The sequence below is a fragment of the Leiobunum rupestre genome, chromosome 9, assembly GCF_980474605.1.
Source record: "Leiobunum rupestre chromosome 9, qqLeiRupe1.1.hap1, whole genome shotgun sequence".
Lineage (NCBI taxonomy): Eukaryota > Metazoa > Arthropoda > Arachnida > Opiliones > Sclerosomatidae > Leiobunum > Leiobunum rupestre.
In genome coordinates this window covers 48,372,188-48,444,276 of record NC_143392.1, presented here as the reverse complement: position 1 = coordinate 48,444,276, position 72,089 = coordinate 48,372,188, and the positions used below count along the sequence as shown (strand labels likewise).

The following is a 72,089-nucleotide window of genomic DNA, read 5'->3' as shown; positions in this document are numbered from 1 at the left end:
CGAAACGTACGCGTTATTTAAGCAACTTTGAGAGAGATCGTCGAGAACGAGCAAGTTATTTATAGAACTATCAAATATTTCTTCCGGTTTCTCACTTAATAAACCCTGATGAAACTCGATATCAGGTATAATTTTTTTAAGCTCATTGAATTTTTCCGACCAAATATTATAACAATAAATGATTCGCTCGGGAGGTTTCTCGAACAGCGTGTGTCGATTTTTTAAAAGCCGAAAAGTCCAAACGGTTTTTCCGCATCGACTCGGTCCACTGATGAGGAACGTGGTCGGCGATTTAAACTTGAGCCGCGTTACTGACATTTTTGTAGCCGAAGGGAATACTGGTACCGTCGCTCTTGAAGATTCGCTTGTTAGACGTAAATCCAACGAGTTTTTCAGCTGGTTTTTGGAATAGCTGCCCCGTTTTTAAACGTTTCACGTTAAATGGGACTTCGACGCTGTATTTCAATTGTTGGTTGCGTGTAGCGAGGTCCTTCAAAGCTTCAAAGTTGACAATTGACTGATTTTTTTTAGTCAATGTAATGCCCTTAAGTTTAGTGACAATCTTTCCAGATTCGAATAAAATTGAATAAGCTTTACATCCCAAGGAAACAAAGGCTTTTATATTTTCATTGGGATACTGGTCAGCTAATGTACCTAGGGTAGTCCCTAGCGGAATATTTAAGTCTTTACTCATATAAAGAAAAACAGAATCAGTATCGACGTAATTTAAATTAGAACCAATTTGAGCCATTAATTTGTATAATTTAATACGGCCGTAACTGGCTACAAACGCGCCTATCGTTGGTGACCCTTTCCGATAAGTTGGAACGTAGTCTTCCCGAAAACGAGTGGTGACTAAGGCTATATCATCGTCTAGTAGTTTAAAATCCGTCAATTCTTTGGTTTTATCGGCCAAAATTTCGACTAATTCCTTATAAGAATTAATAAAAACACTTTGGCCTCGATTTAAATTAATGGAATTTTTGCCCCACAGACTGTTTAGACTAAGTTTGCCAATAGCTTTTAAAGCGGGATTATCGGTTATATCGTCTAAATTTAAATCTAACCCGTCAATTTCATTAAAGTCTCGTAAATAATTAAGTTTTTGTTCTAATGTAATTATGTCTTTTGGATACGACGAATTTTGAACTTTGATTTTGTAAAAAAGCCGAATATAGTCATCGAATAGCGGACAATCTTTATCGAATGTCTCTCGGTAATGATGTACTTCGTGAATTGTAATAATTTGGTAACCGTACTCTATCGCTAGATAAAACTCGGGGGTCGTCCACACGTCGGTTATGCTACGCTCTCGATCAGTATGGGTACATTCGAAACATTGTTCAGCTGCACATTTGTAGCAGAGAGTATAATAAATTTTACTATTAATTTTAGCTGAGAGAATTGGGAGGTTTAAATTGGTAGGTGGCAGCACCGTAGCTTTAATAAGACCAAAATAAGCGTTAACGGAAAAATTAAAGTTACAAGTTATAATTTCGGGGCTTGATTTGGGATATTTATAGGAACTCATCTGGACCGATGGGTACATACTATTGAAATCCACGACTTTGATTGGTCGATCGGGAGTGGCTTCGGCGTAAATGACAAAGTTTTCGACCCTCCCCCCACGAATGGCGTCTCTCGCTCCTATCGGTTTGGTAAAGGGTAGGGATTCGCAAAAACTCGCAATTGCTGGGTCTTTTACTAACTGATCATACTCGTGTTCCCATATACTAATAAACTGTGCATTAGGCCTTTCCTTTTTTAAAAAATTTTCGCGGTCGAGGGTTTTGAGATAAATATTTAAATTATAATCTTTTAACTGTTTATCGTAAGCCTGGTGGTCAGTGTGCAGTGGGCATTTATGGTAATGGCAGCCGTAAAATTCGGCAATTATTTCGGGCGAGGAACAATAACCGTCTAATCGATAGGGATAAATGACATGTTCTCCACCTAGCGATCGCGCCGTTTGAAATTTCACGTTGAGTTTTTTTTCCAAATAAGCTAACCATTTTAGGGCCTTGACACTATGCCGTTTCCTATAACCCGTCCCCGGAACAATCGCGATAGTGTTTGGTTCGACAAATCTACTAAGGAATAAATTTGTGACGGCTCCCGGCAACGTTATGGCGTTTGACCCTAACAAATCAAAATCGACTGTTTTTAAAAATAAATTTCTAAAACTATCGAATTCTTTCTGTAAAAGTTTAACGTCATCGATCGCGTATTCGGTTAAAACTTTATTTAGATCAAAAACGACGTAACGTTGGGAGTCGTACCATTGATTAAATTCTACGATTTCCTCGTCCGTAAATTTGTCGATACCAAAATATTCTTTCTCGGGGAGGGCGCCGATGTAATCTAAATTGTTTTCCGTAGCGAATGAATAACAAAAATAACCTTTCTTTTGGACAATCTTAAAAGTTTTCGAGAAATTTCGAAGGGCTGTAGGTAGGAACATGAAACTATCGATAAAGGCTATTTTAAATTGGGCGAGAAACATACCCAGGGCTTTGGAACCGGTATAAATTATCTCGGGTTTAATCTTTCGTTTTAATAGACCGTTAAGAATAAGCAACGTATCGAAACCACTCCCGAAATGGCTAATTAATATGACGTTTTCAAAGACCGGCCTCGTAACCGTATCTCTTTTCCGACCATTAACTGTCACCTGGCATGCTAATAAATAATCTAGGAAATTTTGAACGCAATCAAAGCCGTGAAATTTTCGGTAATCATAATTGGTCGAAAATGGCGCTTCTTGCATCGCGGAAATGATTAAAATTGGTCTAATTGCAGTGTCAGTCGTTATGGTTTCAAAATCAAAATAGCATAGTCGTTTCTCATTTGATTTTATTTCTAATGGGCGGACGTGACACTCGTTTTTGGGATGGTCAATTTTGCAAAAAGCGCATTTGTTGTCGCAATTATGATTGCCTTCATAGTCTTTCCCGCAATTCAAGCACCGTTTTAAAACCTGACAGGTTCCTAGTTCTACGTGTTGGGAGAAACAATTTGGTCCGGCAAAATACCTATTACAGTCATGACAACGGGTAGCCTGATCTAAACTAGGGTGGAATTCCGGGCCGCGACATCGGCGGCATTTAAGATTGGGTCCGCAGTCGTGACTTTTTTTCTGTTTGATATTATGTAACAGGGTAAGACAAAATTTACAGAAAGATTTTACCCCAAACATGGCCGAATAAGATCGTACGACGTGGGTGTGGTCTTTAATTTTTAAGAGGAAAATTTGTTTTTCTTTAAAGGGTCCAATAAACACTTTATCGAAATTATCGTCCGCCGAGATTAATATAATTTGGTAGTCGGGTAATATATTTTGGAATCGGTTAATGTCTATTATTTCTACGGGGCCTTCGGGAACCCCCGCTAGGGCGTGTAATTTTTTAGCTTCAATTTCTTGTTCGGGTTTTTTCCCATTTCTAATTGTCTTTAAATCGTTTTGATTAAAACTACCACCCTGTCCTAAACTTTTTAAATGCTGATAGTCGGCCAAAACTCTTCCCACCGCCAGGGCTCTCGTAAAACATAAATTGTCCTCATTTTTAATGGGGATAAATGTGTTACCTTGGTTGATATACTGATCTAAACATTCATGACTTCTAGTTCTAACGCTGCGAGGAAGTCCTCTCATAGGGGTATCTTGAAGAAATATTAGGTCAAATCGGAGGGGTGAATCTAGATAAATGGTTTTTACGGACTGCGCTACCTTTTCAATCCCCGTTAAAATTCTCTCAGCTGTCAACTCATTAATATTCATTAATTGGAAATTTATCGGATCTTGCAGCTCATCGGAAATTACCACCACCCTGACGCGCGTGTAGCCTAAATTATCGGCCGTAATTCTATCTAATATTGATTGGAAAATACGGGTCAGTTGGTTACTGATATCCGCGTGGTTTAATTGGTCTAAATTTTTAAAATTACACTCGAATAGCATAGATTTACACCTATACTTTCGAGAAGAACTGGCAATGATTTTATCTATTGAGTAAAAATTTTTAGGGTTGAAACGGGTGCTAAGATCGAGGGCCATGGTGTTTTTAAAGTCCTGCGTAAATATTTAATACGGTTTGAATCGTTGTCGCGACGTCGTAAACTTCGCCGGAATTCTGCAAGTTTAATAGTTTTTCGTAGTGACGTCCACGGTTCTTGTAAACTAGAACTTCACCTCGCCGACCCGCTAGAATTTCAACCTTCTCGTTTCTTAGTTGAAAATCACCTTCTTCGTAAACTATCTGTTCTAGATACTCTTTTAACTCATACGCCGAATCTAGTTTGACGCAAACGCCGTCTTTCGTCGCGGTTGGCCGATCGCTATTTTTGACGTAACGCCTTAAATCTAAATACAAGTTATTTTTGAAACTTGCAATTTTTATCCCGAAATTTTTATGGCGGGAAAACTCTACGACTATATCCGTCCAGCCGTCGTCTACTGGCTTAGATGGACCGGCTTGAGATGGACCGGCTTGAGATGGACCTGGTTGAGATGGGCCTGGCTTGGATAGGGTGCTTTTGGGTGGCGCATCAACTGGTTTGAATGGCGATTGTTTCGAAGGGCTATCGAGTACCTCGTGGCATGTTAAATCTATGATATCGGGTTGATTCTTCGGGATGTCTACTTCGAAACGAGTTTTCTTAATATTTACTTTATTTCCGAAATCTAATCGACGACGGACCTTATTGACCTGGGAGCAGGGAGGTGTTTCGGATTGGTTCTAAAAATTAAACTAAATTAAATGGTATAAAAATAGACTGAATTAATAAACTATTACTTTGCGGTCAAAGTCCATCGTGCCAGAATAATTTCCTAACAATAAACGGTCATTTAAAAAAGGTAATTCCCCAAATTTTAAAATTTACTTACAATTTCTTCAAGTCGAATGCAAGTTGTGAAATAAATGCAAATAAAGCGCGTCCCTCTATTTATAGTCGCAAAACCCCCTAGCGGGACGCTTAGGAACTTCTATAACACATGCTAATTTATCTAACGCTTTTTATTAATACATGCGTAATTTTTCGTAATAAACAAAATTCCCCTAGCGGGACGCTTAGGAACTTCTATAACACATGCTAATTTTCATAACGGTTTTAGGTACTCGTAATTTTTCGTAACGGTTTTTTTATATCAACATGTGGTAAATAAACCCCTAGCGGGATGCTTAGGAAACTCCATTTTCTAATGGTTTTGTAACAATTTTTACGTACTCTATTAACGCAACGGTTTTTTAAAATAAATCAATGTTTTCTCGAGAAAAATTCCATACACGAACCTAACCTCGAGCTATAGTAAATCAAATATTTAGGTTAAGATTGCCGGGTATAAAAGGCGTGATTTTTTCATGTTTTATCACATTTCGTTCCTGAACTACAATGTAAGTTGTAAAACGTCTTAATACGAACCTTTTCAACAAAAATTTAAAAATTTAGGGCTTCCAACACTACAGCAGATTTCATTAAAGTAGTGAAGGGGAGAGGACGCGGAAGTAATGTACTTTTGATAATATACTGTAACAAGTAATTGATAATTATTAAATTATAGGAGAAAACGCGGACCTAGGACCAGTTCGAAGTAATTATTTTCTATTTTTTATTATACTTTTATAAAATTTCTAACAATAGGACCCGACACGCTGCCACCACCCTCCACGCCTTCGGACCCACCAACACCCGAGAACTCCCCAACGCCCTCGAACTCTCCCACGATTCCCTATCGGGAGATTTTGATCAACCCGTCATTGTCGGCGGAAATGCGAGTACTGGACTTGAGGAAAGGTAATTCGTTAAATATATTTTAATACATATGAAATTATAATTTGAATTTTTTCTAGCGCCGGGGATCAAAATCATCGTGGAAGGGGGTAATATATTCAACATGTTTTATTATATTAGCAACTAATTTATGTAATTTTAGGTGGCGCCCTTAAAATTTTAATTTAAATAAACTTTTTATATTTATTTTTGTCTCTTTCTTAATATACACGTTAGTTGTATTATATAAACCATTTTCATACAGATTGGTTAAAACGTACCATTCCTACTTGTTAATCGACGCTTACAATTTCTAACGGTCTTCAGAACACATGTTAAATTCGCGCCAAAACTTTAACAACCATATAGCTACCAGGTCATGAACCCTAACGGTTAATTATAAAGGTACAAACTTAAGCCATATATTAATATTCATGTCAAACATAAGTGTACATTAATAAACCTAAAGCGTTTAACCACTTGTTGATTTTTATACACGCGACGCTTACACTTTCCCGCCAAAAATTAATATTCAAACATATAATATAACTACTTGATGATCCTAAACACATGTTACTATCTAACAGGTCAATGACCCATAACGGTAAAACAATACCACGCTCATTAATATTCACCCTTTTGACCTTGAACAGGTCGACTAACTAGGCTAATTAATTAACACCTGTGCTCGTTACGCACGAGTGCACGCGTGACACGCGCCCGAGGAAGGGGGGTGGAATCGCGATTCCCCGCTTCATTCCCCCCCGTCACGCAGCTGGGGACGCGGTAGCCACGCCCCCTTTTGGCTAGGAATAGGGCACATAACTACTGTCGTATATGAGCATATTTCGCCCCACTTTTGGTCTTTTTGTCGAACGGTAAAAAAGTCTTTTCCGGCGAACTTTTCATATTCAGTTTTCGTCATTTTTGATGGAAGTTGTTCCATTTGCTTTGTATAAATGTGTGCCTACTTTGCAGATGCCAAATGTGCTGAAGCGTGAAGGTATGACAGCATTTGTTTAACGCAATTAATGTGATGATTCCAGTCACCCTCTCTTTCGGCTCGAATGAATAGCCTAAAAATAGAAACCAAGTAAAAATACTACTATCATAATTTCTATTTCACGGTAGCTTTAACACATTCCCAATTGCGAGATCATTTCAATTAAATATATGGTTCCGGTCTTTTTATGCAAATGAACAGCCAGTATTAGCTGAATGGTTAATAGAAATTACCTCGGTCTTGTAAGAGTGTTAATTGACTCCGCAAAGGCATTTATTTTAACTGCTTTTGCCGATTTCGAAAAAGATTAGAAAATCAACTGCAAAGATTCAGGAACTAACTCTGAAGCACTTTCTCATTATTTGGTTTTCGGGAGGGTATAAAGAGCAATTTATCTCCATATCTTTCTCGCCGCTTCTAAAACCCTTAATCGATCTTCTTTTTCATTGGACGCTTTCGAAAAATACCAAGATTCAGTCAAAACATTTTCCGCAGTACCTTGGAAGCCCACACTATTGTTCTTACTGGGAATCGCCGTAATTGTAATTCGCTTACCAAACTGGCTTTCAAGTTTATTAAAAGTTATTTCTAACCGTTAGTGTCAACATCATCTTCAGTCGGTGATTGTAGCTTTCCTTCAAGTTCGAAAAGCAATATTGATATTCACTTGAATACTCTTCAAGGGATTGGCAAAGTGCTTTAGATGAATTTATTCTACTTTTATGAACACTACGACCAACTCCGTATCCCTTTGTAACCGAGAAGAGCTTCTTATAAACAGAGGTGGGCATTTTGTAAAATTTTCATTTTAAAATCTTCACTGTCAATCGGAGAATAATTTTAGTTGCCCCGTTAAAAACATCTTATCTTCAATGAAATATTTGAACTCTTGAAGGTGCACATTTCTTATCACTGTGCAATGTATTGGGGTAAAGTTCAAAATTATAATCTTCTTTGATCGCAAGATAACTTTTGAGTGTTTTCGTTTTTTTTTCTATATCAATGGGATACGCCGATTTATACACCATGAAGATAATTCACGGCAAGATACGAACTTAGATAAAGCTGTGAATTAAATTTTAACAGGAAGTGGGGAGACAACTAACCCTATGAAGAATAAAGTTTTAAAAAATTGTGTTTTCGTATCGTTGGAAGTTATTTTAATAGACGAAGAATATATCTGATGAAATGAACGTTAAAAAACCACAAAGATTTCGAATAAGCTATCAACTTCAATTCGTCAGGCAATAAAATAAAATTATTTAGATTTAATGATAACTTAAGACTTATATGGTTTCTAGTCAAATCATCGACTTTGCATAAGAATAGAGATCCCCAGAAAACCGATCTAAGGGTCATTTAAGTAGACGTCGCTTGAAAATTGAAAAAAAAAAATAATAATAATAATAAATATAACTCACTTTATTTCTCGCGTTAATGGCGCGCGTTATATTTTAGGGAAATAATTTTTCGGGAAAAAGCGCGATATAAATGTAATTGTTTTTTTTTAAATATTTAGCGCGATCTCTTTGCTCGGTTACGCCACCAGGATCGAAAACGTTTTCTGTGGATCCCCATTATTAGGCCGTGCCATCATCTAGCATGGTAAGATAAAAGAAGTAAATGAAACGAAGTTATCGGAAAGCAATACCTTTAATGTAACAGATGAGATCACTTCGCGTGTCTCCCCTCTAGCGGAGTCCCTTCCATCTTCTCTTAAAACAAGAGATTTTTCTATAATTGCCCAGCTGGCTTCACCAGTTACCGCTTACTTACGGTGAAAAGCGACTACTTTCCCGGTAGAGACCGCGGACATTATGAGAAATAAACCTAGCGCAGTAAAGCTCGTTCAGTAGGGGCGCCTAACTGAGACGAAAGCGGGTGCTACTACGCAATCCTCCCAGCTCACGATATTGTAAAGGCGTCTTAAAAGTTAAAGTCAATCGGATATCTGCGATTCATTTACTTCTGGTTATAGTTTGGTAGTGTCCTTTTTAAGATACGCTTTAATGGCATGCATCGAAATTCGATAAATATGGGCGTATTTTGTCACGTGACTTTATGTAGCTCGGCCAAATGCATAAACCCTGATCATATTTCATCATGGTTCTACGCGTGCCTAGTGCGAATTTAATGCTAGGTCAGTTCTCGGTCAAATACTCAAATTTAATCACTATTGAGGCCCATTTAGTACGAATTATTTTTATCGTGGCTGTGAATTTATTTACAACTTCTCTCTATCGCTACAAGGAATATCTACCTTTTAAATAACATAATCGTATATAAGTATTTAATTATTTTACGAATTTAATGGTAGCGTCGTAACCTCGGTCTTAACGGTCGTTTTCTGCAGAATAGCTCTTTTTATAATATAATACATGTATACTTTATGGTCGAGTTATTTTTTGCTAGAGTTATTTTATGGTCAAGTTTTTTTTTATAGAGATATTTTATGGTGAGGCCAAATATAACGCGCTTAGCGTTAGTGAATTTTTCAACGTTCGATATCGAGATAGAAAACCAAGCGACGTGGTTCTTGGAGCTGTTCGTGAATTTCTGACTTACGGAAATGTCAATCCCAGATTTCATGGACCAAGTCGTCAAATCATTAACATGGAAGACACCGTTCTAGCCTATTTTGAGCAAGCGTCAGCGGTGTAAGTGACTTTCTTGGATTATCGACGAACTACGTGTGGACCACTCTTCACAATAACAACTTCAATTCGTATCGTGTGACCCTCCACCAAGCTCTGCACGAAGGAGATATGGAACGTAGATTTGATTTCTGAAACTGGCTAATAACAATGTCTCATGAGAACCCAAATTTAATCAATCAAATGCTGGTGACCGACGACTGTTCCTTTGGGAGAGATGGGCCTTTCAACCATTTAAACCGCCACATGTGGTGTGATGAAAATCATCAGTGGTGTTTTTTACAATATCATCAACAAAAACTCCGATTTAATGTTGGTACGGGTTTGCTCGGGAATAAAGTTATTGTGAAATTTTCCCTCCCAGCTCGTCTTAATGGACAACGCAACTTGGCGCTTTTGCAGAAAGAAGTAGCAGACGCTTTTGAAGTTATTCAGATGTGGTACCTACATAATGGCGCACCACCCTACTTACCTAGGTGTGTAATGGAGCATTTTAAACACGAGTTCTCTCAGCGTTGGGTTGGCAGGAAATGTCACGTTCGATGAACTACGAGGTCTCTAGGCCTAACCCCGGTGGACTTTTTTGTAGGGGTTCATCAAAGCCCAAAATTACGTGACGCCTGTTGAGAAAATCGAAGATTTGCGTCACCGAATCATTGCAGCCTTCGAACTTGTCACTTCTGATGAGATCAGACGCTCGTTTCGAAACATGCTTCATCGTGCCTAAACATGTATCGTGGCAAACGGAGGTATCATAGAACGGTTAGAACCTCACTTGTAAAATCTTATGTTTATTCGAATAAAATGTGCAATTAAATTTTCTGACCCTTTTACTTACAAAAATGAGAAGGCTATTGGCCCCTATGGACAGCTGGTTTTTACATTAGCTAATATATTCGTGAAAAAGTTTTCTCATCCATTTTCGACAGCACTCTACAACTTTCAATTTGAAACGTTTTTTTCTAGCACCTACCGGTGAAAAATATTTATTACAAGAACCCGAAATCATATCCAATTGTTCTGAAACTAAGGACTTAAAGCGATCCCACAGTAAAAATAATACCCGGCAAATATCGCAATTCTATCTCTTGCAGTTTCCGAAGGAAAAAAACGCCCAGTCAGAACAATTCAAAACACCTGAATTTTAGTTTGTTATTGGTTTACAAGAATGTGATTTACATGAATTATTTAAATATTTAATGTTTTTTTTAACAATCTTAAAGAAGACTTCGAGGCAAGATGTATACAGTAGCTGAATTTTTTTCCTCCACGACCAAATATAAGCATATTCAAAGATAAGCTGGGAGATAATTAGGAATAATGAAGATGACTTGCATGTGTATAAATCTATCATATGGGATTTTTTATTGATAATAAAACCCGTTATATTCTATATTTCTCAACAACCACTAACAATTACATCAATACATTGAAATCCACATATTATACAATTTTAGAAGTCCAAAGAAAACGATAAAATGATAACACACATAAAAATAAAAAAGTGCAGTTTTGAAAAATGGCCATAAATTGTAGGAAAGAGGCCAGCTTTGCTGCGAAAAAATGATATCGCTAACAGTGTATCATTTCACTACGCCTTAAACGGGACAGATATTTAATAGGATTATTTAAATTGTTTTTAGAACAAATAAGTTTGGTACTATCGAGATTTTATTTTGGCTTTTACTCATGTGATTTACAAAAATTGTATCCAAGGGTTAGTTTCGCTTTCAATAATGTTAAAAGTTGTTCCTCTTTGTATTACATTTTTAATTGCAGGTAAAAGAGCCAATGAAATTCCACTGTCATATGATTGTCACGTAAGGGAGGAGCTTCAGTCCGGTCATTAGGTGGAATGAGAGCTACGCTGATTATCATATCAACAAAACCATTATCCCTAAGTTGAAATAAACACACCATTGTTAAGGTGTAATGCATTTTAATTTTTATTTTAATTCACAATAGTATTATTTACCCTAAAGAATAACTAAATTGTACTCTAACGACCAACACTTTATATTCAACGAGTTTTTATGTGACGGGTCAAAACTGAAAGCGTTATTGTTCAGCACGATTTCCAAAACAATGGAGCTATTGTCAGGTAAAGTAATTGCAAAGAAAAACGTCATTACTTGTTTATTTGATTTCACTTTGTATCAGAAATTATCGATTTATGTACTTTCTTGTAGATCGCGATGTTGACAGCGATGTCACGGGGCAAAATTTTAGAACGTATTCGTAGTTGATGTCGCTTTGCAAATCGTAGCTTAAATAGATAAAGCGGTTTTGCAGTTGCTGTTCTCGTGTTTGTATTTTTCTGTCGTTAAAAGTTACTGTTTTTTTATGACGAAACAAGTGCTGAGGGTTAGGAGAAACGTTGCAACATATAAATGCCAAATATTTCTAATTTTTTTAAGGTATATACGTTTTAAGGTTATAAGCTAGGAATTGAATTTGGGTCACCTGCATGGCAGCCAAGTGTTTAATTATTAAACTATCGAAGCTTATTTCTCAGTTTAGAAATCCTGGAATACGAACTATTTGAATTTAAGCGAAAAATAAATATATTCGTAAGTGGAAAATATTACGTTTGTGCCAGACTGGAATTCAACCTGGTTCTTATTAAATTCTTATCTATTATTCTAAATATTCTCTTTTGTAACCGATATATTCTGTTTACATTTGTTAATGCAGTATTTCCCATAGGATAATACAAAAAGATATTCGCGTGCAAATCAACGCGTTGTACAATTGATAAGAAATATCTTTTAGTTAAGTTAGCACGCTTTTTCTTAATTATATAAAGTTTGAAAGACACTATTTTAGCTAGCTTATTAATATGAGCGGCCCAGCACATTCTTTTTTCCATAAAGAAGCCTTGTTATTTAACATCGCTTACTTCTTCGCAGGGTCAAATCCAAAAACCGTGTTCGCAGTTTAAAGGTTGGCAAAACCACCGTGTGATGATGAGCGTTAACGGATAAATTTGGCGTTAGTTTGGATTTGTTTTTTATTTTGTTAACGTTCACCTCGACGGTGGTTGAGACACAGTTTTATTAGCAATTTTGTTATTGTATGTTTATTTATATGGTGTGAATGTTGATTTTGTGTTGTGACGTTTGTGAGTGTTGAGTATGTGAGTGTTTTCTTTTCTGCGAATTTTGAGTTTGTGTTGCAAAAGATGATAAATTTGGCGAATAAGTAGATTAGTACATTATGAAAAGGGATAAGAAATTTTAAAACTTACTAATAGCTGGTACTGAAAGGTAGGCCTTCGAGCAAACAAAAAGACGCGAAACTCGGACCAAATATATCTTCGAGTGAAAAATTAAATTAATTTACATAAAATAGCCAGAAATTCCAACGATAGACCGGTTTCATTCTATTTGGAACTCGTCAGTACCGTGCGGGAAATCTGGCTGGCGACTATAACACCAAATAGAGAAACTAAGTCTAAATATTAAAAATTTCAAGACGAGTTGCGCGCCTTGTTGTATGCTCGAAGAAATATCGGTTCGAGCTAATAGTAAGTTTTTAAAATTTTTCTAATTGGTTTAGGGTTTAGCTTTATTATCCCTTTTCACAATGGACTTATCTACGTATTCACCCATTTTGTCATACTTTACAATGCAGCCCATAGGGGGTTCCTTTTAACTTAACATTGAGTTTGTGCTGTGTTTTGTATGTAGGCGCGTTTTTCCCGACTTCTTCTTGTTGACTTTAAATTGACTTATGAGACGGCGGGCCGAGTGCTGAGGGTTACGAAAACGTCGCAATGTCCAAATGTTAACGGTATTCGTTTAAGTTTTAATTTGCGCTAATATCGGGCGGGATTTGAACCCGAGCCGCCCTCCATTACAGGCGGACGTTCTACCACAGAACCACTAATACATGTTACGCTTCACTGCAGATTAGAAACTCAAATGAAGCGGAAAAGGGGTTGAAAAGTCTTACTTTTTCGTTCACTTTTTGTTGGATCTTTTTTATTTAGATAAACCTCTTATTTTAGTCAAAAATATTTAATTGGTCTGGAATTAAACCGGGAGCGTGGTTAATGAAACTTTGATATGCTACCGCAGAGCCATTGATCCCTGTTACGCTGTATATAAAATATGTATAATATTAATTAATTATGTTATGGTAACTCTTTCATTTTAGTAGGTGTATTTGTTTTTCGAATACACAGTTGTTTTTTAATTTTATTAATGTAATACGTTGCTGACTCCAGCCAAATTCCGCGAAATGGTTCATTTTTGGAGAAACCTTTGTGGCGTTTATTTTGATATCTCTTAATTTTTTTTATTAATTTTTCTTTTCCGCGATATGGATCATTAATGATGGAACCTTTCAATTGTTTGCGTCGTGTCCTGGAGTTTATGCGGTTTGATTGTAATTACGTCGAAAGTTCGTAATTTATTTTACGGGAACGTGTTATTAACTTAAATTGTGCGATATAGTTGTATTAATGCGGTGGCGTTTGTTTGACGTTTATTGATTTAGGAGCTGTTGTTTAGTCTGCAATATTCAGTCAAGTCGTTTTTGTGCTTTGTTAATGGTAAGGTGTGTTTCGCATCTTGCTATTACATTTTCTATTGGTGTGGGTGATTGGATTGATTTTTGCTTGACTTCTATGTATTTGAATTAATTTGTTGCTTGATTGCGTTATTACATTTCTCGATTCGTTATTTTGACTCTGAAGCAGGATCGATAGGGTTATTATTATATATTGGTTATTTTTGTTCTTAAGCATGATCGACTGGGTTATTATTATATATATTTTTTTGCTCCGAAGTTTGGTCGATTGGGGTTTTTTAATATTTATTTTTTTGATTGTGTTGAGCTTACGGGTGGTATTGTTGTGTTTAGATTATTATTCTTCTTGTGAAATGGTTTAAAGTGGGTTTTTGTATTGTTATTGAAACACTTAAAGTGCTTATTTGTGTTCCCTGTTTTGGCCACTTTATAATTAGTTGGTGTATATTGGTAACAAAAAAAGGTATTAAACCACACGGTTAAAAAGAGCAATGTCCTTTAAATAAAAAACGACACGCCCTATTATTGCAGCTCTTTATACTCTAGCCCGTAAACGATGTTAAATCAAAATATGGGCAAGGTCTTTACATCCCATAAACGTCGTGAAATCGAATAATGGAGACGTTTTATAGGTATATTTATGTATAAACGTTTATATTTAAAGCTAAAGACAGCGACCTTTTAGTTCTAAATATTTATTTCAGTGCATTGTTTTGTTTTTATGATACATTTAAGACTAAGAATTTAAATAAAGTGCGCTGATCAGAAGCTTTTTGAAAGTTTCGATAACATCCCCAAATCACCAATAAATGAAATTCCATTGATCTAGGAAACTCTTTTTCGCATTTTCTTTGTAACATGTCCTGCACATATAGGTTAATTCACATCCATCGAAAAAACTAGAAAATGTCGCTAATCACGAAAAAAAAAACCTTTTTACTACTTGTTATTAAAATTTAATTTTTATATTAATTTTAAAGGAGATTTAAAAAAGCAGCAATGAATGCGTCGGACCTGGTTACTATTAGGTGGACTTTGCCGGTTGTAAGTACTTACAATTTGCATATATAATGTAATTATAAATTCACGAACAATACCCTTGAAATAAGACTAAATGAAGTCTTTATTTACGTGTTTTGGGCTAAACGGGCTGCTCAGTCATTTGATACCTCAGTCAGTCATGGTTATTTTTATTTGGAAAATGTAATGGGAAAAGCATTCTTTATCTGAAATTAAACAAACAATTTATAAATTTATTTTACAACTGTTTCTGGGGAAATATCGATATTTGGCAGATCTAAATAAAGTGGATGACTTAGGCCATCTGTTGGTTCGTTGAAAACATTTTGAAGAAAATATCAGTCCTAAAATTGTATCTTTTTTAAATGACGAGAAATTAATTTTTAAACGACTGAAATCAACCCGCCAAGAGAGCTGCCATTTTCTTTCGTCTTCCCTCAGACAGACCGCACGCGGAGCAAGCGCGCGCAGGGAACAGAGCGCTTTTATAGCGCGGACAGCGCGTGATTAAAGTCCTAAAACGACACCGCGAAAGAATATGGCAGATCGCTTGGCGGGTAAATTTCGCTCGTTTAAAAATTATTTAATCGTCATTAAAAAAGATACAATTTTAAGACTGATATTTTTGAGTATATTTATATATAATCTTTCAAATAGATCCAAGTTTTACCCAACCTGGACTTTTCCTTTAAAATTTGGTATCTAAGCTTAAACGCCGTAGGTTTTATTTTCACTAATAGCAGTTCTCAGTTAACTCGAGGATAGGAAATAAGTGAAACCAGAATTTCCTACCATAGATCGCTGGGGTGGATTATGAACTTAAGAGCTTTTGTGTCTTTCATTTTCAGTGTACAAGTAGCCTTTGGTAACATTTGAGTTTCAAGAAACTTGCTTGACTTTTAACAATTAAATTAACAACATGCAGAAAAATTATGCCACGTCTATAAAACAAGAACTATAGTGTGGTTTCATAACATAAACACTGCTAGCTGAGTCATTGAGAGTAAACAGTGGCGTAAATATCGGGCTTCCGAGGATTAAAGGACCCGTTTGGTTTTCGAAAAATGGTCCCTATTCAAAAGAAAGATTTAAAAAAAACTTTCGCGGCTGGGACCCAATGACCTTATTAACGGCACTGAGAATAACATAAATCATCCAATCTGAGTTATTTTTAATGGTTGTATACTATTGGACCGAATCCCGTTTGACCGAATCCCATTGAACCGAAAAGTATTTTCGTTTATAGCCCAACATGGCGGGATTCAGTTGAATGGGAAATTTAAATCTGGTTCGTTTTCACTTCGGGTAGGTTAGTTCAAATTGGGCTAGGTCAGGTAAGGTTAGATCATGTTGGATTGGGTTGGGTTAGGTTAGGCTAGGTTAGGTTGGGTTGGGCTAGGTTAGTTCAGGTTGGGCTAGGTAAGGTTAGGTTAGTTCAGGTTGGGTTAGGTTAGGTTAGGTTAGATATGGTAGGCAAATATTTCACGTCGGGTCTTATCAAGGTTATTTTCCAAAATTAAACCCGGAAAGTATCAAATTTCAAGGGAAAAAGGTGTAAAAATACACGTTGGTACGAAATAATAAATATTTAAGACATAGTTTAGTCCAACTTAGATATACTATCGTCACGTAACCTACGATATATAAATAGGTATCACTAACGGTATATTGAATGAAAACCGCGCAAAATGCGGTTTTCGGTCGATTGGAATTCGGTTAAAGGGTACATTCGGACGAATGGGATTTCGGTCCAATGGTGTACAATCATTTTTAATTAGTAACGTGAGCGACAACCTCACTTATTAGTACCAAATATGAGCTCTTATTGGTAAAATAGAAATCCTATACCTACAGCTATCCTCATTCATTTATAAGACCGCAATTATCTTTGCATACTTATTAGTTAATAGAAATGATTTACATAAATATTCAATGCGTGAGAACTGAAAAAAATTCTTATGCGCAATAATATTTTAAATGAATAATCGAGTAAATCCACACTTTTGGAAAGAACTGTTTTGGCTCCGGGAAAGTGACACGTAGTAGGGTCGAAAAGCTGAGAAACTCGATTCGACCAAGCTTATCTAGGAATAAATGAATTGAATTTCGAGTCAAGCAAAACTAATCGAGCAGGGTGGAGTGGCGGAGTGGATAGCACTTTCACCTTGCAGGAAGAGGAGCCGGGTTTGATTCCAAATTTTGGAACTCGGTGAAATCTCGGGGGTCATTCCACGTCAAGTCGACTACTTATGCAACCATGAAATTTAAAGGCGTAACTAGAGCCTTTCAGAAATACGTCACTTTTTCAAACTCTTGAAAAGTTCATTTTCGCACCATCAAACATTTTATATAATAAATTGAAGAATATTTCGATGATAACTATGAAACTCTCGTTTTTAGGGTAAAACATAGCGCGGATTTCGAAAACATTGATTATTATTTTATAAATATAACCGTTTTATTATAATTAGTAAAACTTTTGTGATTTTTATTCAACGGAGATTCATTGTCGACGGCCAATTTCGAAATGAGGGCAAACTTCGATTTTGGATTTTAGACATTCATAAAATTTCTCTTAAAATAAGCTTTATTTGGATGAACAACACTATGTCTAAGCTATTTCTACATGGCGAAATATTAGGTCAAAAGTTAGTAATAAATTCTCGAAATTTTCAAAAAGATTTATTTAAAAAATAAAAAGAGAACAATCGATTAGACTAGTGCTTCCAACCGACTCCCAGATATCAGTTGCGGTATCTGATCCAGGGGAAAAGATCTGATCAGGTTGTTATCTATTTATTCGTTCTTTGAAATAAAAAATGTGAAAATCTGGTAGAAATGTTAAGGTGGGATAAATAAAAAAGTACTTTATCAAAATAACGAAATTTTTATTTAGTTTTGGTTTACATAGGATTTAATATTAAACGGGCAAGTCACATAACTGTTCAGGTAACATCTGGAAATTTTTTTAAGTTGACCGTTGGAAGCACTAGATTAGTGAAACTATTTACGGAAAATATTATCAAACGCTGCCTGTACGCTATCCTAGCATTTTTTGTTCATTTTACGATTTGAACGTAATTTTTCATTCGTTTCGGGCTCTGGCAGAATACACAAAATATTTTCTAAGGGAACGAAGCACTTGTCTTCTTTTAATGGCCATGACAGTAGACATCGTTTTTTGTTGCATTTCATAAATCGAAGCACAAAGTCATTTTCTGCCTCAACTGTTTCGCAAACTTACATACCATTCTTTGTCGTAAATCGCTGCTACATAATCGCCCACAGTAACGTCATCAAATTGTGGTGAATCTTCGGTTTTTTTAGTTTTGGAAACTCGTACTTGTGGAAAATATTAGCTATAATAGATATTGTGTTGTTAGTGACGAATAGGACCACGGAGCCTCAACCGTTTATTGTTTTCTGAAAACAGTGATTACTCAGATCCGTAAAGTTCACTACTATAGTGACGGTGCTGGCTCTCAGTACAAAAATTGCAAGAACCCTTTAAATTTGTGCCATCACAGCGAATATTTCGGATTAACGGCCAAATGTAATTTTTTTGCGAAGTCTTACGGAAAAAGTCCGTGTGATGGTGTAGGAGGCGCAGTCGAACGCCTAGTTTAAAGAGCATCTTTACAAAACACGCAAGGCAATCAGATTTTTACACCTAGTCAATTCTTTCAATTGGCAAATAAAAATGTTACAGACATCCATTTTTTTTACCGAAACTAAATAAATCGTTGGAGCCCACGAAGATTCACTTGAAGACCGGCTCTCTAATGCGTGAATTATTATTGGAACTCGCAGTCACCACAAGTTTATTCCGGTATCCAACAGCGAGCTTAAATTGTTTCGAATATCTGACGACCAATTTTCCACAAAAGTACGAGTTTGCAAAACTAAAAAAAAACGAAGATTCACAACAATTTGATGACGTTACTGTGGGCGATTATGTAGCAGCGATTTACGACAAAGAATGGTATGTAAGTTTGCGAAACAGTTGAGGCAGAAAATGACTTTGTGCTTCGATTTTTGAAATGCAACAAAAAACGATGTCTACTGTCATGGCCATTAAAAGAAGACAAGTGCTTCGTTCTCTTAGAGAATATTTTGTGTATTCTGCCAGAGCCCGAAAAGAATGAAAAATTTCGTAAAAATCGTAAAATGAACCAAATATGCTTAGATAGCGTACCGGCCGCGATTGATAATAGTACTAATCATTCCCGTATATAGTTTCTCTTATCTAGTGCTTCCAACGATCAACAGATCAGGTCATTCGTGGAAAATTGTCCAGATGTTACCTGAACAGTTATCTGACTTGCCCGTTTAGAATTAAATCCTATGTAAGCCAAAACTAAATTTAAATTTCGTATTTTGATATAGTACTTTTTTATTTATCCCACCGTAACATTTCTGCCAGATTTTCACATTTTTTATTTCAAAGAACGAATAAATAGATAACAACTTGATGTGTTCTTTTCCCCCGGAAGGGATACCGCAACTGATATCTGGGAGTCGGTTGGAAGCACTTGTCTAATCGATTGTCTAACCGTGTCTGTGGGTGGGTGTGTTTCCTACGAACGCGTACGCATTTTCGGGGCAAAGTGTAATTACCGCGTTCGCAGTTGCTAGGAATTAGGGAGCGAAGTCTAGCGGATGATTGGGTAATTAGTTATTGTAATGTTTATGCGTAGGTTGAGAATGTTGAGTTCGTGTTATGACTGTTGTGGGTGTTGACTTTGTTCTGTTATGATGGTTGTGGATGTTGAGTTTGTGTTATGATGGTTGTAGATGTTGAGTCTGTTGTGTTTGTACGGGCGTTAGTAGAGAGTAACTAAATATGAACCCTTTTTTCCAAGATGGCCGCCAAGATGGCCACCAAAACAACCCCCCCACCCCCCCAAAAATATTTTCAAAAACAAAAATTTTTGTCCTTGGAAAAATCGAAAATATTTTTGTTTTCAAATTTCACCTTGAAGATGATCTTTGACCTCGACGCCTGACACCTGTCCACAACCACTAAGCCTCGGTCTATCAAATCAACAAGTTTGGTCACGATCGGACAAGGTCGAACCGAGATATCGGCGGTAATGTGTAACCCCACCAAATACTTCCTCTTATTTACTTCTGATATCGTTTTTTCGTTTTTTTCGTTTTTTAGCGGTTTAAAATGCTAATTAGTTATTTGCGAGATGGGGAAACGAATTCGCGACCTTCGCTTTATACCCTTGGCAACTTTTGGCCACAGCCAATCACGTGATATCCTACTTACCCCTGTTGAAAATTAAACTTTATTTACTTTTTGGAAATAAATAAATATACAATCAATACATAGTTTGCATCCCTACGTCATCAATGACGCAGTTCCAAGTATAGATATAAGAACCAAGAATAAATATTTAATTTGAGCTAGAATGAACTATGCCTCCATTTTGCCGGTGTAGATTTCTTAGTAAAACGGGAGGGTTAACAGTTTCAATCGTCTGTTTGCGGATTTTAATTATTTTCAAATGATTAAGAAATTAGTTTCACGTTAAAATGGTTATCTGCCTGGTTAAAAATTGTTTGAGTAGTTCAATTACCAAGGGGAGCGAAAATTGTTTATTCGATAGCGAAGGTAATTGTAAAAAGGATGACCGCAAAGGCCTAACTTTGATAAGCTTTGTCAACTTCTTTTCGTAGATATTTCTCTCGTAATTTGATATTTTATTTAAATAACCCGGCCTTAGAATCTTATCTGACTTTGTTTAGGGCTCATTTAAAATTTGAAAGCATAAATCTAATTAGTTTTGTCGCTTTGACGAGATTACCAACAAAATGGCTACCTATTTAGTAGCTACGCGCGAAATGGTTTGAATTTTTGATCGCCCTCCCAGTTTCCTTGGAGACCATAGGACCCTCCCTTCGGTGCAAACTATGTATACACATTTTAAAACAAATTACAATGGGGCTGGTCAATATCCGCCCGAGATATAGCCCCTTATGTATAACCCCGGTCGAAATAAAATATAATTTAACTTACCCTGTCGAAATAAAATACATATTTTAAAACACAACAAATAGGCCTGATTGTTCAATATCCACCCAATAACTTTTACCCCTGTTGAAATGAAACTTTATTTACTTTTGGAGATAAATAAATAATACAATAACGACATAATAAACAATCAATACATATTTTAAAAACACAACAAATTACAATGAATAAAAGCGGTATTTATTTAAGTAATTGTTTGTTTTTATTTAAATAATAGGCTTATTCACTTTCAATTATTTAAACATTTTGCAATTTTTATTAAACTATTAGTTATTTAAATAAATATTGAAATATAGCCGAGCTTATTTTATTCATGGATTAATCTACTGCCGAGCACTAACTTTTGCAACTCGAAAGGCTATAATTTTACCCAAATGGATGGCTGGTTAATTTTTAATAGTAAAATAATATATTCTAAAGTTGGAAAAACATTTTTAAGTTACATAATCAATAAGAATTCCAAGAACCATTTATTGAAAATAAATAAAAAATAATAATAATTAAATTAAAAATAGCAACATTGTAAATAGAATTTTCTCTGACTATACACAGTGAACGAACGGGTGTTTAACGGTGGCTAAATTAAAACAACATTAAGTTTAATAATTTTAATTATTTTCAAAATGAAACATTACTTACTTTGATTTATAAGTTTATTTTTCTGATGAACAAAGTTACCAGAAACACGCAAAGCCATCGTACAAGACACGGTATATGAAATTCTGCCGGATTGCGAGCTATAACTGGTTCAACATTCTAAAACTGATTTTATAACCACACCCTAATTATCGTCATGCGTAGAATTTATCAACTCATTACAACCTTGTAAAACTAGTTTGGATTTTTCAACAATTTTCTAACAAAAGATAAAATTATAAACGCAGATCACGTTTCACAAGGAAACATTCAACAGAGCCAGTGAGAAGAAAAAACTGGTTTTACAAACAACCGCTAGATATTAATAAAATATCAATTAATAAATCCTCTAATTTGAAAAAAATTGTAAATAAAAATGAATGTTTTTAAAACAAAGCTTATTGACAATTTACTTTTTGAAGATACAATCGTTTATAATACTTAACAACTATTGATAATAATAGTAATAATAATAATAATACTTCTTTCGCCAAACACTAAATGTATTGGCTACCCGGATATTGCAATAAATAAGATAAAAAAATTTACACCAATAAAATTATTTTTTAAACAATTGCAAATTAAATTATATAAACAATAAAGATTAACAAAACAATCTCAAAATATGTACAAAATAGCCTATTTAATTAAGAGATAATTAGTAATATGAAAAAAATTAAAGGTTGTAAAAATAGAACATTAAAAAAATTATAAATATTATAAGGATACAATTAATAATAGTTATATTTACCTTAATCCGTAGAAGATATTTCTTTACTACGAAATTAGGTATCAGGTTTGAAATTCGGGCTAAAACTTGTAATTGTTAACTAGTATAATTAAATAAATATAATGATAAATATTAACTAACAAATTATTTGATATTATGCTGTTGTAATGTGTTTACGTTGTTAAAAGGGCGGTTTTTATGCTGAATTTCCCTACACATTTGAACAACAGCATCATTGCTAATAATGGAATGGATTTGGTTTTGAATATAAAAATGTTTTTAAATTTAATTGTTTTCTTAATTTTACATTAACTGTGGAATTCAAAATAGAAATATTAATTGCAGAAGCATGTTCCTTAAAAAAGAGGATATTTAAATCTATTTTTTTAATTTTAAACCTTAATTAACGTGTCATTATTAATTCTGTTTAATTCACAATGCGCTTCTGATTTGATCTGTCTGTTTTAAAATTTAAATATTCAGTTTTTCATGTTTGCAGATTGAATTTCGTCAAATAAAATTAAAAAAATACTGGTAGAGATAAAAATATTAAATTAAAATTGATAAAAAGTAAATTAAATCTTATAAAGAATCTGGAGACTTTAGTTGATTGAAGAGTAGGTTGGTTTCTTCGTAGTACACCTCTGACAGGTGGCTCAAAAGTTCTTCCTCTTCTAGCAAAACGTATTCAATTAATATTTCACACATGTTTTCAATATTAATATAAAATTACTCTTTCGTGTTTATAATTTCAATTCTTAAATTACACAACTTAACAATAAAGAACCGATATCATATTAGTGTTCTTTTCGGAAATGTGGTACTGTAGAACTCAGGATTAAACTTTTTAAAGGCTTAGACTACACTACAGTAAAACCCAAAATTTATTAATAGGGCGTGAATCACCAGATATTATCTATCACACAGATAACACTTCTATTTTTTCGAGTTAAAAGTATAAGAAATAAAAGGTAATTGCCATGGTACATACATACGTCTTATTTTATTTATTATTTATTTATTTATGGTTATTTACTGTTTATTGCTTTGAAAAGCAAGTTTTCTAAAACCACATCAATTTGTCAACCATTGGATAAAATATTTATTTGAACCGTGTTGTATTTAATAACATTTTTACATAATTTCACCGCTAGGTTTAATTATGGATTCATATTGTACCCGATTAATGTTTTTATTGCATTTATCAGAATTACGTTAACATAACATGAAATATTTGACTTGATTTCATATTGTCTCGGATATATTTTAGAATAAAATGTTTTAATTTTTATTAATTTTGTGTAAAACATTATGGATTCATATTTTACCCGATTAATGTTTTATTGCATTTATAACATGAAATATTTGACTTTATTCCATATTGTCTTCACGCGTACGGATATTTTTTTAGTATAACAAATTTGTATTTGTATTATTTTTGTTTAAAACATTTGCAGTTAAGGATATAAAAACAGATATAATTGGATTGAAAATATTGCAAGATAGTTGGAAGAGAGCAGAAAACTAGAAAGCGTGTTTACAAAAGGTTCTTTTAAACGTAACTTAGTACATTAATTAAGTATTTTTAAATATTTGAATATCGGAATTGTATTTTGTTGCATTAAAAGTAGAGTTTAGATGTTTTTCTAGTATTTTTCTATGTATTTGGATATCTGAAATATATTTTAACCGATTTAAAGTAGAGTTAAGACATTTTTGTAATATTTTCTATGTATTTGCGTATTGGAAAAGTATTTTAACGTATTAAACGCCAAATTTAGGTGTTTTTGTACTATTGTTCCACCTATATTTGCGCATTGAAATATATTCTAACGTGATGAACGTAGAGCATTTTCCGACCTTTATTTACACATTGGAAAGTTAATTTATCGTATTAAAGTTGATTAAAGAGTTTTTATAGTATCTTTCTGACTATATTTGTGTGTAAAAATTTAATTTTACCGTATTTAAAATATAGATAAGTGGTTTTTGTCTTATTTTTATAACTATATTTACATATTAAACATTTTTTTAATTTTAATTTTCCTATTTACAACACTATCTTTAATATATAAGTTTATTCCTAAATTTATAAGCTTGTTACAATTGACATATCATTTTCGACTAATCTTACAAAAATTCTTTAAGAAATAATATTTGTAATAGGAAAATCGTGGATGTTAAATTACTTGAAATACCGTAAGCCTATGTAGTATTTTTCTACCTATATTGGCATTTCGGAAATATATTTTACGTATTGAATGTAGAGTATAGAGATTGTTGCAGTATTTTTCTTCCTACGTGACTACACCAGAAACGTCAATGTTATTCTCCTTATTAATCAAGCCGACACTGAACATATGTTTTACACTTTGTTCTACGACGTTTTAACATAAACCATTTCAATACATTCTTAACTTATTCCATACGCTATTTAAAACACATGAGATAAAGATAACGAGGAAACAAGTTGACTCTGAACAAATATGTTTTACTCTACGGGAAGGATGTTGTAAGATTAAATTCATAATGGTTAATGTGAAGTATTTTTCTACCTTTTTTGGTATTTCTTTATCTATATATGTGTATCGGAAATGTGTTTTAAAGAATCGAACGTAGAGTAAAGAGTTTTTTTTAGTATTTTCTGTCTATATTTGCGTATCGGAGTTGTGTTATGTAGAAGAAGAAGGAATTTTTATATTATTATTCTACCTATTAACATATCGGAAATTTATTTTATCAAATTTAAAAAGGGATTTTAGTAGTATTTTTCTATTTATATTTTCATATTTGAAATGTATTTTAAAGTATTAAAAGCAGAATAAAGTTCCATAAGAATTAATCTTTCTCACAAGTCTTACCCATCATACATACATCATCTAATGTGGAATTTATGTTTAACAAATGGATAAATTCGTGTTTACAAAAGGTTCTTTTAAACGTAACTTAGTGCATTAATTAAGTATTTTTTTAAATTTGAATATCAGAGTTTTTTTATTTTAAAGTGTAATACCTAGAAGGATGTAAGACAATTTTTCCGAAAAAATAATAACAATTTTACAAGTATATTTAATTTCAGCTTCCGAGTTGAAAATTATCTTATAACTGTATTATTCATTTTGAATTTTTTGTTAAAAACAAAATTTGGAAAAAAGTTATGTTATCAATTTTATTCAAATAAGCAGCACTCGTTAGTTGTAAACTAGATTAAGTGTTAAAAACTAAAACCCAAAATTTGTTAGTAAACCATGATTTCCAAAAATTTACATATCAACCTCACAGAATGTTAAGCTTATCACACAGTAAAGAGAGTCATAAAATCGATTGATTTAAAAGTTATTATAAATCCTACAAAATAAAGGTGTTTCGGGTAATTGATTTCTTACTATTTCGTATGATCGCTTACATGTATCGAGTCCATTTTTTAAATTTCAATTAATTTAGTTTTTCATGATATTTATTATAAAGAAAAAATATCCAAAATAATGCAATAAAACCTTTAAATAATATTTTACCTCCGCTAATCTCGTAATGAGATTTTATCAAACCGCAAAATCTTCGTCACGAAATTTAAAAATATATATAAAATATTAAGAAATGAAACATCTACATTTTAAGCAAAAAAATAAAATATTGTATCTATCTTCGGGGCAAACGTTTCTAATATTACGCAAACATTTAAAAAATTTCTTGTGGTTTCGGGCTACTATTTTTTGCATTGTAACACATTTTTCGTATACAGTACCTGTTTATTTATTTGATCTGCTTTAAAATACTAATTGTCTGATTATTATAGGACAAGAAAATTAACACTTATACGAAAATATTAGTATATTTTCTACTAAATCATGTTTAGATGGATTATGAATTAACCGTTTGAATAATACGTATAAGAATTAATCGTTATCGAGATGATTAGGGTTATTTCAAAAACTTTAAATGCTTTAATTCGTAAAATATTTTAAACGTAACAAGGAAAGACTAAGTAACATTTACCCCGGAGAAAACAAAGCGCATTCTAGCCAAGGGCTGTACTATTAAGGAAACGTAATTGACTTATTGTCGTTTTTACCTGAGAGTAAGAGTGAAGGAAATGGAGCCAATCAAGCCTATGGTAATACTGTGAGGTTAGTGGGTGGCCGATTTTGTCCACCTTGGTATTAGGCGATTATTAATGTATTATTTTTATGGTCCGTTATTCAGCGTTAACATTTCACTCCTATACGCTTAAATAGGATTTATTGACCGTCGTCTTGATTGTTGGCTACTGTTATAATTACTACAATGATTACAAGAACTTTAATTTATTTATTCCGAGAGATTGATTTGACATTCACTTTACAACGATAAGTTATTAATGCTTTAAATTTTATTAAAAATGGTGTCCGAGGTAAAATATTTCTAAGTCAAAAATACCCTTAGATAAATGGTCAAAGTTTAAATATTTTATTTAATTTAAAAATATAAACAGATTTGACATATTATATATTACATAGAGTTGAAATCTTTGAAAGATGATATAATTATTTTTAGTGTTTTTTAATGAAAATTATAATAAAATATCGCATTAAGAAACATTTTCATAGAGTGAGTTTTTAATGGAATATGCAATTATCAATATAAAACTATCAATTTGATATTATAGGTTATGTTGTTGCAAATGTGATTATTAAATTTTATTCCACGTGAAATCATTTTTTAGTTATTACAACTACTTTAACACTAACACAACTTTGTTTATTTCAAATAATGTTTGGAATATAGACTATTTTCTAAATCTTCCAGGTTTTACTGGTTTTATTAAAAATCTATTGCTTTTGGTCCCAGTTTATTAATATTTTGGTAAATAATATTTTTTCACATACAACGAGACAACCCGAGGTGGTTCTCACTGATTTTGTTCAATGTTGGGGAATAAAGTCCGAAATGTAACACGAAAACAATAAAGGGAAAATTACGCTAGGCTTCCGTTTTGTTATGGAAACCAAACAAAATGCTTCTGACAACTTAAAAGAAAAGTTCAACGTAAAATAACATGGGAAAATAACAATGTTTAATTATCTGACCGATTAAAAAAATCCTATTTATTTGGAAAGAAATCTTGTTTCGTTTTGCAAATAAGCGCATATTAATGTATCTCTTTGTGTGATAAATTCGATATTATCATTGTTATTAAAAATTATGTCAAATTCATATTAAACGAGTAAATTTGAATACATTTGGGCAAATTAAAATAATATTGAGTAACTTCTTATATTATTGAATTAACTTAAATATTTTTTACTTGAATTCGTATTAAATTGTGAAATTTAGAATACATTTAGGAAAATTCTTGTATCTTGGCTAAATATAAAAAATATTTTGTATATTTGATTAATATTGAATAAATTCAAATAATACTAGGTCAATTCAAATATTCTAGTTAACATTTAAACAGTTTTGAGTAAATTCCAATAGTATTGTGTCAATTGATATAAAGATAAGTAAATAAAAAGTTGATTATATTTATATTTTTATTAGATTCTAATTATATTTGGGTTATTTTAATTTTTTTATTTGTATATTCGAATAATATTGTGTGAATTCCAATAATATTAGAACAATTCAAATATTGTTTTTTTATATTTTGATTAAAATCCCATAAAATTGTGTTAATCGATATAATGATAGGAAGCGTCTCCGATAAGACGTCATTTTCTAAACATATAAACGTTCTTCAAACTACTGCCAAGGTTGAAATGTTTAGGATCCCACAATTTCGGGCCATTACAAAAAGTTGAAGACCTAAAAAGCAATTAAACGTTCTAAATTACCGCCTCACGAACCATGTGAACTAATTTTAACCGGTTGCTTTTTTAAACAAAATACCAACAAATACCTAACTAGCGTTATATTTTGACCAACGTGTGAACAGCTCTAAAAGGAACTGCACCGAGTGTCTATATTTTACTTAAATGAATACGGCATATAATTGTACGTCTTTCAAAACTTAATGATATTTTGTAGTTTAAATTGTTTGCTCTATCAAGCGAGGATAATTTCAGAAACAGAAGAAGGGCATTAGAAAACTCACGAATCGAGCCGAATCGTTACGTTTAAGGATAAAATTAGTTCACATGGTTCGTGAGGCGGTAATTTAGAACGTTTAATTGCTTTTTAGGTCTTCAACTTTTTGTAATGGCCCGAAATTGTGGGATCCTAAACATTTCAACCTTGGCAGTAGTTTGAAGAACGTTTATATGTTTAGAAAATGACGTCTTATCGGAGACGCTTCCTATCATTATATCGATTAACACAATTTTATGGGATTTTAATCAAAATATAAAAAAACAATATTTGAATTGTTCTAATATTATTGGAATTCACACAATATTATTCGAATATACAAATAAAAAAATTAAAATAACCCAAATATAATTAGAATCTAATAAAAATATAAATATAATCAACTTTTTATTTACTTATCTTTATATCAATTGACACAATACTATTGGAATTTACTCAAAACTGTTTAAATGTTAACTAGAATATTTGAATTGACCTAGTATTATTTGAATTTATTCAATATTAATCAAATATACAAAATATTTTTATATTTAGCCAAGATACAAGAATTTTCCTAAATGTATTCTAAATTTCACAATTTAATACGAATTCAAGTAAAAAATATTTAAGTTAATTCAATAATATAAGAAGTTACTCAATATTATTTTAATTTGCCCAAATGTATTCAAATTTACTCGTTTAATATGAATTTGACATAATTTTTAATAACAATGATAATATCGAATTTATCACACAAAGAGATACATTAATATGCGCTTATTTGCAAAACGAAACAAGATTTCTTTCAAAATAAATAGGATTTTTTTACTCGGTCAGATAATTAAACATTGTTATTTTCCCATGTTATTTTACGTTGAACTTTTCTTTTAAGTTGTCAGAAGCATTTTGTTTGGTTTCCATAACAAAACGGAAGCCTAGCGTAATTTTCCCTTTATTGTTTTCGTGTTACATTTCGGACTTTATTCCCCAACATTGAACAAAATCAGTGAGAACCACCTCGGGTTGTCTCGTTGTATGTGAAAAAATATTATTTACCAAAATATTAATAAACTGGGACCAAAAGCAATAGATTTTTAATAAAACCAGTAAAACCTGGAAGATTTAGAAAATAGTCTATATTCCAAACATTATTTGAAATAAACAAAGTTATGTTAGTGTTAAAGTAGTTGTAATAACTAAAAAATGATTTCACGTGGAATAAAATTTAATAATCACATTTGCAACAACATAACCTATAATATCAAATTGATAGTTTTATATTGATAATTGCATATTCCATTAAAAACTCACTCTATGAAAATGTTTCTTAATGCGATATTTTATTATAATTTTCATTAAAAAACACTAAAAATAATTATATCATCTTTCAAAGATTTCAACTCTATGTAATATATAATATGTCAAATCTGTTTATATTTTTAAATTAAATAAAATATTTAAACTTTGACCATTTATCTAAGGGTATTTTTGACTTAGAAATATTTTACCTCGGACACCATTTTTAATAAAATTTAAAGCATTAATAACTTATCGTTGTAAAGTGAATGTCAAATCAATCTCTCGGAATAAATAAATTAAAGTTCTTGTAATCATTGTAGTAATTATAACAGTAGCCAACAATCAAGACGACGGTCAATAAATCCTATTTAAGCGTATAGGAGTGAAATGTTAACGCTGAATAACGGACCATAAAAATAATACATTAATAATCGCCTAATACCAAGGTGGACAAAATCGGCCACCCACTAACCTCACAGTATTACCATAGGCTTGATTGGCTCCATTTCCTTCACTCTTACTCTCAGGTAAAAACGACAATAAGTCAATTACGTTTCCTTAATAGTACAGCCCTTGGCTAGAATGCGCTTTGTTTTCTCCGGGGTAAATGTTACTTAGTCTTTCCTTGTTACGTTTAAAATATTTTACGAATTAAAGCATTTAAAGTTTTTGAAATAACCCTAATCATCTCGATAACGATTAATTCTTATACGTATTATTCAAACGGTTAATTCATAATCCATCTAAACATGATTTAGTAGAAAATATACTAATATTTTCGTATAAGTGTTAATTTTCTTGTCCTATAATAATCAGACAATTAGTATTTTAAAGCAGATCAAATAAATAAACAGGTACTGTATACGAAAAATGTGTTACAATGCAAAAAATAGTAGCCCGAAACCACAAGAAATTTTTTAAATGTTTGCGTAATATTAGAAACGTTTGCCCCGAAGATAGATACAATATTTTATTTTTTTGCTTAAAATGTAGATGTTTCATTTCTTAATATTTTATATATATTTTTAAATTTCGTGACGAAGATTTTGCGGTTTGATAAAATCTCATTACGAGATTAGCGGAGGTAAAATATTATTTAAAGGTTTTATTGCATTATTTTGGATATTTTTTCTTTATAATAAATATCATGAAAAACTAAATTAATTGAAATTTAAAAAATGGACTCGATACATGTAAGCGATCATACGAAATAGTAAGAAATCAATTACCCGAAACACCTTTATTTTGTAGGATTTATAATAACTTTTAAATCAATCGATTTTATGACTCTCTTTACTGTGTGATAAGCTTAACATTCTGTGAGGTTGATATGTAAATTTTTGGAAATCATGGTTTACTAACAAATTTTGGGTTTTAGTTTTTAACACTTAATCTAGTTTACAACTAACGAGTGCTGCTTATTTGAATAAAATTGATAACATAACTTTTTTCCAAATTTTGTTTTTAACAAAAAATTCAAAATGAATAATACAGTTATAAGATAATTTTCAACTCGGAAGCTGAAATTAAATATACTTGTAAAATTGTTATTATTTTTTCGGAAAAATTGTCTTACATCCTTCTAGGTATTACACTTTAAAATAAAAAAAACTCTGATATTCAAATTTAAAAAAATACTTAATTAATGCACTAAGTTACGTTTAAAAGAACCTTTTGTAAACACGAATTTATCCATTTGTTAAACATAAATTCCACATTAGATGATGTATGTATGATGGGTAAGACTTGTGAGAAAGATTAATTCTTATGGAACTTTATTCTGCTTTTAATACTTTAAAATACATTTCAAATATGAAAATATAAATAGAAAAATACTACTAAAATCCCTTTTTAAATTTGATAAAATAAATTTCCGATATGTTAATAGGTAGAATAATAATATAAAAATTCCTTCTTCTTCTACATAACACAACTCCGATACGCAAATATAGACAGAAAATACTAAAAAAAACTCTTTACTCTACGTTCGATTCTTTAAAACACATTTCCGATACACATATATAGATAAAGAAATACCAAAAAAGGTAGAAAAATACTTCACATTAACCATTATGAATTTAATCTTACAACATCCTTCCCGTAGAGTAAAACATATTTGTTCAGAGTCAACTTGTTTCCTCGTTATCTTTATCTCATGTGTTTTAAATAGCGTATGGAATAAGTTAAGAATGTATTGAAATGGTTTATGTTAAAACGTCGTAGAACAAAGTGTAAAACATATGTTCAGTGTCGGCTTGATTAATAAGGAGAATAACATTGACGTTTCTGGTGTAGTCACGTAGGAAGAAAAATACTGCAACAATCTCTATACTCTACATTCAATACGTAAAATATATTTCCGAAATGCCAATATAGGTAGAAAAATACTACATAGGCTTACGGTATTTCAAGTAATTTAACATCCACGATTTTCCTATTACAAATATTATTTCTTAAAGAATTTTTGTAAGATTAGTCGAAAATGATATGTCAATTGTAACAAGCTTATAAATTTAGGAATAAACTTATATATTAAAGATAGTGTTGTAAATAGGAAAATTAAAATTAAAAAAATGTTTAATATGTAAATATAGTTATAAAAATAAGACAAAAACCACTTATCTATATTTTAAATACGGTAAAATTAAATTTTTACACACAAATATAGTCAGAAAGATACTATAAAAACTCTTTAATCAACTTTAATACGGTAAATTAACTTTCCAATGTGTAAATAAAGGTCGGAAAATGCTCTACGTTCATCACGTTAGAATATATTTCAATGCGCAAATATAGGTGGAACAATAGTACAAAAACACCTAAATTTGGCGTTTAATACGTTAAAATACTTTTCCAATACGCAAATACATAGAAAATATTACAAAAATGTCTTAACTCTACTTTAAATCGGTTAAAATATATTTCAGATATCCAAATACATAGAAAAATACTAGAAAAACATCTAAACTCTACTTTTAATGCAACAAAATACAATTCCGATATTCAAATATTTAAAAATACTTAATTAATGTACTAAGTTACGTTTAAAAGAACCTTTTGTAAACACGCTTTCTAGTTTTCTGCTCTCTTCCAACTATCTTGCAATATTTTCAATCCAATTATATCTGTTTTTATATCCTTAACTGCAAATGTTTTAAACAAAAATAATACAAATACAAATTTGTTATACTAAAAAAATATCCGTACGCGTGAAGACAATATGGAATAAAGTCAAATATTTCATGTTATAAATGCAATAAAACATTAATCGGGTAAAATATGAATCCATAATGTTTTACACAAAATTAATAAAAATTAAAACATTTTATTCTAAAATATATCCGAGACAATATGAAATCAAGTCAAATATTTCATGTTATGTTAACGTAATTCTGATAAATGCAATAAAAACATTAATCGGGTACAATATGAATCCATAATTAAACCTAGCGGTGAAATTATGTAAAAATGTTATTAAATACAACACGGTTCAAATAAATATTTTATCCAATGGTTGACAAATTGATGTGGTTTTAGAAAACTTGCTTTTCAAAGCAATAAACAGTAAATAACCATAAATAAATAAATAATAAATAAAATAAGACGTATGTATGTACCATGGCAATTACCTTTTATTTCTTATACTTTTAACTCGAAAAAATAGAAGTGTTATCTGTGTGATAGATAATATCTGGTGATTCACGCCCTATTAATAAATTTTGGGTTTTACTGTAGTGTAGTCTAAGCCTTTAAAAAGTTTAATCCTGAGTTCTACAGTACCACATTTCCGAAAAGAACACTAATATGATATCGGTTCTTTATTGTTAAGTTGTGTAATTTAAGAATTGAAATTATAAACACGAAAGAGTAATTTTATATTAATATTGAAAACATGTGTGAAATATTAATTGAATACGTTTTGCTAGAAGAGGAAGAACTTTTGAGCCACCTGTCAGAGGTGTACTACGAAGAAACCAACCTACTCTTCAATCAACTAAAGTCTCCAGATTCTTTATAAGATTTAATTTACTTTTTATCAATTTTAATTTAATATTTTTATCTCTACCAGTATTTTTTTAATTTTATTTGACGAAATTCAATCTGCAAACATGAAAAACTGAATATTTAAATTTTAAAACAGACAGATCAAATCAGAAGCGCATTGTGAATTAAACAGAATTAATAATGACACGTTAATTAAGGTTTAAAATTAAAAAAATAGATTTAAATATCCTCTTTTTTAAGGAACATGCTTCTGCAATTAATATTTCTATTTTGAATTCCACAGTTAATGTAAAATTAAGAAAACAATTAAATTTAAAAACATTTTTATATTCAAAACCAAATCCATTCCATTATTAGCAATGATGCTGTTGTTCAAATGTGTAGGGAAATTCAGCATAAAAACCGCCCTTTTAACAACGTAAACACATTACAACAGCATAATATCAAATAATTTGTTAGTTAATATTTATCATTATATTTATTTAATTATACTAGTTAACAATTACAAGTTTTAGCCCGAATTTCAAACCTGATACCTAATTTCGTAGTAAAGAAATATCTTCTACGGATTAAGGTAAATATAACTATTATTAATTGTATCCTTATAATATTTATAATTTTTTTAATGTTCTATTTTTACAACCTTTAATTTTTTTCATATTACTAATTATCTCTTAATTAAATAGGCTATTTTGTACATATTTTGAGATTGTTTTGTTAATCTTTATTGTTTATATAATTTAATTTGCAATTGTTTAAAAAATAATTTTATTGGTGTAAATTTTTTTATCTTATTTATTGCAATATCCGGGTAGCCAATACATTTAGTGTTTGGCGAAAGAAGTATTATTATTATTATTACTATTATTATCAATAGTTGTTAAGTATTATAAACGATTGTATCTTCAAAAAGTAAATTGTCAATAAGCTTTGTTTTAAAAACATTCATTTTTATTTACAATTTTTTTCAAATTAGAGGATTTATTAATTGATATTTTATTAATATCTAGCGGTTGTTTGTAAAACCAGTTTTTTCTTCTCACTGGCTCTGTTGAATGTTTCCTTGTGAAACGTGATCTGCGTTTATAATTTTATCTTTTGTTAGAAAATCGTTGAAAAATCCAAACTAGTTTTACAAGGTTGTAATGAGTTGATAAATTCTACGCATGACGATAATTAGGGTGTGGTTATAAAATCAGTTTTAGAATGTTGAACCAGTTATAGCTCGCAATCCGGCAGAATTTCATATACCGTGTCTTGTACGATGGCTTTGCGTGTTTCTGGTAACTTTGTTCATCAGAAAAATAAACTTATAAATCAAAGTAAGTAATGTTTCATTTTGAAAATAATTAAAATTATTAAACTTAATGTTGTTTTAATTTAGCCACCGTTAAACACCCGTTCGTTCACTGTGTATAGTCAGAGAAAATTCTATTTACAATGTTGCTATTTTTAATTTAATTATTATTATTTTTTATTTATTTTCAATAAATGGTTCTTGGAATTCTTATTGATTATGTAACTTAAAAATGTTTTTCCAACTTTAGAATATATTATTTTACTATTAAAAATTAACCAGCCATCCATTTGTGTAAAATTATAGCCTTTCGAGTTGCAAAAGTTAGTGCTCGGCAGTAGATTAATCCATGAATAAAATAAGCTCGGCTATATTTCAATATTTATTTAAATAACTAATAGTTTAATAAAAATTGCAAAATGTTTAAATAATTGAAAGTGAATAAGCCTATTATTTAAATAAAAATAAACAATTACTTAAATAAATACCGCTTTTATTCATTGTAATTTGTTGTGTTTTTAAAATATGTATTGATTGTTTATTATGTCGTTATTGTATTATTTATTTATCTCCAAAAGTAAATAAAGTTTCATTTCAACAGGGGTAAAACATAAGTTATTGGGCGGATATTGACCAGCCCCATTGTAATTTGTTTTAAAATGTGTATTTTATTTCGACAGGGGTAAGTTAAATTGTATTTTATTTCGACCGGGGTTATACATAAGGGGCTATATCTCGGCGGATATTGACCAGCCCCATTGTAATTTGTTTTAAAATGTGTATACATAGTTTGCACCGAAGGGAGGGGCCTATGGTCTCCAAGGAAACTGGGAGGGCGATCAAAAATTCAAACCAGTTCGCGCGTAGCTACTAAATAGGTAGCCATTTTGTTGGTAATCTCGTCAAAGCTACAAAACTAATTAGATTTATGCTTTAAAATTTTAAATGGGCCCTAAACAAAGTCAGATAAGATTCTAAGGCCGGGTTATTTTAATAAAATATCAAATTACGACAGAAATATCTACGAAAAGAAGTTGACAAAGCTTATCAAAGTTAGGCCTTTGCAGTCATCCTTTTTACAATTACCTTCGCTATCGAATAAACAATTTTCGCTCTCCCTTGGTAATTGAACTACTCGAACAATTTTTAACCAGGCAGAAACTAATTTCTTAATCATTTGAAAATAATTAAAATCCGCAAACAGACGATTGAAACTGTTAACCCTCCCGTTTTACTAAGAAATCTACACCGGCAAAATGGAGGCATAGGTCATTCTAGCTCAAATTAAATATTTATTCTTGGTTCTTATATCTATACTTGGAACTGCGTCATTGATGACGTAGGGATGCAAACTATGTATTGATTGTATATTTATTTATTTCCAAAAAGTAAATAAAGTTTAATTTTCAACAGGGGTAAGTAGGATATCATGTGATTGGCTGTGGCCAAAAGTTGCCAAGGGTATAAAGCGAAGGTCGCGAATTCGTTTCCCCATCTCGCAAATAGCTAATTAGCATTTTAAACGGCGAAAAAACGAAAAAAAATAAAAAAGTAACACCAAAAGTAAATTAACATAGGTATTTGGTGGGGTCACATATTACCGCCGATATCTCGGTTCGACCTTGTCCGATCGTGACCAAACTTGTTGATTTGATAGACCGAGGCTTAGTGGTTGTGTACAGGTGTCAGGCGTCGAGGTCAAAGATTATCTTCAAGGTGAAATTTGAGATTGAAAACAAAAATATGTTTTTCGATTTTCCAAGGACAAAAATTTTTTAATTTTGAAAATATTTTTGGGGGGTGGGGGGGTTGTTTTGTCGGCCATCTTGGCGGCCATCTTGGAAAAAAGGGTTCATATTTAGTTATTCTCTACTGGCGTTTTATCTCCAATTTCTTCTTAATTACTTTGGGACGGACCGAGTGCTGAGTGTTATGCCACCTCTCAGCATCCAATGGCAGGGTTTCCACCATTTGTACACGGTATTAGTCTTAGTATCAATTCGCGATTTATTAGCGCCGGCTGGGAATCGAACCCGGGTCTGCCTCGTGGAAGAGATTTACTATAACCACTCAGCCACCAACGCTTGCTAAGTTACGGTGTTTTTCTAAAAAACAGCTTTGGCGAATGTCATTTACAAAGTTATAACGTTAGGTACTATAATTTATTCTACATAATTTTAAATATTTATAAATTATATTAATCTTATATTTAATGAAATATTTATAAATTTTCATAATTTTATATTTAATGAAATATTTATAAATTTTCATAATTTTATATTTAATGAAATATTTATAAATTATATTAAACTTATATTTAATTAAATATTAATAAATTATATTAATCTTATATTTAATTAAATATTTATAAATTATATTAATAATATATTAAATTAAATATCTGAGTATTTTAATTTATTTGATCGTGTTCAGGAAATGAACTCGGGTCGCATCGTTACAATGCAGATGGTTTACCGCCGAGCCATTGACTTCGTTTAGGAAAATAAAAAGTAAAGAAACCATTATGATAAGGCGGGTTTTTTACCTTTTAATAACGCTTAGAAAAAGGATAATTATTCAAAACTCCCGCGGAAACTATATCAAAGTAAAAATATAGCGCCACCGTCTGGAGAACTATCAATCAAACCGGGTAAAAAATATAATCTTTAAATTTTTCGAACTTTAGTCAAATCTTGACGGGTCTAAAAAACACCAAATAGAAGTATATAAAGCCGTTGCCGTCAATTTAGAAGATTTAGTCTTTCATAGTTCTTGGCTGTCAGACGAACTACTACAGGACGGGGTCCTGGTGTCGGTCAAACGTTATGAGGTAACTTTGCGGTTTTAAATAGTATGTTCGGTCTTCGGTCAAGAAAAGAGTTAAATTGTGTCTCGCGTTTAAAACGTGAGTGAATGGACTTCAGTGTATGAACAGTGCGGGTTTAAGACTGAAAGTGTTAAAGTAATTGTGAACTAACTCAAGTCAGCTGTAAGATAAAATTGATTGTTTTTATTTTTTGAATTGGAATAACCTAATTATACCCTTGAAATTATCAACTCAACCTGTGGGGCTAATTAAGTAGATTGGAAGTAATTAGTAGCGAACAGCTCTCAGTTGTTAATTAAGACAAGAGTTTATAGTAAGGTAGTTTGAATTTAGTTAAAATTACTCAGTATAATTTATGATATTTACTTAAGTGTAAGTGTGTTTTGGTTTATGTTTCAATCACGATGAACTAAGACACATCTTCTCTTAGACACTTGAGTACCAGTTCTGTAGAATTACGTAGGAGGGATATATATTGTTGGGTTATTAATCAAAGTTAAAACTAGAACGTTCCATTAAAATTATAAACCAAAAAGCGAACGGTCGTTATAATATCCTCTGTAGATATTTATTTCATTAAAATTTGCTTTGTATTATATTCAACTGAAAAACTTGTACAGTAAAAAGGGTTTTTTTCAATTGTGCATTGTTATACTACGTCTAACTCACTGTTGTAACTTCTTAACTTGTGATATTCTGAATAAATTAAAATTGGTCGTTTCGTCCCAATTATTTTAATTATAATTAAAATTTTATACCGGGCGGGATAGAAATGGGATAACATTTTTAACAAATAACTCTAAATTGCGGAGATATATCTTAAAGAGTTATCTCGAGAAATTAATACCACTAGGGACTATTCTTCCGAGGAGAGGTATATTTTAGCTGGCCAACTTGTTATATTTTTAAATAATTTTTTTTGAAAATTTCGAGAATTTATTACTAACTTTTGACCTAATATTTCGCCTATTAGAAATAGCTTAAACATAGTGTTGTACATCAAAATAAAGCTTATTTTAAGAGAATTTTTATGAATATCTAAAATCCAAAATCAAAGTTTGCCCTCATTACCAAATTGGCCGTCGAAGATGAACCACCGTTGAATAAAAATCACGAAGTTTTTACTTAGTTTAATAAAACGGTTTTATACCAATGTTTTCGAAATTCGCGCTATGTGTTACCCTAAAATCAAGAGTTTAATTGTTATCATCGAAATATTCTTCAATTTATTATATAAAAGGTTTGATGGGGCGAAAATGAACTTATCAAGAGTTCGAAAAATTGGCTTATTTTTGAAAGGCTCTAGTTACGCAACCGCTGCATCGATTTCACCCAAATATTTCAATTTCCCCATGGTTTTGTCCCTAGTTAAGGTGTTTTAAATTTCATTTGATTCTGCCGACCCATGGTTGCATGAGTTGTCGACTTGACGTGGAATGACCCTCGGAACAACTCCGTGCGTAGAGTTTGCACGTTCTCTTCACTGGTTGAAGAGGGGTTTTCCCCAAGTTCTTTGATTTTCCCTTTACATAAAAACTTTTAGAGGTTAACGGTTTCAGAAAGTGTAGGGAGCTGCTTGTTTGCGTTACATGAAAGGCTTGCCACCAACCTCCCAGTAAATTAACCCCGGTCTATCGAATTAAAAGGCAATAAAACTCCTTTGATGACTTGGGCCTAGGGTGGTACCTTAGGTATTTGTCTAGCTGGTAGAAAGCTTCAGAGCTCGCTTATGATCGAGCGCTCATAAATCAACCGAAAATGAGCCATGTCGCGAGATGAATTGATGGGACATCGACGAAACAAAGAGTCGATTTACATTTTTTCTCGGCGAATCGAACCATGAGCAAAGAAAACGAGCTTAGCGCACTCCACCGAAAATATTCGCAGTTCGTGATCTGGCTCTATTTTGAAAGTACTTCAATCGTAAAACTGCGCTTGTTCGAAAAGGTTTAATATAGAAATAATAGTGACCAGACAGTTGTTATTCAAGATACTTTTTCACTAGGACCCATTTCTTAAATACCTATTAATGTTTGGTAAGCTTCAATTTAATCATTAGGCCCATGGAAAAAGTCCATGTTTTTCGTGTAATTTTAATAAGTTTTTCTTTAATCATTCTTGTTCGTGTATCAGCTTTAATAACACACGAGTTTCTTTAAATCGATCTTTATTCAAGAGCGCTACAAACTGAATGCCGTGCACGTCGAATCTGTCTCCCTCTTATCAGTTCGTACGTATCAACGGTCAACATGGTTTTTTTTATTAAATAGGCCTAATTTGGCACAACCCCAACATCCCCCCTTTTTTAAACGATTTTAAACAATGTTTGATTATTGTCAACGTTAAAGTATTAGCATATATTTTATTTTTAATCCCCCTGTTAAATGCAGCGGTCCCTACTTAGTACTTCTGCGGCATCTTGATTTGATCTCGGGGTCGAGAACAACGTTGGGTCATTTCCTTCGGCTTAGATGCGGAGATAATAACGTCAAACCTACTGCTTCGGTTGTGTCGGCCGCTCACTCTGTCTGGGACATTGTTGATTCTGCTCTCAGGAACATTTCGTTCAGACTGGACGCGAGTCTGGTTTTGCAAAATTTTGATCCGTGGTACCGATGGTTGACTTTGCACTTTCTCCACCCGGATGTCTTGACGATTTCGTCTAAACAGACTCCCTTGGTCCGTTCGCAACAAGTACGACCTTCGTCCGACTATGGCTTCGCAGGTAGCTGCTACCCACGGGAAATGTCTTCGTCTTGGATCCATCTTAACTCTTTGTCCTTTGGCTATCGTTGGCAATTCTCGAGTTCCTCTATCATACCATTTCTTCATACTTTTCTGTCTCGACGCTATGATTTCTGGAACATTTGTAATTACCGCTGGTTATAATTTGATCGGCACCATTGGTATTAGGGTTGGCGTTCGCCGAGAGAACAGCTTCTGCGCGGGTGTCGTTGCATCTTCTTGCGGAGTAATTCCCCAATCGAAAATTGCAACCAGACGTCTTGTTTCGCGTATTCAACCTTTTTAACAGGTTCTTGACGATTTTTACCGTTGATTCCGCCTTCCCATTGGCTCTGCTATGATACGGGGACGTTGTAATATGAAGGAATCCCCATTCCGACGAGAACTGAGCGTACTCCTTTCCCACAAAATTCGTTCCATTATCCGTTATCAAGACCTGAGGGATTCCATGTCGTGCGAAGTGCGCTTTGGTATTGTTGATTAAAGTCAACGCTTTCATATCCTTCAACACATCGAGTTCCCAGAATCCGCTGTAATAATCCACGGTAACTAAATGATGAACGTCGTTTAACGTAAATATATCCTGGGATATCATTTGCCAAGTAAGCGTCGGAATGTCAAACGGTTTTAATGGTTCTCGTTGCTGCTTCGTTAAAAATGCTTGGCACGATTGGCATTTATCCACATAGTTTTCGATCTCTTTCTCCACTCCTGGCCAATAAACGGTCTCTCGTGCTTTCCTAATCGTCGCTGCCGCACCTACGTGGCTGTAATGAAGTCTTCGTAGGATAACTTGTCGAACTGTCTCTGGTATCATGACTATTTGACCCTTGTATATGAGGTCTTGATCTACAGTATACTCATCTCTCGTGTGCCAGAAACACCTTAGATGGACCGGAAGTTCCTTTTGAGGCCGTGGCCAGCCCTTCAAGATAACTTATTTCAACTGTTGCGAGCAATCGTCTTTGCGAGTGGCAATGCGTATCTCTTCTAAGGTAGTCGAACTAACCGGCAAATACCACTCTGGCTCAACCCCGCTATCTCTTGAGACGCCTCTTCGTCCATTTGGTAAATGTCAAAACTTGATAGCTGTGCTGAACCCGAGTAAGGCAGGAAACTCCGCATTTTCGCTCTATATGTAGCGTCGGCCCTGGTTTATATTGGACTTGAAATTGATATCTCTGTAATCGCAGCAACATTCGTTGCAACCGCTTGGGGGCTAGGCGAAGGGGCTTTGAAAATATTGGTATTAACGGTTTATGATCGGTTTCCACTGTTATTCCATAATGACCACCAATATAGTGTTCAAATCGGCCAAAACGAAAACTATCCCCAACCATTCCTTTTCGATTTGAGCGTAATTCGTTTCGCTCAAGGTTAACGCTCTTGAGGCGTACGCCACAGGACGACTTTCTTGCAGAAGTACGACTCCCAGCCCAGACTCGGAGGCATCGCATTAAACAGTCACAGCCTTCGACTGGTTAAAGTAGGCCAATACCGGTGCTTGCGTTAGCATTATCTTGAGTCGTTTAAATGCCGAATCTTTACTACTTTGCCAGGTAAATATTGTATCTTTCTCGAGCAGTTGACGTAACGGTTCGCTTATCGTGGACATTGCCGGAAGGAACCTGCTCACGTAATTTACGCTTCCCAAGAATCTTTGAAGCCCCTTTTTATCTTCTGGTGGTGGCATGTCGACGATAGCCTGGATTTTTGACGGATCGGGTTTAATTCCACTCTGTGAAATACGATGACCCATGTATGTGACGGCGGTCAGTCCTAGTCTTAGCTTTTCTTTTATTCAACTTCAAATTCCGCTCCCGGGCTCGGACCAGTAATGCTTCTAGGTTTCGATTGTGATCCAATATAGCTTCTTCTTCCGACGACCCACATCCAACAACCAAGATGTCATCGTGAATATCGAAGACTCCTCGTAGGCCTTCGAGAAGTTCTAACATTTGCCGTTGGAACTCTTCTGGCACGGACGATATCCCGAATGGAATACGGAGATATCCGAATCATCCAAATGGAGTCCAAAAATTTCTGAGAAACGAGCTTTCCTTCTCTAAACGAACTTGATAAAATCCGTCCTTGGCGGCCAGTACGGAAGATACTTTCGCATCCGCAAGGCGTGGTAGAATGTCATCCAGAACTGGCATCGGTTATTTGGCCCTTGTGATTGCTCTGTTGAGGTCCTTTGGATCTATGCATATTCGGATCGATGTCTTCGCATCTTTACCCGATATCTTTGTCGCTTGACTCTTTTGGACTACGACCATACTACTGATCCAGTCAGTCGGTGTAGTGACCTTCGCAATAATCCCTCAGTCCTCCAGGTCCTTCAATTTTTCTTAAATCGGATTGAACAAAGCCACTGGAACTCGTCGTGGTAGGTGTTGCACCGGTGGTACTGATTTGTCAACTTCTACATCATAGACTCCTGGCAATGCTCCCAAGCCCCCAAAAACGTCATTTTACTTGTCTATAATCGCTCTAGCCAATTTCTCAGCTTGTTGCATAATTGACGGTTCTTGTAGTTGACTGTCAACGTGACATACCTCGTTAACTATTCTGAGACCCAGTTCCACGCAGGTTTGTGCGGAAAGTAAAGGCGGTTTGTGGGGCCCCTTGATAATTTTAAAAACGAGTTCTTGTTTTCTATTTCCCACTGAACATCTGAACGTAGTTTCTCCTACGAGGCGAACCACTGAATCGTCGTACAATGTGAGTCCTTTAGACGACAGTGGCATAAGCCTCGATGAAGTGCGTTGAAGGGTTGAGAAGTCTTCAAAGTTAAAAACATTACATGTGGCGCCAGTATCCAGTTGGCACTGCAACGACTACGGCTGATGATTTGGCTTATGAATTTGAAGACGACAGAACAGTTTTCTTCTCGCTACCTGCGTTTGAATGGTATGAATTTCTTCGTAGCGTGACGATTTGACTGGACCCAGAAAGGTTTCATCTATATGGAATATTTCTTCTGAATACAAACGGTAGTCTTCGTTGTCGAGGCTTTGTTTCCCGGTTTTGCAATTTGCGGTTGCGGAATCATGACGACCCGGTAGAATTGACTCCTGTCCATAATGTACCTCTACTTCGCCAGTATCGGCACCCTCTTCACCCCGATGTGGCTGTTGGTCTTCAAGAAAATTAACAGAGTACCGCATCTTCGTCCGACAAGCATATTCAAATTGGTGCAATCGAGGGCAGAAATAGCAACGTTACCCATACGCAGGGCACTGTCCTCCCCTTGCATGTTGTTTTCCGCAGTACTGACATGATACCGACGACCGTGACTGCGACTGCGATCTGAAGGTTCTTCGTCCTTCCCCACGTCCGGGGACAGCGGTTCTTCGAAAGTCGTCACCCAAATGACGAACGAAGCGTGGCCACCTGCACAGGGTCCATCTTGGCGCTCAATCCGGTAGCAATTGTGTAGTCTGCATACGATTCTTTAAACGTCACAAAATTTTCAGCGACATCCTCGTTACATTCGATAGGTTTCGGTACAGGTAGGTTATTCGTAGACATTATCTCGCTAGTCTTGGTTACGTCGATTTAGTTAACAAAAGAGGATAATGATACGTGAAATCATCAATATTTCGCGTGCCCGACTTCTGACACCATGTTCGTGTATCAGCTTTAATAACACACCGAGTTTCTTTAGATAGATCTTTATTCAAGAGCGCTACAAACTGAATGCCGTGCACGTCGAATCTGTCTCCCTCTTATCATTTCGTACGTATCAACGGTCAACATGGTTGTTTTATTAAATAGGCCTAATTTGGCACAACCCCAACAATTCTATTAATATTCTTCTTTTTACCTAGGAGGGGTTATACAACGACCGTGTCTGTGGGTGGGTCTGTGGGTGGGTCTGTCTGTGGGTCTGTGGGTCTGTCAGGCCTGCGAACGCGTTCGCATTTTCGGTGCAAAGTGTAATCACTGCGTACGCAGTTTCTCAAAGGGTTGGCAAAACCACCGTGTGACGGTGAGCGTTAACGGATGCATTTGCGGTTTGGTTTGGATGGTGTTTTTTCGCTCACCGTCGTGACGGTTTGGTGTATTACGTTTTTGTAATGTTTATGCGTAGGTTGTGAGTGTTGAATTTGTTGTGTTTGTGTTCTGTTGGTTGTGCATGTTGAGTCTGTTGTGTTTATATGGGCGTTTTCTCTCCAACTTCTTCTTAATGACTTTGGGACGGACCGAGTGCTGAGTGTAATGCTACCTCTCAACGTCCAATGGCAGGGTTTCCACCAGTTGTACACGGTATTCGTCTTAGTATCAATTTGCGATCGCATCGGGCGGGATTTGAACCCGAGACCTCCTGATTGACAGGCGGACGTTCTACCACAGAACCACCGACACTTGTTACGCCTTATTGAAAATTAGACCTTCAGCTTTATCGGAAGCGTATTTAATAGAGTACGAAATTTTGGTTTAATTGAAATAGAATTGAAATTGAAATTATTGCATCGAAGAAATTCTAATTTAGCGTTTCTCTATTGATTAAAAGCAAATGCGCCACCCAGGTTTCGAACCCAGACCATTCGGCTTGGCAGTCGAGCGCTCTACCACAGAACCACCGATAGCTGCTTAGATTCACTGAAATTAAGACAGGCATCGTAAGCATAATAGGTAATAAAGTCTTTTTTTATTAATGAATTTATGAAGGCCTAATCTGGTATTTTTTAAAGGTTAAATCTTGTTTTAGCGCAGTCAGCCGAGATTAGAGGGTTAAAGGGTAGACCCTGTGGGTGGTCCACTTTCTTAACGACCTATATATAGTTCTGTTAATTCAAAGGAGATAATTTAACGTTAATTGCTTTAAGAGCTGGCGGTTAGTCAAGTGGCTCTCTGTGCTTTGTTGATGGTAAGGTTTTTGCTTCTTGTAAATACATTTGGTGTGGATATTTGGATATCTACGATTTCTAACGCAGTCAATGATTTCTTGGGTGTGCGAGTCATTATATGATATTGGAAATTGGACGGCATTGGTCTTTTTCATGTGGTATGTGTCACAACGTCAACAGGAAGTGAACGAGTCGTCCACTACCAGATATCTACGGTATCTTCATCAAGGGCGAGTGTTGAAATAAAATGAGCGTTAAAGATGCGGCAAGTATTTCGTAAGCGAGTAATTCCAAAAAGCCTCTGTAGATATTTCTTTCATTAAAATTTGCTTCGTATTATATTTAACTGATAAACTTGTTCTGTAAAAGGGTTTAATTCAATTGTGCATTGTTATAGTACGTCTAACTTACTGTTGTAACTACTTAACTTATGATATTCTGAATAAATTAAAATTGGTCGTTTCGTCTCAATTATTTTAATTATAATTAAAATTTTATACCGGGCGGGATAGAAATGGGTTAATATTTTTAACAAATAACTCTAAATTGCGGAGATATATCTTTAAGGGTTATCTCGAGAAATTAATACCACTAGGGACAATTCTTCCGAGGAGAGGTATATTTTGGCTTGCCAACTTGTTTATTCTTTGATGTAGAATTTTTTTATCTTAATTTCATATTACACTTTAAATAATTCAGGGGGAAAGTTTTAGGTGATCAAAAATAAGTAATTTCGTATTCTAAGGGATGTTTCTTGATCTATCGCAAAGTAGTTTTCATTTCTGTAAATGTAAAATTCATTTTGGTATTGGAATATTATTAGAATGATATTTTCTCTTTATGAAAATTTAAAATTCAATTTAATATTTAAAAATGTTATACTTTCACAGGTCTGTTGAAGAAAATCCTAAAAATGTATTAACATTTTTTTTTAAGAATTGGGCATCCCATGTTCATGCATTCTACACAATGAGAAATAATCCATATTACACACCTGGATTCCTCCTGCTTCAGCTCATTTTACATAACCTGCCGAACATTAGGTTGGTGGAAAGTACTTGGGCACTTCAATTATATAACCATGTTGAGAACTTTAACGCCGTAACTGCCATCGATTTTCGTTGTTTTATGCAGGCCATACTGCAGGGGGTGTTTTGAAGTAGTTTCTGGAAAGTACCCCAAGGGTTTCGTTTGGACCTGCCTATTGCTTCAATTAAAACTTTTTTTTAAAATTTCGGTGAAATTAAAGGAAGGCTATAAGTAGTCAAATTCAGCGCCTAGAAGATCGTTTTTTCTCGATGCCTTCCAAAAATGCCACTTGAAGACTCAACTCAACCTGGGTTCTGAACCATAACCTCGAATTTTGCGTGATTTTGTGAAAGAATATTTTACTTCCAAAAGTTAAAATACAAATTGTTCTTTATCTTCAGGAAAGAGCTCCGTTAAGTGAATTTCGCCAATTTTGCTTCTGTCCTTGTTTAAAAATAGGATAGTTACACCTGGGAAGTACCTTACTTTAATATAACAGTTAAATTCGAGATTAAAATTGTCAAATCATCTGCTCTTGAAGTAATAGATTTACTGTTAAGGATCCATAATTGAACAAAATGTTTCCAATACTAAATTTCTATTTTAGAATGACTTGTGGATTAAGTTAAATCCACGTTAATAAAAAAAGTCACTAATTGGTCGCGCTATTTCAATTATTAATAAATAAGCACATATGTAAGCAAAGTAATTATCAAGAAATTATACAAACACGATTTAAAAGTTTTACTTGTGTTGCTTGCGTTATTATTTCTTTATCAAAGCGGAAGTAACAGATTAAACAAAAGTATGACACAAAGATTTCCGATCAAGATATTCTTCCATTGTTGGAAAGTAATACTACCACGCTAATTTGGTGGGGATAAGTACTAGCAATAACTTTATTTTGAACTTTGATTACAAAATAACTAAAGTTAAATAGGAAAGTAGTATTTGTAATAGTCCTTTTATGTTCCGTTTGAAAGTTTTGATCATAATTTTAACCAAATAGGCTGTATTTATCAATTTGTCAGCCTGTAAATTTTCATTAAGCTTTTGTTGTTCCATCAACAAGGCTGGCGTCTGAAATGTATCCAGTATTTTTATCTGACAGTTCATAAGATTTGTAACAACTCTAGAAGAGGGGTCACTTATGAGCCACGTAATGATTGATATGGTCGTTGGCCAAATCGACTATCCTTAAAATATGAAATGTCAAAAATAAAATTATAATGTTACATATGCTATAAGAAATAATGTTTTTCAATTTTATAGACTTCAGTATATCAACGAGGAATATTTGAGGATAAAGCTAAATTATAGAAAAAATTCACCTATTTTGGGAACATCAATAAAATTAAATGTAAGATAATTTGAAGACTTCTAAAATTTCACTTTATTAAATACTTTATAAGTCCTCGATAGAAAATATTAAGTAAGAAAGCGTTTGATTTCAAAACCACAGTCTTATTAAGAACAGCCGTTGCGAATTTATAAATACAGGTTTTAATTGTTTTGTTTGATGATTGAACAGTTTAAATTTTAAGAGGATAGAAATAATGACTAACCTTAAAATGTAGTTATTTAAACAATACTCATACCATTTACTATTTTAAGTTCTTCATCCGTCAAAGTACAACTTAAGAATTATTGTGAACTAATTTACTCGTTTACTATGGAGGGTGAAATATGTCTTGTCAATGCACGATGTAGCTTTTAAGCGTTTTTTAAAGAAACCAAATTTTAAAAGAAAATAGATCTTTTTTCTTTATCATCCTAATGGCAATTGAAAAAAGGGGACCAGCTGTGCGTCATAATATTTGATCTGTCTCTTTGGGTTTCCAAAATATTGTTTAAACGTTTTTTTAAGTTTTCGTTCAAACCTAAAACGATTTAAACTTAAAGACTGCTTAGAGCCTTAAACTTATATCAACTTAACGAAAAACTTATAAAAAATTATTTATTTATTTCTTAAATTTTGTAGTTAGTTGATACCGGATGTTACTTCTTAACGAGCACATCTACACATGATTATGTGCACCGAAGTACGCCATGTCAAAGCGGAAGCTACGTTCTCCTTACCGCGGTTAAGCCGGAAATGCTCGAAGCCAGAGTCAGTACTCGATCCAAGGACTGTCCTGGGAAGTTTGGATGGCGACCTTTTTGTTCGTAATAATCTTATCATTGTTGCCTCTTTCAAAAAAGCGGCTAAAGGTTCCATTGACGAAATATGCTGTCAATTGTTTAAAATACCTCTGGTTTTACTTTTCTCATTTATTGCAAAATGGTGAGTATTTTAATGAAATTATTTTGTATTGAACAACAATAATTGTTGTTTAGTACAAAATAATTGTTTTTATTAGTAACAAAACGTTTTTAACCAAAAAGTGTTTCGCTTTTAAAAGTTAAGGTTATCGAACATTGTTGGTTTGAGCTTTCGTGAAGAAAAAGCACAGGCAACTTTGTGTGTTATAAGTAGGACGAATGACAAGCTAGCACTTTCGCCTCAAAGCAGGACATTCCGCGTTCAATCTTAACTTATGGAACTGTGTGAAAACTTGGAACAAACTCCTTCGTGGAGTTTGAAAGATCTCTTCCCACTGGCTAAAGGGCTTTTTCCGAGTTCATTAGTTTCCCCTTTCCATAACCACTTGACGAGTTTAACGGTTAATGTTAGGGGAGGCAGCTGTAGGTTTGCGTGGGTGTAAGGGCTTGCCACCACTTTCCTAGGCATTGTAGCAGAACGACCTGAAATAATGATATTTAAAGTTGCTCGATAACTTTTGACCAAGTTTGTGCTTTATGTTTTAGATAAGCTGATTTTAATTAAGTCCTCTGTTCAATATTATATTAAATTGTCCAAAAACATTGTTTTCTAAGGAAAATAAAGTCAAGAGGACTGTTAATTTGATAATTTAATTAGTGATCATTAAAGACTTACCTGAATTAAAAATTTGGGAAGCCTGAAATACGCAAGGAATTATTGACTTTGTCCACATCCGTTTTCGAAATTAATCTTTTCAATCACTTAAGTTGAGAGCAGAGTAGTTTGTATCTTTTTAAATTAAGCAACACAGAAATGTTCCTTACATCGGCGAGTTAGTATTTGAAAATATAAAATTAATTATCTTCTATTACCTAAGCCAAATAGTGTGTAATTTAATTAACCTATAGTGTTATTCCGCGGAATATTTAGCCAAAAAATAAATCTAAAACCATTTTTTATTAATTTTTGAAAGCAGCTACACCGTTACATGTAACCTCTTAGACTCCCCTTTTTTTTTTCGTAATTTGGAGGGAAAATGATAATCATCCAAATATTATTTGAAGCGCATAGAAACTAATTTCTTAGGCCACAAATAGGAGAGCAGAAAGCTGTTCAATCGAAATTTCTTAAAATGCAGAAGTACTTTTCTGCCGGACGCCTGCAAGCTCAGATTAGCGTGTGGGTCTAATAAGAGAACAACAAATGAATTCCGTGATTTAATTTTATTAAATCTCACAAAGATAAGTTAAATTATAATAGGGTTGAACCCAATCGAAATTATATTTAACACCTGAATTAATTTGAAATGAAACATTTATAGATTAGCTAGTACTTAATAATATCAAATGATTGCGTAGGACAACAATAATATGACTTAACACAGAACTCAAATAACACCTGCAAAGATTAAATCGAACCCAGATACTGAGGCCTAACGAAGTGAAGTTGCAGTTATTAAGGAGATTAAAGTCAATGTCGCTGCTTTTTGATTTTGTCATTTCTAGAAAAATATATTGAGTAACACAAGTACAAGTCAATTATTCAGGGAAAATAAACATTCAAGTCCTATTTTCTCAGTGGATCTCCTTATAGCATGTTCTATAGAAATTAATTCACTTTTTAATAGTGGACCTGACTTAATTTATAGCATCACTGAGGTCACAGATGCTAGTTTATTTAGCGGGCTCGAATGTATTTCGGATTTAATGCGTGTCACTCATTTACTCATTTAGACTACAGCAGCGCCAACCGTGAAATAATTATTCCGTGGTAGAAATGTTTCTTTCATAAAGATGGGGTAAAGATAGTTTAATCCACTGGTAATTAAAACCATGATACGGTAATCAGAGTCCTCTATTTCTTAATGTTTAGTATGTTTTCATCGTACAACGCGATATAACTTGTCCTGGAAATTTGTCTTTATAATTTCGAGGGTGTAGCCAAACGAAATCATGATCTAGGCAATTTGGCCGTTTGAGTATAATAATTTTGAATGGCTTCTTTTACGTCATACATTCAAGATTTCGTGTTTTCGGGTCAATTGAAAGCGGACGTTTTTCTGCTAAAATTAACATTTCTATTTGGAATAACTTATAAAATAATTCTTTTTTGTAATGAAATTTTGACAGTGTTGACAACTATACATAATCTAATAAAATATTCAATTTTATTTTTGGGTGCAGGTAGACTTTAAAGGTTTCACCAACAAATTCATTTTAACCCGGACACTGGCAATTCACTATACAAGTCGCTAATTGATTTTTTATGATAATTGTTTAGTTCTTAATTTGTTTATTTTTAATTTATTTATTATATGCTTTTTTCTAGGCTCCGACATTCGTTCTAAACATCTTACTTTGAGATTTATTTTCTGCGGCTGGCTGATAGCTACTTTGATTCTGATGAAAGCTTATTCTGGAAATTTAAAAGGAACTCTTATCGCCGAAAAAGGGTCTTTCATAAACACAGTCGAAGACTTAGTCGCCAGAAAAGACTTGATGTTGCATCTAGTTAACAATTTAGTAATAACTTATAAAATTCAGGTAAAACATTTTTGCAAATTCATGTTTAAAAAACCTTATCCAATAAAAACAATTATTGGGCCCATTAAGAAACGGCAAGTTTACCTAGAAAGGTTATTTAAAAAAAATAAATAACAATGCATATTTGACCACCTTGAGATATATCCGAAATTTACCACCATTTTCCTGAAACCGTTATTTTTAAAACAAAATATACAATGCCAAAAGCCAATCTAATTAAAATTAATATTAATCCACTTTTCAATAAAGTATCATCTTCAATAGAAATGACGGTGCGCCACTGTAAAAGTTAAGTTAAATATAACCAACACCAAATGAAATTGATGTGGCTTCGAGGTGAAATCCACCTTTCGCTGGGACTCATTCAGGCTTAGGATGATAAAGTTCACTCCTAGAGAAAGTTAGGATCCTTCTTCGAAGAAGTACACCGAAATTTGAGTCTCTAAACATAAATATATGACTTAATACTACATTATAATGCAAGTCTATGCTGCATTTAGTGTTGTAAGTTTGGAAATCAACAAGAACTGTTTATTCTTCATTGATTGGGAGCAGAAAAGTGAAGCAAATGTGCGTCGAGCATTATGTTGAGGCCAATAAAATCATTCGGAGCTGAAACAGCCAAAAGTTTTTATTGTTTCCTAAATCTTCATATTTAATTGAGAATCTGGTATCGGCTGCTAGCGTTTAACCTAAGAAGTATTTTGTAAAAAAATTACGTTGATAGTTTGGCCTTATGATCATAAAGCGTGAAACGTAAGTAAAAAATCGCATATTTCGAGGTAGGGGTTGTATCTTAAAATAAATTGTTTTAATAAACTCCAACGGTTACATGCTATATAAAAAGGCGCGCGCTGGTTCGAAAGGAAAAATCTTTTTGATCTTAAGAAATGCAGATAGATAAATTCCTTAACTTACGTGGCTAGATTTTTTTATCAGAATGTAGAGTTCTAAGTTGGAAAACCTTCCGGAAAATTACCGAGCCTTTTTTTATCCGAAGTTAGTAAGTTTCGTTTCAATCTCGTCTGGAAAAACCTGAATTAAGTTATGGTTTTTGAAATGGCCCATTATGGCTCAGTCTCAAATGAAGTTCGAGCTCTCAGTATGAGCCATAGAACGTTAAGCAGATTTGACGTTACTGCCCTTTTAAATGATAAAACTTTACTTAATTCATAATATTGCCAAAATTTAACCTAAAGGGTTTATTCACCCACACGCTCGGCAATTAAAGAAAGTTAAATAGGTTATCACAGAAAATATTTCACTGCATTATGAAAATAAGCAGTATTTCTCCTTAATCTATATAGTTAACTTAACAATAAGCAAATCAATCAATGTTATAAATTTTAACTTATGGACGATTCAAGTGTTGGTTTTTGCGACAGGAAAACCATACACAGTAGAGAAGCAAACACGCAAACGAAACAGAGTCCATAAATAACCATCGGAGGACGAAAAATTCTAGCTAAACGAATCTTTAATTAAACTAAAGACTTTTATTCATAAGCTGTGAAATTTGAATGAACTGTTAAGCTACCTTTAAATAAAGTAGGTAAACTTAAGCTCTAACTTTTTTGCTAACTGTAATTGTTTGAAAATGTTTGAACGCAAATAATAACGTACACTGCTGTTGTAAATAAAACAAACATTCATTTAAGTAATAAAACGTTTAAAAAGATTTTTAAACATCATTTACTGACTTTGTCAAATTATTTTATTTGAAAAATACGGGCGTATTGATGAGAAAATATCCTTAAATAGCCTAATTGCATATTCGATAAAAGTAGATAGCTGTGATTCGGCTATTATTTTGAATTTATTGAAAACATCCGCTTGCTTTAGAAAGAACATGTTACATTTGCAGGGTGTTGATTGTTGATGAAATATAAATATCTTTAATACATTCATTATTTTCATAATTTCAGTACAGCGACGAATATTCCTATCGATTGGTTCGGAATATTGGTGCAAATAGAATGGTCAGTCACTTTCATGAACGTGAAAAAGCAATGTTTAATTCCATCACGAGTGGTCGAGGAGCCTTCTTTCAGTATTTACCGTACGCGAATGGTTTTGCCGTCACACTTGAAAAGTATTTGAAACAATACGGCACATTGCTATTCATTGGAAACACAGAGTACGCGTTGAGCTACAATTTTATGGGTTTCAACAAACGAATTGGAGATGAACTCTTGGAACGAGTTAATTACTTGTAAGTTACCCATTTTTTTACAGATTTATTTATTTTAATTGATTAAATGAATTTTCTTTTGACTTGAAGGGTCGATTTCGGTTGGAATTCTCATTTAACGGGAATCGTTTCATTTAATTTGACAAAGTACATATGCATCAATCAAAGTGCATTGAGCACTATTTAATTGAAGAATTAATGATTTAACTAGCTTTTATTATTATAAAATAATGTTCCAAATCTCTTTGCAGAACCTCTCGTTTCTTTGAAACAGCTTACTATCAGCCCCGAAGGAACATCAACGATTGGAGATCGCGGAACTTAGTGTTTTCGTCCAAAGAAGAAATCAGCGATTTTGCTCCGATGAACTTCTTATTTCTTCTACCAGTTTTCAAAATCTGGTTATTTGGAATTACTCTCTCAGTCTTTATGGCGTTCTTTGAGATTTGTTTCAATTGTTTTTTATGTTAGAAGAAGGTCATATCGGAAATCTTAATAAAGTAGGTAAACTTAAGCTCTAACTTGTTTGCTAACTGTAATGGTTTGAAAATGTTTGAACGCAAATAATTTGTCTTGAGATACATACAATGCTGTTGTAAATAAAACAAACATTCATTTAAGTAACAAAACAATTAAAAAGATTTATAAACAGCAGTTACTAACTTAATGAAATTATTTTATTCGAAAAATACTGGCGTAATGATGAGAAAATATCCTTAAACAGCCTAATTGCATATTCGATAAAAGTAGATAGCTGTGATTTGGCTATTATTTTGAATTTATTGAAAACAGCCTCTTGCTTAAGAAAGAACATGTTTCATTTGAAGGGTGTTGATTGCTGATGCTTCATAAATATTTTTAAAAAATTCACTTTTTTTATTAATTTAGACCAGCGAAGGATATTCCTATCGATTGCTTAGGAATATTGGTAAAAATAGAATAGTTAGTTACTTTCATGAACGTGAAAAAACTATTCATAATTCCATCACGAATGGTCGAGGAGCCTACTTTCAGTATTTACCGTACACGAATGGTTTTGCCGTCAAACTTAAAAATTATTTGAAACAATACGGCACTTTACTATTCCTTGGAAACATGGAGTACGCGTTGAGCTACAATTTTATGGGTTTCAACAAACGAATAGGAGATAAACTCTTGGAACGAGTTAATTACTTGTAAGTTGCAGCGAAACATACCGCCAGGCGGAAGTCTGTTGCAATGCTAGAATACACCTAATCTAAGCCCGGGAAGATGACTTAACCTGAGCCGTCGGTTGCGAGGACCCAAAGTTAGCAACGTGTCTAGGGGAATTACTGTTAAAACTAAAAATTAAAGAAATACTCGAGATCAATCAGATTAAGATTTGCCAAGTAACTAAAATTATTTAATGCACACTAATAATAAGAAATTAACAATAAACATGAGGCATATAAACACTTTAAAAATTATCAAAGCAATCAATTAAACGCTACGCGACATAAAAATTAACACTACGCGAACATAAAAATTAACAAAATACTACAAAAGGGGAAATTATGCAATTGCAAATACGCTTGATCAAGGTAAGGGAAATGGGTATCTAATGTTTCTCTGGTGATGGTCATCGGATAACATTGCAATGACGTGGTGCGGGTTGGGCACGATGACTCTCGAATTACAGCACTGCTTTGTTGAGGGACTCCTCGTGGGTCGATGGACCACCGCTCTGCACTGATGCCGTAGACATGGCAATCGATTCGCCGTGAAAGTCCTTGCGCGGACCACTATCTAGGCACGAGCCGACACTGTTTACGTATTGTACCGCGATCCTTTTGGTAATCACGGTTACATTCACGCGCTTTTAGAGCCACGACGAGCGAACCTTTTAGGCCAACCTCGCTCTGCCAAAACTTCAGCTCCTCTGCCTTTTTCGTTTCAACCTCGTCTCTTTTTTCGTGTTTCCATCGTCTTACCTTTCATTTTTGTTCGGGACAGTGGGGAATTTCCACTGACCTCCTTGAACAATCACCGTTGCGCCAAGCTGGCGCCGTAGCCGCGTCCTACCCGTGTTTCCAAAATATTGGGAAATACCGAGAAACCCGTAAAGTTCCTATACCGGACCACATGACAATAATTCGCACAATAGAACGGAGTGGTTTTGGCAACCCTCTTCCGATAATCTCAAGAATATCAAGACAAGATGGGACGAGATAAGGGGGAATTAGTCACGCTGTTAACAAGGAGCCTCACAAAGCCCAAAAGTAGATTAGCGGGAAAAGCCCTGATCACTGGCATTTCCCGCACCTGAAAAATTTTGAAACTAACATTCTTGCTCGACTAGCGAACAAGAATTAAAGAAATGGCTATCCATACGCTTAAAGGGAAACTATCAATATTTAACGTTAAAAGTTACCCATTTTCTTACAGATTTATTTATTTTAATTCATTAAACGAATTTTCTTTTGACTTGGTGAAGGGTCGATTTCGGTTGGAATTCTCATTTAAAGGGAATCGTTTCATTTAATTTGACAAAGTACATATGCATCAATCAAAGTGCATTGAGCACTACTTAATTGAAGAATTAATGATTTTACTAGCTTTTCTTATTATAACATAATAGAACTTAATGTTTCAAATCTTTTTGCAAAACCTCTCGTTTCTTTGAAACAGCTTAATAAGCCCCAAAGGAACATCAACGATTGGAGATAGCGGAACTTAGTGTTTTCGTCCAAAGAAAAAATTAGCGATTTTGCTCCGATGAACCTCTTGTTTCTTCTACCTTTTTTCAAAATCTGTTTATTTGGATTTACTATCTCAGTCTTTATTGCGTTCTTTGAGATTTGTGTCAATTGTTTTTTATGTTAGAAGAAGGTAACACCGGAAATCGTAATCCAAAAACTAATATACTTTATTTGGTGTGCGACGTCAACCACTTAATTAAGTTATTTTACATTAAACTAATCATCTTCAAACTCAACCGCGGTGGCTAGGCGATAAAAATGATCACTTTACCAAGAACACCAGACTGAAATTTGGAAGACAATCAAGCTCACGTTACACAGTGTTTCAAAGATGCAAAATTTTACCAAAAATAAAAATGCTCGATAACAAATAATATAAATACATTTGTAAAAAGGAAATTATGGAGAGTGTTGCATCCTCAAAAGTGTAAAGCTCTGACCCCTAGCGGTGAAGTTATTTTCCGTGAAAGAGCACCGGGTTTTTGCTTTCGTCATTCGAAAGACCGTAACTAATTTAGAACGCGGAAAAAATAGTCATAAGGGGAATCAAGCAATAGTTACAACAAGGTAAAGGGTTGGAAAAAGCCATTTTTGAGCATATTAACACGTAATTTATTCCGAGAAACGCATGTAGATAACTTAAAATTTTTCAAAGTTGATTAGTAATTGTTACTATTAGTCCATTATTTAAGTGTTATAATTAGACAACTTGTACTTTATAAAAAGGCCTTATCCTAAATTATATATCCCGTGCAAAATTGAATGTTTAATATTACCTATATTTATGTTATCGACCAATTTAAAAACCATCCAACAAATGCGAAGGGTACCTATAAGTTCCGCCTTTTGATTTCGATGTCAGCGACATCAATTAAAAAAGAGTTATTTCACGACGAGCCGTAATTGGCTTTAAAACGTTTCGAACGAAAACCAATATTTATCGACAATGATACATTTATAACACTTAAGATAATGGAATTAAATGACAATATTTTATCTTCGCTCTCTTGAATATGAAAAGTCTAACTTTAAGAAGATAAAATACGTTTGTTTAAAAATATTTCTTGTCAATAATTTTCTTCAAATTTAAAAACCCAACTCTCTGTATAGGTTGAGACGGGAAACTTTAAAAAACAATATTGAATGGACTAACTGTAACGTTAACTTATAAATTTTGGAAAAATTAAAATTATTCACATGCGTATCTCGGAATAAATCGCGAGTTTATATGTTAAAATATAGCCTTTTCCTACCATTTAACTCGTTGTATTATTTTTTTAAATAACGTATAACTGTGATTTTTTCCCACATTCTAAATTCGCTTACATCTATCGAATTACACCCGGTTCTCCTTCAGGGAATGCAATTTCGCCGATAGGGGTCGAAGCTAATACCTTTTGTTGCTGCGTCAATCTTTATTATTTCCTTATTATGAAAATGTACATATTAATTTGTAAAGGACCATATTTTAATTGTGCCAAAATTTGGGCCCTTTGAAACACTGTGCGTCTGATGAAGCTAAAATCATCGCTTTTATCAAAATACGATAAGATTTTAAGATAATCTAAAATTAATCAAATAATTAAAATAATGTGAGCCGCTTTTGTAAAACCCAAGCAAAAATGTTACTTGTTTTAATACATGTATTTATCACCTTAATGAATAAATTGAAATTATTAATGTTACGCAACTACAACGTAGCAATAAATTTGAAATTGATGAAAGGATGAAACATAATTTTATTAGAATTTAGAACTTAGCACAAATTGATCACAAAACTACTTAAGTGAAGCTGACTGCCTAAATTTAAATTGGTTTTTCAATTAAAAAGCGTTCACCTAAAACCGTGTTAATATGGTATTTAAAATAAAAAGATTAAAAACGTATGAATTATCAAAATGATATTTAAAAAACCCGAGTGTTAAAAGAAATATTCCCGCTTCGATATCAATTTGACTTAGATGGTAAGGCTAGCTTTTAAGAAACAATTAAATAATAGAAATTTTGATAACTAATACATAGACTGTTGTAACTGATAATAAATACCATCGTTATGTCTATTGAACTTATATCTTTCCCCGTGTTATTTAATATAGTGTAACAAATGTTTTTAACTGTATATATATATAAAGGTACATAATATGTTGTGCACCACCTCTTTATCGACTTGCTATGAATAAACTCAGTTCATTTATATTAATATGGTGTCCTCCACCCACATATCGACAGATTCTGGGCTATAGCACGCTTCCACTGCGCCTAGATTAGTAGGACTGGCAAAAGGCGACGAAAAGCGAATTCGTGTACCAAATAAAGTGCAAGACCTGCAATATTGATACGAACCTGGAAAACCACAAGGCCATTGGCAACCGTCTGGTTTTCCAAACATAATACGACGGGAACGGCCAAGTCGAGCGACGAAAAGTTCGACTCGTTGCCAAAGGATTTACCCAGCAGTCTGGAGTGCATTTCCAAGAAACATTCGCCCCAGTCGTTAGATCCAGCTCAGTCGGCCCTTAATGTCATTGGCTGTGGAGCTTAACTTGATGGTTCATTTAATGGACGTCGTAACCGCATATCTAAATGGTGACGTTGATGAAGAAATATATATGGATGTACCAGATGGCCTCGCAGATGTCATCCAAGAAATCGTTAAAGCGAACAAAGTGATAAAGAAATTGGTCAAAACTTCTCTCAAATCGCTGTCCGACTGATAAGGATAAAAAAAGTATGTTGCATCAAGAAGACCTTGAAACTTTGACCCTTGTGTTTAAATTTCGAAGAAAGGTGAATACATATTGTTCATCGCCATTTACGTCGACCACTTAATCATTGCTTGCAAGAACGCCCGATGGATGGACGAGACGAAAGCCGAACTGAAAAGATATTTGAAATGAATAACCTGGTTGCCATTCACCATTTCCTAGGCATCGTAAAATCAACTATCAGCATGTCGAAATCCAAGTATACGGAGGTGGTACTTCAACATTTTTCAACGGAAGACTCAAAAGCATTATCTATCCCGCTAAAAGCCAATGAGAAGTGATAAAACCTGAATATCGATCTGAAGAGACCATGGAAAGTGTTCCGTACTAAAGCCTTGTCGGATCATTGATGTACTTGACGGTTTCCACTTGTCCAGATATCTTTTACGCCGTGAGCACCTTTAGTCAGTTCAATACCAACTACGACGAAGAGCACTGGAAAGCTGGAAAGTGAGTCTTACGTTATTTGAGGGGCTCACTTCACCATATGATTGTTTGGAAAAAGAGTGGGAGAAGAGCTTCAAGGTTTCGTCGATGCCGATTGCGGAGGCTGTATCATTGATCGTCGACAAAACTAAAATAATTCAACTCCTGACTTTAAGGGGAAATGTTGTAACTGAAAATAAAGACCATCGTTAGGTCTATGGAACTTTTATCTTTTCCCTTTTGTTTGTAAACTGTATAAATATAAAAGTAACATAATTTATTGTCCACCACCTCTTTATCAACTTGATCTGAATAAACTGAGTTCATTTTATTTTAATCTGGTGTCCTCTATTCACATAACAACATAAATAATGTTAGTTAAACTTGAAATACACTTAATTAGCACTCTTCAACAAATAATTTTAACTGTATTGATTTAAACTTTATAGAAAGACTGTTACTTACTTCTTTTATTAATTAATTTCCTTCAGACAGGACTGGTGTCTTCCTTCAATTACGCTCTGTATTTTGTCGGATTATTTTTCCTTTTAACTGAAACGATTGAAGAGTTATGCCCGCTGGTTTAGGGTCCCCGAATTGCGCTGAAACGATAGCGTGAAAACTGAATTGTGAATTGTAACGCTCAGAACTAACGAAACGTTTTTCTAAGAACATTATTTATTATACGAAATATACCAAGTAAATAAGTAACTTAATTACAAGGCTAGTGTTCAACAATCAAGTGACGCTATCTATTGAAGCGACACACTTGCGTTTGAATTTAACCAGATTCCCATGCTCGTTTCCTGAATGTGATTGGTCAATTCGAATCGAATATTATCAAACGCCGGTGTGGCCTTCTAGGGTGTTAGGGTTTAAGTTGTGTTGGTAACCAGGTAAATATTTCTGAAATAATTCTGAAATCTTGTAACTTTCTTTATAATAGTTGCAAAAAAAAGATAAAGCACTTCATTTTTGTTTAACTATTATTATTTTACAAATTTTTTGCTTAATAGAGGTGCATATAAATTTGAACACCGGGCGAATACATTAGCCGCTTATCGGAATATCCGGAATTATTAAAATGTTCCAAAATGTAATGAAAAATATAAGTTTTAGAAAACGAATTGTTATTTAAACCGTTGGAACACTAAATGTATGCATTTATTTTCAAATTTGTTTTTAAGCTCCTCTAAATTGTAATAAGTGCAGTTTCCCGCAGACCATCGTACTTTCATAGATGTTTTTGGTAGATAAATTCGTCTTTGGTCTGGCGTATTATCTATCGTGACCAGTTTCACGCATACCCCTTTCAAAAGGCTCAAGCCATAAATAAAGCGGACTTTTCAGTTTCCGAGTATTCTGTTGACATCCAACGAGGGAAATTTCTCAAGAGACGGACTTCTTAATATGCATAACAACCACAAGTGTAGCCACAGAAACCCACATTCGACTAGTGTTAAGGCTCAGAAATTTCAATTAAGTCTAAGCGTCTGATGTGGAGTTGTCGGTGACCATTCAGTTGGACCTCATTTTTACTGCCTAGGCTAAAATGAAAAACTAACTGACGTTTTCTTCAGGAAAATTAAACCGAGTCACTTGTCGACGTGCCGATGGGAACCAGACGATGTGCCGTTGGGAACCAGACAACGAATGTGGTTTTAACATGACGGAGCACCAGCCCATTTCAGTAGAGTTGTAAGAGTCCAGAGGTCGTGAAGCATTCATTCGACGGACCCATCATGCATTTATTCGAGCTGGCGGTGGTAATTTGAAGAATACCTGTATTTGTTGTTAATTTTTTAAATCCTTTTAATTTAACTAGTACCATATGAATGGTATTGAGTCGTTTAATTTAGGTTGGTATTTCTTAAATCATTATTAAACCAAACATACTTCGAACAGACCACATATCAACTTTAAGCGCTAGTTAATAATTTAATCGTTTCATCAATGGACAAAGGTTATTTATTACTAACAATTTGATTTAAGACAGAATATAGTTTGTACATTTGCGCAATTTTAGTCGTTCTAGTCGTTTTTTTGGGCCCAATCCTTTGAAATAAAGCACTGTAGGACCCATGTTCATTTGCCCTTTTCGACAAAATTTGCACCCAAATTACGCGCTTTCGAGGTCACGACACGCTCATCTGAACATCCCTGTTAAGGTGTTTTCCGTTGTTTGTGTATGCGCCAAAGTGGTTTCGCCTATCTTTTCCGAAGATGGTCAGATATTAACAACGTTCTATACGCAAGACAGATAAATGCTTACCCGAAAGGATCCTCCCCGTAAGATAAATAATTGATGTTTTGACGCCTGAAAACACAAAAGCTGAGTAACTTGGTTTTTTCTTTAAAGAGTGTTGTGAGTTATAAGATGATTTTGGATTTCAGTGGTGCAATCCGATGTGTTTTATCATAAATATTCCGGAATATATAATTTTTTAAGGCTTATATGTCTCAGGTTCTATATACCAAAGGGCGCGAGAGGATGCTAAGCTCCCCTACACGAACACTTGGACGGCTCCAACCACCCCTAAAATATATAGAAAATGGTACTTTCAACTAGTGTATTGAATATGGTTAGGAAACAGGGTTTAGAGTTTAACTGACGAGATAATTTGTAGGAGGCTCCCAACAGTTTTTAAGACTTAGCCACGATGTGATCGTTGTGGTATGAATTATTGTTAAAGTGAACTTCGAGATATTTGACAGTTTTTACTGTAGTGAGAGAGACGCCATCTATATTGTAATTGAAAAATTTTGGTAGTGTATTCCGAGTGTAACTTATTACAACCGTCTTCCTAGCATTTATTGGAATTTTATTCCGACAGCACCAGAGATTAAGTTGGTCTTATTCCTTTTGTAGCAAATGACTATCCGAGATATATCGAATTTCTTTGGCGAACGTATGGTCGTCAACCAAATGGAACACAGGAGAATACTTAACTGCAGTCGGTATGTCGTGAATATTAAGATTAAAAATAACGGTCCCAACGACGACCCTTGTAGCACACCGCATGTGACGTCATAACGGACGTCGGTAATTTCATCGTTGATTTTAATGTAGTTGATGCGATTAGATAAATTCAATTCAATTCAAAATATATCTCGATATATCTCTTTATATATAACCAGCAAGTTAATACACTTTCTACAATTCTCGTTAATATTATAAATTACGTTTATTTATACAAATTAAATTAAAAACTAAAAACCGCCCAAATAAAATAAAAATAAAAATACACAAATCGTTTAAAAATAGGTCGTCAAATTAGTACCTTAGGTACTCCTATTAAAATTAAATGTTCATAAATTAATATCATTCAATTTTTATACAGATATTGTTATTTGTCACGTTAAATGATTTTGCATAAAGATATCATTATTTAAACCGTAATTATTAAAAATGGACATGACTCTATTATCTGAAAAATTATACTTGGATACTATGAGATTATTAACAAATTTGATATATCGTTTCAATAATGAATGGGTAGTTGGTTCAATTTTTTATTTATTTAAAAACTCACAAGGAGAGTACCCGAGTTGTTTATTGCCGATTTTGTTAAAAGTCGGGCGTAATGTAGAGCTATATGAAATATGAAATTTCCCAAAAGGAGACGTTGCACTACCCATTCGATTTGCTATGGCAACCGAAAATGTTTTTGATCACTTAAAACAATAAAATCTCCAGTTAAAAAAAGCATGGTATTTTCTCGGTTTCACTGGGTCCTAGCTACGAAAATTTTGAAAAATTTTGAAAATCGCGAAATGTGTCATTTAGACCAGAGTTAGGGAAATTTCATCAAGTTTGGCTAAATTGAAACATTTTTAGGGTAAATTTGTAGCAAATTTTGGGTAAAATAAGGAAAAAATCTTATTTTGGTTGTAAGTGGTCAAAACATTTTCGGTTGCCATGGCAAATCGAAGGGGTAGTGCAACGTCTCCTTTTGGGAAATTTCATATCTCATAGAGATCTACATTACGGCCGACTTTGAACAGAATCGGCAATAAACACCTCGGGTACTCTCCTTGTCAGTATAGCTTAGCAAATTTTCGATATTTCTATTTTACTTTAAAATAATTTTACATAAATGGAAGCATTTATTTTGTATGTTATCTAATTTGTGTAGATTAGTTTTACAAGTACTGGAAAAACTACCGAGCAGTAAAAAATAGAGGACATTATCAGGGGTTTGTATAGAGATATTAAACATGGTACTGATTTTATTTGCTTGGCTATTTTGAATGTGGCGCCTAATTATTTGTTACTTTTTATACATATTTGATTAACGTGTTCGTGAAATAAAGGTTTAGAGTTGAAATGCACCCCTTATTCCCCAACATTATGCTTTATGCTAGGCTAATACCCAAGGCACCGCCTTAGGCCTAAGTCATCATGCGACTTTTGAAGCCCTTAATTCAGGTGGCCGGGTTACAATGCGTAGGAGGGTGGTGGCAAGCCCTTCATGCCACGAGATCGAGTCAACAGCTCCCTACACTAATTATTACTGTTAAGCTAAGCACGTTTTTATGTAAGGGAAACCGAAGAACTCGGGGAAAAATCCCTTGAACCACTGTTGAGAGAATTTGCAAACTCAACGCAGAAGGAGTTGTTCCCAGTTTTCACCCAGTGCCAAAAGCTGGGATTCGACCCGGCTCCTCTTGCTGCGAGGCGAAAGTGCTAACCACTCCGCCAAAACAAATTGTTACTTATAATATATATTCATCAACTACTGTTTTTTCATTGTTATTTGGTATATTATTTCTATTACATCAAGTTCCAAGTTCATAAAGATCAGTTTCCCCTGTAGCACCTGAAATCATTTAATGGTTGGGGTACAGTCGAAAAGTCGCCTTATAGTCGAAGACCAAATGCCGACCTAAAACCGCCAGAACTTTTTTCGACACTAAAACCGTAAATTCATTTTGGGACTATTTATGGTCAGTATGCCGACCATTATCCGACTTAAAATAGACCTTTTGTACTTTGGAAAAGGGGATATTTTAATTACTTTCTAATTATTTCATGATTTTCGGAGATAATTTTTAATTCGCTTTCATATTTTCTTCAAATTTATTTGTATTCGAAAAACGCGGCATCAAATAATTAGATCAGTTTTGGGTTGGAAAAAAGCACCAATTTAAAGTCGACCCGACATCGTTTCGGAGTAGGTTCTTAGGTCTATTAAAAGGTGGTAAGAATTCAACGTTTTGTATTCGGCCGACCCATTTACCCCTAGGACATTTCAATTCAAAAGTCGACCGACCATCGGCCGACTTTAGTTTTTAGTACCTTTTTCCGACGTCGGCCCGAATCTAATTTGCTACAGGGGTTGTAGTCGACTACAGTCCGCGAGTGAAGTTACCGAGATGGACAATTTATGATCGTCTACTAATTGGAATAAATTTGAGTGATTTAATAATGAGGGGATGTCCGAAAATATAGACATTAAATAGTAGAGGCCCAAGAGAGGATCCTTGACGAACTCCGCATACGACGTCGTATGACACTTTGGTAATTTCACCCTTAATTTTGACATAGTTGCGTCGTTCGTTGAGATAATCTTTAATCCAGTTGAGTATGTTTCCCACCGGACCATGATGTGCCAAATTTACAAGTACTCTGGGGTGCGATACTCAGTCAAATGCCTTTGACAGGTCGACCTGCCCACGACAAGATACCACTATTTCTACAAAATTTGTTGAACAAGCTAGATTTGTTTCAACTGACCGACCAGTGAGGAACCTATTCTGGGATTTAGGTAAAAATAATTTAAACCATTGGTGGTAGTGTTTGTTATTACCTAGTCAAATACCATTGCCAATGAGTTCAAGACTGTAATCGGTCTATAGTTTGACGCTAGCCTATAAAGCCGTTTTTAAATACTGCAGTTATAACACTAGTTTCCAATCGCTGGGAAACGTTGCTTTGGTTAAAGATAGGTTGGAGATATAGGTCAGTGGTTTGATTAAAATTGCAACGCAGCCTTTAAAAATAAAGTTGGGAATAGAATCTTGGCCAGATACAACCTTAGATTTGAGCCTTTTGATGGCGTCCTCTACGTCCTTTTCTACGATGGTAAGGTTAAAAAATTATAAGGTTGTACATCGTGAAGTACAGTGCGATCGAGGTGATGAACAGATGTGTCTTTATCTATATTTTAAAAACTATTTGCAAACTCAGTGGCTATTTCAGAGTTTTTATTAATAAGATGTTCATTTTTTAAAAGACTTATGAACTGTCTGGACTTCTGTCCACTATGTTTCAGAAATCGGTTTTTGTGGCAACAAAACCACGATGATATATACATAAAATATTTTTGCATATTTGGATTCTCCAGGAAATGAAGATGACCCCTGCAGTAAAATTGTCAGTTACGCCCCCTAGCGGCGAAGATCGATTCCTACTGCGTTTTATACTATTTTGGTTATGGAATCGGGTTGGCAATACGATTCTTAGCAAATACTAAAAACTTGATCGAAAAATCTTATTTAGAATACGAAATATTAACGAAAAACCGCCAAAAATCGTACCAAATCTTCGATCTTTAATCGATTTTTTAACAAAGAACGGGCAGGTACAGATCACAAATTTCTTTTGAAATAGTTAGAGTCTCTTTATTGTATACCGCTGAAAAACCTTTGCGACTTTTCGTAGTTTTCCAGTAATTTACAATCTAATTTGTATAAATATTTCCGAAAAATAACCCACAAATAGCCCAACATTTGGCTATTTTTGGGCTAGAAACGAGAAATACCAATTACTTTACAAACTTGATACATTTATTCTAAAAAATCTGATTTACGTTTTTTAAGCTAGACTTAGGTAAAATCTGAAAAGTTTTTTACCAATTTTTTACGAATTCGAAGCAAATTCCTTTTAATAAATCGCGTTCAGTTTAACAGATTTAAAATACAGATTGCGACAATGGAAGAGCTGCAGTCAAAAACGAATTTTTCAATCAAAAAGTCAGATTTGGTCCACATATTTAAATCGGAAAAGATGTTGATAGTTGTGTACAAAAAGGACTTACTTTAATGGGCGATAATGTAAAAGGTAATTTTACAGATATGGAAATTAAATGTCTTAAAACTGCTTTAAAAATGAAAAAAAAAAACCCTTTGAAAAATGGTGGAAAGAGTCTAACAGGACTATGTCTAACTTCATGAAGAAACACGCGTCGTGGCTGCACACAGAGTTTTTATTTCCCAAAGAGGTAATTACATCTAGCCTCGAGGAAGAAAATCTACTCGAATGTGGTTCTTCATCACCGTCTACTTCTACTGTTGGTAGACCAGCGCTAGAGTACTCAAATGCGAAATCAAGAGCTAAAAATTAAAGGTCAGTGCTCTAGCGAGTGAAATGGCGGAAAAACCCACAGAGCAAATTTTGAAATCAACGAGGCTTGCTTGGAAGATTCAAGGCGAAAACCAATTATCTAATGTTTTGGAAGAATTACTTAAAAGTCCAAGTCGGGTTACGAGAGCTCAGCAGTATATTAATAATCCGACTCCGACATGTACAGCTTGTACTGCGGACGAAGTGCTGTCCCTAATTATAGATGGCAATTTATCTGTCGCCACTTATCAAATGTTACGCCAAACAGCCATATTACCAAGTTCTCGAGGCTAAGTCACATTGTAGGCCACAATCTATCGAAGTATCAGACACTGTCGCTTCAGTACCTTTACAGGTCTTGCTAGATCACACCGTTTTCAGAATAATTAAGCTGCAAGATGAAGTTCTTCAAAATTTCGCCAAAGCCTCAAACATTAAATCCGTCGACCTTGTGCTTTTTGCTTCGTGCGGTTTCGATGGAAGTATGAGTCAATCGCGATACAAACAGAAATTCGATGGTGTGGATGAAATTTCGGATGCCGCCTTATTTGTTACAACAATGATCCACTTTCGTCTTAGCTCTAGTACTGGACATATAATTTGGAACACTCCGAACTCCTTAGTCAATTAGGTTTTGCAGGCCACTGAGGATCCAATTTATAAAAGAAAGTACAGATTCTATTTTAAATGAAAAAGACTTCATTGAAAAGCAGATTGACAACCTTCAACCTTTGACTTCACCATTATCGAATGGTTTAAGTGTAACCATCAAATATAAACTTTATTTAACGATAATCGATGGAAAAGTTTTAAGTATTATATCTGGGGCGAAGTCTCAACAAACTTGCTCAATATGTGGTTCAACACCAGCACAATTTTATCAAATCGTTCGCAAACCAAGACGCAACGCGGATAAATTTAATTACGGAATTAGTTCTCTTCACGCGTGGATAAGATTTTTTGAGTTTTGCCTGCAATAGAACTTTTTCAAGAACCGGAGATACACGTTGTAGCTGAGATTTCTTATGAAATTTGAACTTAACTAATTTGAACTCTGATTCTGATACCAGACCTGAAGACCCAGAAATATAAATTTGTGGATAAATAATTTGAAATCTAGCCCAAAAATAGCCAAATGTTGGGCTATTTGTGGGCTATTTTTCGGAAATATTTTTACAAATTAGATTGTAAATTACTGGAAAACTACGAAACGTCGCAAAGGTTTCTCAGTGGTATACAATAAAGAGACTTGTCCTCTAACTATTTCAAAATAAATGTTTGATCTGAACCGGCCCGTTCTTTGTTAAAAAATCGATTAAAGATCGAAGATTTGGTACGATTTTTGGCGGTTTTTCGTTAATATTTCGTTTTCTAAATAAGATTTTCGATCAAGTTTTTAGTATTTGCTAAGAATCGTATTGCCAACCCGATTCCATAACCGAAATAGTATAAAACGCAGTAGGAAACGATCTTGGCCGCTAGGGGGCGTAACTGAAAATTTTACTGCAGGGGTCATCTTCATTTTCTGGAGAATCCAAATATGCAAAAATATTTTATGTATATATCCTCCTCAATTGTTGCCACAAAAACCGATTTCTGAAACATAGTGAGCTGTCAGTTCTTATTGACAAAGGTCCAAAATGTTTTACTGTCTTTGCCAATGGAGTCGGATATATTTCGTTCACGGGTCGCCTTATGTCTGGCAAGGAGATGTTTCGTTAGAGTACGTTGTACGGCGAATTTTTCCTTACTTTCAATTGAGAGTTCCCATTTGTATTTTCGGTGTAGATACACTGCAAATCTTTTGAACACCTAAAAGACGTTTAAAGAACGCCTTTAGAACGCCAAAAAGTGAAACCAAATTGGAGCATCTGACATCTGTTGAACGCTTGGGCAGATGTACTCTTAGCGTTTATTAGGTGTAATAAAGTGCACTCTAGGTGTACGTTAGACGATCTTTATCCGTTTCCACAAGTGCACTTTTCGGAACACCAAGAGAACAATAGTGAAACCAAATTGGAGCATCTGTAATGCATACAGAAAAAAGCACCAGAACACTAAATGAACACAAAGGGAACATTTAACGAAGGCATGCAGCTCAATGCTTTAGCTCCTTGATCACTGTTAACAATTACTGTTAAATTTACAGTAATTTACCTGGAAAATGCATGCAAACTTTACAAGTAAAAACCGTTTGCTACAGTATATATAATATACATTTGGATGTATAAAGTGCAATTAACAGTATTTTAAAAATATAACCTTCAATGTACTATCCTGTTGTGACAAGGAATTACGCTGTTGTTATAGGCATAACGAAATTAAATTTAAATATCAGTTATTACATATTAAGTATGTACATAAGTGACCTAAACAAATTTTTTATTTTAATAGGAATTTTCGATTTAAATATATAAAAGTAAATTATTGAATGAACTAATTTATTTCAAAGACGTGGTACCCCTATAAAGAATTAAAACAAATTAAGTTAACAAAATTTACTAATAATAGATTCACAATTTTTACAGTGGTTAAATTACAAAGCTGCCCACAAGCCCCACATTGGTTAACATCTATTATATTTATTTATTTTTTTAAATTTCAACAACATGTAACTTTTCTGGCTATTTAAAATTTAATAGTCCATATAATATTACACAAATTCTACCAGTTTAATATTCTTCAATCTTGATTTTCATAAATACCGCAAAAATATGTTTTATAATTGAAACTCTTCAATGTCTTCTTTGAGTGTACTGCAGCTAAACAATAAAATAATTTTAATAAATGAACCTTAAGCACTATAGGGTTTAAGGCGGGTTTTTGTCATCCAAAAGTTATGATTAAATGCAATTGCAAAAAATAGAGAAAAGATTTAAATGACTACTAAAATTTCATAATAAACAAAATCCTAATTATTTTTTTTTAGTGGTGCCTTACACAATAGGTGATCCCAGACCAATAAAGAATTATATTTAAAGGCAACTTCCCTTAAATTGCAGGCTATAAACACTGAAGCTTATAGTTGCGTTGGTTAAAAAAAAAGTGGTTATATTTGGGTTCAATAATTGCGATTCTGGGTTAAAATTTTAATATATTAAGGTTATCACATAGAAGAAAGCTTCAATGAAAATTTTCCATATCCTACCATAAACAATGGGTGAACACAGAATAACAATGCCTATTTTCAACTATATTTAAAGGCAACTTCCCTTGCATTTAATTCTGGAAACACTGAACCTGCGTTCAACACAAAACTTTAATTATTGCAAATTTTTAACCAAATATATGTTACCGCTTTATTTTTTAACCTACACAGCTAATCAGACTTGGGTAAGGTGGTTTTTAATGAGGGTTCAATTACAATTGAAAAAAAGCTTGAACTTTGTTGAGATGTTTTATACTCTGCACCCTATATCACTTATTTAAAAGTTCAAGCAATGTTTTTTCAAATGTGATTGAACAGTCACTAAAAATACCCTACTGAATCTCTGTGTAGGTTAAAATGAAAATGGTGAAATTGTTTTTTAGTTCAATAATTCTGCTTTGGTGTTAAAAATTTGCATACATTAACGTTAATGCTTGTTTTCAGCATTAAATGTAATGGGAAATGCCTTTATATATAGTTAAAAATAATCATTATCAGTCTGTGGTAAATTTATTGATTCTGCTAGAAAAGTAAAAATATTTATGTAGACCACTTTTTAAAATTTGAATTTGATATTTTGGTAGCCAAGTACCTATCTCCCCCATTCTATTTAAACCATTACTTAAAACAACCTTCCCCAAGTCTGACAGGCTGTGTAGGCTAAAAATGAAGTGGCTAGATATTTTTAGCTTTAATAGTTGTATTTCTAGGTAAATCATTTGCATTTATTAAAGGTATAGTGTGAACGGAGCTTAAGCTTTTAAATAAGTGATATAGGGTGCAGAGTATTAAAATCTCAATAAAGCTTAAGCTTTTTTTCTTCAATTGTAATCGAACCCGAAGGGTTAACCCTTTTTGAAATCAGGTGTACAAATCAGCAGGGAAATCACTGAAATCACTGCAAATCAGTAGCTTCCATAACGTTAAATCAAAAGTGAAATCACGTGAAATCTGAAATCAGGGGTACAAAATTTTGCAACAGTGAATAACCCCTCGATTGAACCCTCATTAAAAACAACCTTGTCCAAGTCTGACTAGCTGTGTAGGTTAAAAAATAAAGTGGTAACATATATTTGGTGAAAAATTTGCATTAATTAACGTTTTGTGTTGAACTTGCAGATTCATAGTTTTCAGAATTATATGTAAGGGAAGTTCCCATTAAATATAGTTGAAAATAGGCATTGTTAGTCTTTGTTCACCCATAGATTGTGGTAACAAAATGGTAAATTTCCATTTAGACAACTTTTTCAAATTTGAGTTTTAAATAAATGATAATGGTGCAGAGTATCTAAATTTCAAATTCAAATTTCAACAAGTTGTCTAAATGAAAATTTTCCATTTCTTTACCATAATCAATGGGTGAACACAGATTATAATTAAAAAAAAAGCTTAAGCTTTGTTGAGATTTTAATACTCTGCACGCTATATCACTTATTTAAAAGCTCAAGAAATTGTTTTTTCAAATGTGATTGAACCCTCACTAAAAACAACCTTCCCCAACTCTGAATCGCTGGGTAGGTTAAAATGAAAATGGTGAAATTATTTTTGAGTTCAATAATTCTGGTTCAGTGTGAAAAATGTGTATAAATTAACGGTTATGCGTTGAAAAATCTTCAGTGTTTTCAGAATTAAACTTAATGGAAATTGCCTTTAAATATATTTCAAAATAATCATTATCAGTCTGTGTCCACTTATTGATTATGGTAGGAGATGGGAAATTTTCATTTAGATAGTTTTTTTAAAATTTGAGTTTGAAATTTTGATACCCTATACCATTTATTTAAAAGCTCAAGCAATTTTTTTTCCATATGTGATTGAAATCTCACTAAAAACAATCTTCCCCAAGTCTGACAGGCTGTGTGGGTTAAAAATGAAATGGCTAAATATTTTTGTTTTCAATAGTTGTACTTCTGGGTAAAAATTTGCATTTATTAAAAGGTATCGTGTTGAACGGTCCCGGAGCTTCAGTGTTTTTAGAATTAAATGTAGGGGATGTTGACTTTAAATATAGTTGAAAATAGTCATCGTTAGACTGTGTTCACCAATTGGTTAAGGTAGGAGATAGAAAATTTTCATTTCGACCACTTTTTCAAATTTGAGTTTTAAATAAATGATAATATATGGTTCAGAGTATCAAAATTTAGAATTCAAATATCAAAAAGTTGCCTGAATGAAAATGTTCTATCTCCTACAACAATCA

General features: G+C 33.5%; 2 protein-coding genes across 2 annotated transcripts; both read left to right on the top strand.

The window, feature by feature from the left end:
* The first annotated feature begins 14,933 nt into the window (after positions 1-14,933).
* Positions 14,934-51,127, top strand: LOC149928573 (uncharacterized). Its single transcript, XM_090157638.1, has 4 exons — positions 14,934-15,003; positions 47,761-47,848; positions 48,470-48,772; positions 51,080-51,127. The coding sequence occupies exons 1-3, from the start codon at positions 14,963-14,965 to the stop codon at positions 48,656-48,658; spliced, it is 318 nt and encodes a 105-aa protein (XP_090013764.1). The 5' UTR covers positions 14,934-14,962; the 3' UTR covers positions 48,659-48,772; positions 51,080-51,127.
* Positions 51,128-51,240: 113 nt separating this feature from the next.
* LOC149928572 (uncharacterized) lies at positions 51,241-53,958 on the top strand. The gene is made up of 3 exons (XM_090158084.1): positions 51,241-51,294; positions 53,220-53,506; positions 53,737-53,958. Exons 1-3 carry the CDS (start codon positions 51,250-51,252, stop codon positions 53,954-53,956), a joined length of 552 nt encoding a protein of 183 aa, XP_090014210.1. The 5' UTR covers positions 51,241-51,249; the 3' UTR covers positions 53,957-53,958.
* The last annotated feature ends 18,131 nt before the right edge of the window (positions 53,959-72,089 follow it).

Bases quoted from the DNA above. Each gene is read 5' to 3' on its own strand.
- LOC149928573 (XM_090157638.1), top strand. From the start codon at position 14,963: ATGCGTCGGACCTGGTTACTATTAGGTGGACTTTGCCGGTT. The intron at 15,004-47,760 runs GTAAGTACTTAC...TCAATTTTATAG, and splicing joins TTAGGTGGACTTTGCCGGTT to ACTTCAGTATATCAACGAGG. The intron at 47,849-48,469 runs GTAAGATAATTT...TAAATTTTGTAG, and splicing joins GAACATCAATAAAATTAAAT to TTAGTTGATACCGGATGTTA.
- LOC149928572 (XM_090158084.1), top strand. From the start codon at position 51,250: ATGTTGCATCTAGTTAACAATTTAGTAATAACTTATAAAATTCAG. The intron at 51,295-53,219 runs GTAAAACATTTT...TCATAATTTCAG, and splicing joins TAATAACTTATAAAATTCAG to TACAGCGACGAATATTCCTA. The intron at 53,507-53,736 runs GTAAGTTACCCA...ATCTCTTTGCAG, and splicing joins TTGGAACGAGTTAATTACTT to AACCTCTCGTTTCTTTGAAA.